The 55,557-nt window shown below is 49.5% G+C and overlaps 1 protein-coding gene and 1 pseudogene across 1 annotated transcript; both read left to right on the forward strand.

The window, feature by feature from the left end:
* Nucleotides 1–1,312: 1,312 nt before the first annotated feature.
* LOC129715223 (gastrula zinc finger protein XlCGF8.2DB-like) lies at nt 1,313–7,359 on the forward strand (annotated as a pseudogene).
* A 16,078-nt stretch (nt 7,360–23,437) lies between these two features.
* LOC129715224 (zinc finger protein 3-like) lies at nt 23,438–31,088 on the forward strand. Its single transcript, XM_055665083.1, has 2 exons — nt 23,438–23,548; nt 28,691–31,088. The coding sequence occupies exon 2, from the start codon at nt 29,085–29,087 to the stop codon at nt 29,634–29,636; it is 552 nt and encodes a 183-aa protein (XP_055521058.1). The 5' UTR covers nt 23,438–23,548; nt 28,691–29,084; the 3' UTR covers nt 29,637–31,088.
* Nucleotides 31,089–55,557: the final 24,469 nt, after the last annotated feature.

The following is a 55,557-nucleotide window of genomic DNA, read 5'->3' on the forward strand; positions in this document are numbered from 1 at the left end:
TGGTACTTTATCCACATTAATTCATTAAGTTCAAGTTATTATTTTGACCAACGTTGAAGGGGGGGATGCAAGGTAATTTAAGGGAAGGGGGAGAATTGTAATTAAAGTAAAGGGGGAGATGTGATGTATATGTAAATGCCAGTGCCCCTTTAATATAAAGGGCTGTGCCTCGTGTTATAGTAGTGTAAAAATTAACATCTAAACCCCCGACAACGGGTCGGATCTCATACAGGGGACAACAAGAGGTAGGCTGTTTATTTTTACATTAAAAAGGGCTTCTTAAGATCCCTTTATACAAAGTTTAAAGTTGCGAGTAGCTAATTTTGGGCCCATTACATCCCGCAGTATTTTTCTGGGCATTTGAGGGTACAAATCTAGCGCAATGTGAACGTTCTAAACCAGCGCATTCACAGGAACCCACTAGAAAGCTGATTTAAATGGACTTTAATTTACAGCAATTGAACACTAAATTCCTTCCATTTGGCCTAGAAATTAATGTAAGGAATGAGATTTTAAAATCATGTTTTATTGTGGATTATTTGTGAATATTATTTGGACACTTGGGCTATTTAAAAATGTTAATCATTTATTAAGAAATGGATAGATGTTTAGATCTAGTAATTGAAGTTTGAAATTAGCTACAATTGGGTAACTAACTAATTTATGCTTTAATTTCAGGTCATCCAAGTAAGATTGTTTCATATTTGTTTCAGAATGCTTCAATCTATGACAACTGAAATTTTCATTCAGTTCTGTTAATTTTTAAGAAAGTTATGGCCATTTCACTGTCCTCGATCACAGCTTTTTGTTATGTCCATAGAAAATCAATAGGGAACAAGATGCTAATTTCCGAGTATGAAAATGGCCATAACTTTTTAAATACTTGAGATATGAAAGTGAATTAGGTGTCAAATTAAACTTCTTTTTATGCTTTATCTGATGGAATAAATTACAGGCTTGAATTATAAAATCTCAAAATGTTGTAACATTGCTACGTGAAGGGCCCGTTTCCACATCGATCACTCGGTGACAAAGTTACTGCAGCTTTTTACCTTCAGTGCAGCATCATCACCATCAGGGTGTGGAGCTGAAACCACAGCCGCCCAGTTGCTTCTCTCCACAGACGCTGCCCGTCCGTCTGTCCCGCTGCGTCACTCCGGCAGTTGGTGCCGACTTCACATTTAAACATCAACCGCCATCTTGACAGTTCCTCACGGAGCGACGATCTCAGATGGGAGGTGACGTCACGGCGCAGGGTGGGCGCGGCGATTGCACGTCACGGCGCAGGGTGAACCATCGACAGTTGGCGAGACGCGGACGGATTCCCGATGGTGCAGGTCCGTGCGGCGGCCCCGCCCCTTTCACCCCCCCCACTCACCACACACCCCCCCCCCACTCAACCCCCCCTCACCTCCTCACCTCCACTCACCCCCCTCATCCCCCCCTCGCACACACCCCCTCACCTCCTCAACCCCTCAACACTCACACCACCCCACCCTCACCCCCCCTCCCCCCACTCACCCCCTCCCTTCAATCCCCCCCCACTCACCTCCCTCAGACCTTCATCCCCTCCCTCACCCACTCACATGTCCCGCCTCACCCTCCCGCCCCTCACCCTTCGCTCCTCCCTCACCCCCCCCCTCACCCTCCCACACCCACTCACACCCCATCACCACCCGCACCCCCCGCTCACCGCCCTTCACCTCCTGCCCCCCTCACCTCCTCACCCCCCTTCAACCCCACCCCCTCACACACCCCCCACTCGCCCCTCCTACTCACCCCCCCCACTCACACACCCCACTCCCACCCCCCCCACCCCCCCCCACTCGACCCCCCCCACTCACCTCCCCCACACCCCCCCCACACTCACCCGCCCCCACTCACACCCCCCACTCACCTCTCCTCACCTCCCCCCCCCCCCTCCCCACGCGCCCCCCTCCCCTCCCACACCCTCCTCACCACCTGCACCCCGTCATACCACGCACCACCCCTCACCCCCACACCCACTCACCCACCCCCCGCTCACATACTCACCCCTACTCACCCGCCCCTCACCCACTCCCCCCTCACCTCCTCACCTGCCTCACACACACCTCCTCATCCCCCTCACACACCCCCCACTCACCTCCTCACCTCCACTCACCCCCCTCATCCCCCCCTCGCACACCCCCTCACCTCCTCAACCCCCTCACACACCTCCCCTCAACCCCCTCACACTCACGCACCACCCTCACCCCCCTCCCCCCCACTCACCCCCCCACTCACCTCCCTCAGACCTTCATCCCCTCCCTCACCCACCACACACGTCCCGCCTCACCCTCCCGCCTTTCACCCTTCGCTCCTCCCTCAGCCCCCCCACCCACTCACACCCCCTCCTCCCTCACCCATTCATCACCACCCCGCACCCCCCCCCGCTCACCGCCCTTTCACCTCCTGCCCCCTCACCTCCTCACCCCCCTTCAACCCCCCCCCCTCACCCCCCTCACACACACCCCCACTCACCTCCTCACCTCCATTCACCCCCCTCACACATCCCCCCCACTTACCCCCCCACTCACCCACACTCCCCACTCACTCCGCCCACTCACCCCCCCACTCACCCCCCCGCACACCCCCACCCCCACCCATTCACCCCCCCCACACACCCCCCCTCCACTTACCTCCCCCACGCACCCTCCCACACACTCACCCCCCCCACCCCACTCACCCCCCGTCACCCCCCCCTCACACCCCCCCCTCCACTTACCCCCCCCACTAACGCCCCACACTCCCCCCCCCACTCACCCACACACCCCCCACCCCACCTCACCCCTCCGTCACCCCCCATCCACTCACCTCCCCCACTCACCCCTTCAGCCCTTCATCCCCTCGCTCTCCCCCTCTCACCCCCCTCCCTCACACCTCCCCCTCCTCTCCCTCACCCCCTCACCCCACCTGCACCCCCCTTCACCCATCATTCCCTCACCCCAATCCACCCACCTCTCTCACCCACCTCACCCCCCACCCGCACCCCCCCCCACCCTCTCACCCCCCCCCCCTCCCACACCCTCCTCACCACCTGCACCCCGTCACCCCCCCACACCACCCCTCACCCCCCGCTCACATACTCCCCCCCCCCACTCACCGCCCCTCACCCACTCACCTCGTCACCCCCCTCTCACCCCCCTCACACCCCCCCTCCACTTCCCTCACCCCCTCACACAGTTCCTCAACCCCCTCCACACACCCCCCCCCTCACACACACCCTCACACACACCCCCCCTCACACATCCCCCCTCACCTCCTCATCCCCTCACACACACCCACTCACCCCGCCACACACCCCAACTTACCCCACTGCCCACACCCCCCCCCCCCTACTCACACCACCCACCACCCATACCCCCACCCCACTCACCACCCACTCACCCCCCCCACACCCCCCCCAGTCCTCCCCCACCCCACCCCCACTGCCCCCACTCCCCCCCCCCCCCCACACCCCCCCCCCACCCCCCCCACACCCCCCTCCACTCACCCCCCCCATTCACCCCCCCCCACACCTACTCCCTTCAGCCCTTCATCCTCTCCATCACCCCCCCCTCACCCACTCAGCCCAGCTCCTCACCTCACTCTCCCTCCCCTCACCCCTCCCTCATCCCTCACCCCTCCCTCAACCCCCTTCATCACCCCCTCCTCCCCCCCTCCCCTCTCACCCCCCCTCACCCACTGACCCCCCCTCACCACCTGCATCCCCCTCACCTACTCATTCCCTCACCCCTCCCCCATCCCCCCAACCCCTCACACCCACCTAACCACCTGCACCCCGTCACCACATGCACCACCCCACACCCACTCACAGCCCCTCACCCACTCACCCCCTCACCTCCTCACTGGATGTTTTCAAGAGAGAGTTAGATTTATCTGTGGGCTAATGGAGTCAAGGGATATGGGGGGAAAAGCAGGAACGGCACTGATTCTGGATGATCAGCCATGATCATATTGACTGGCAGTGCTGGCTCAAAGAGCCAAATTTTGCCTATCCACATTCCCCACAGACGCTGCCCGACCTGCTGAGTTACTCCAGCCCTGTGTGACCTTCTTCCCATGATGCATGCCGTCCCCCAACGCCAATCACCAGCGGGGCGGTGCCGTCAGTCCGCCTCGGATTGGAGGTGATGTCAGGGCGCCGGTCGTGTGCGTGGCAGACGTCACGGTGCAGGGTGGGGGTACAACACGGTGCAGGGTGGGGGTACGTCACGGTGCAGGGTGGGGGTACGTCACGGTGCAGGGTGGGGGTACGTCACGGTGCAGGGTGGGGGTACAACACGGTGCAGGTGGGGGGCACGTCACGGTGCAGGGTGGGGGCACGTCACGGTGCAGGGGTGGGGTACAACACGGTGCAGGGTGGGGGTACAACACGGCGCAGGGTGGGGGTACGTCACGGTGCAGGGTGGGGGTACAACACGGCGCAGGGCGGGGGTACAACACGGCGCAGGGTGGGGGTACGTCACGGTGCAGGTGTGGGGTACGTCACGGTGCAGGGTGGGGGTACAACACGGTGCAGGGTGGGGGTACAACACGGTGCAGGGTGGGGGTACAACATGGTGCAGGGTGGGGGTACAACACGGTGCAGGGCGGGGGTACAACACGGCGCAGGGTGGGGGTACGTCACGGTGCAGGGTGGGGGTACGTCACGGTGCAGGGTGGGGGGTACGTCACGGTGCAGGGTGGGGGTACGTCACGGTGCAGGGCGGCTGGCTGGCGGACTTGTGGGCGGGGCGGCTCGACGCAGAGCCCGGATGCTCGGCGCCCCCAAGTTGATGCAGCCCCCCCCCCCTTCCCTCACTTGCTATCTCTCCCCCTCCTCTACCCCCCTTACTCCACCCTCTCTCCCCCCTCCCTGCTCCTCCTCCCCTCACTCCCTCATGTCCTCATCCCTCATCTCCTCTTCCTCCCGTGCCTCCTTAACACCTCTGCTTCCACCCACTCCCCCATTCACCACAGCCCCTTCACCCCCGCCTCCCCCCTTCCCCTACTCACATCCCCTGCCTCCCCCTCCCACCCCCTTCAAGCACTAGCAATGTTCACGAGTTAGTAATGTCCTGTTTGCCAGCTTGTTGACCCTCTGTGTTCCCCTCCTGCAGGGTTTAGGAGCCGTTGCTGTGGACGGAGAGACGGGGACGTGAGCGGCCATTGAGGGTGGCCAGGGTGCCAGGTGAGCCCCCCATCTGCTCGGTGTGCGGGCTGAGCTTCGAGGGGCTGAGCTTCGATGGAGGACCACATGACGGGGCACAACAAGGAGAAGCGTTATGATTGCGACGTGTGTGGCAAGGCCTGGCAGTACCCGAGCCAGCTGGAGATCCACCGGCGGGTGCACACAGGAGAACGCCCCTTCGACTGCTCCGACTGCGGCAAGAGCTTCAAGACGGCGATGGTCCTGAAGGCCCACCGGCGGGTGCACACGGGCGAGAAGCCCTATGGCTGCTCCACCTGCGGCAAGAGCTTTGCCCAGTTGTCGGGGCTGCGGCAGCACCGGCGGGTGCACAGCAGTGAGCGGCCCTTCACCTGCTCCGACTGCGGCAAAGGCTTCAAGTCGTCCCGGAACTGAAGATGCACAGGCGCCTGCACACACGGCGAGCGCCCCTACACCTGCAGCGACTGCGGCAAGGGCTTCACCCAGTCCAGCGGCCTGCTGATGCACCAGCACACCCACACCGGCGAGCGCCCCTACACCTGCAACGACTGCGGCAAGGGCTTCACCCACTCCACAAGCCTGCTGGTGCACCAGCGCACCCACACCGGGGAGCGTCCCTACACCTGCAGCCAGTGCGGCAAAGGCTTCACCCGCTCCAACTACCTACTGAAGCACCAGCGCACCCACACCGGCGAGCGCCCTTACACCTGCGCCCATTGCGGCAAGGGCTTCACCTGCTCCAGCAGCCTGCTGGTGCACCAGCGTACCCACACCGGCGAGCGTCCCTTCACCTGCGCCCAGTGCGGCAAGGGCTTCACCCGTTCCGATAGCCTGCTGGAGCACCAACGCACCCACACTGGCGAGCGTCCCTGCACCTGCGCCCAGTGCGGCAAGGGCTTCACCAGCTCCACCAGGCTGCTGTCCCACCAGCGCACCCACACTAATGAGCGCCCCTACACCTGCTCCCAGTGCGGCAAGGGCTGCACCAGCTCCACCAGGCTGTTAGAGCACCAGCGCACCCACACCGGCGAGCGCCCCTTCACCTGCGCCCAATGCGGCAAGGGCTTCACCAGCTCCACCAGACTGCTGTCCCACCAGCGGGTGCATGCCGGCGACCGTCCCTTCCCCAGCCCAATGTGTGGAGAGCGCTTTGTCATAGCCTCCCACTCCCTGTCTCACCAGCGCGTGCACACCAGTGGCCAGCCCTAGGACTGCCTGTACAACGGTGAGGAGTTTGACAGCTCGTGGGGGTTGCAGCAGCACCGGCGGGCCCAAGCCGGCGAGCAGCTGCTCCCTCTGTGTCAAGCGTTTCAAGTGCGCACGGGGGCTGCAGGAGCACAAGCAGATACACACTGGATAGAGACCCTTTGTGTGCGCTGAGTGGGGAAAGGGTTTCACCCGCATGTCCAGCCTGTGGCAGCACCGGCGTACCCTCAGCGGGCAGCGTCCCTTCCCCTGCCCGTCCTGTGGTAAGGTCTTCACCCGCCTTGACCACCAGCTGGAGCATCGGCGAGTCCACACCGGCCAGCGCCCCTTCACCTGCTGCTCTGTGGCAAGGCCTTTGCCCGCTCCTCCAGCCTACTGGCAAACCGCCACGTAGATAGGCGTTGTTTAGGTAGACACAAAATGCTGGAAGGAATGAGTAACGTTTCGGGTTGAAACACTCTTCAGTCTCGACGCGAAACGTCACCCATTCCTACTCTCCAGTTCCGCCTGTCCCACTGAGTTACTGCAGCACTTCATGTTAGAGTCACAGAGTGATACAGTGTGGAAACAGGCCGTCAGCCCAACTGGCCCACACTGACCAACATGTCCCAGCTACACTAGTCCCACCTGCCTGCGTTTGGTCCATATCCCTCCAAACAGACTAAAAAACAGTTTTTACCCCACTGCTATAAAAGCACTAAATGTAGCCGCCAAGGAACGCAGGGGCGATACATACTAAGGAACTGTGGTACACTGTGAAATCGACAGAAGGATGGAGGGTTGGGTGTTTATGCGTGCTATTTTCATGATATTTATTTTAGTTGTTTATCTTTTAATATTTTATCTTGTATGTATCGTTAGCTTTTAGAAATGTTTGAATGGTGCACTGACTGGCTGACATTTTTTAAATTTGTTGTACATGGTTCATGTTACAATGACAATAAAGAAACTATTCTATTCTATTCTAGTCCTATCCATGTACCTATCTAACTGTTCCTTAAATGTTAGAATAGTCCCAGCCTCAACAGCCTCCTCTAGCAGCTTGGTCCATACACCCACCACCCTTTGTGTGAAAAATTTACCTCTCAGATTCCTATTAAATCTTGTCCCCTTCATCTTAAACCTATATCCTCTGGTTCTCAATTTCCCCCACTGGGCAAGAGATTCTGTGCATCTAACTAGATTGTGTTCTATGCAAGATTCCAGCATCAGCAGTTTCTTGTTTCTCCCGCACCTATATCCACCTATCAGTTCTGAAGAAGGGTCTCAATGGGTGAAACGTCACCCATTTGTTTTCTCTGAGATGCTGCCTGTCCCGCTGAGTTACTCCAGCATTTTGTGTCCACCTATCACTTGCCAGGCTTTGTCCAGCCCCCATCTCTCTTTTCCAACATCCTCCCCCCAACCCTCTCCAATCAGTCTGAAGAAGGTTCCTGACTCAAAACATCGTCTGTCCATTCCCTCTAGAGCGGTGGAGGAACTCAGTGGGTCAGGCCGCATCTGTAGAGGGATGGGAATCTAAGGCGACCACTCACATCTCTCCAACTTTCTCCACCCCCAAAGCAGTCTGAAGAAGGGTCCTGACCTAGAATATTACCTGTCCATGTTCTCCAGAAGTGCAAGTTAATCCAGGAGGTTGTGTCTCTTTTTGTTCCTTGTATCTAGACCAGGCGTGCATTTCACCGTACACTTGCGCTCAGTCCACCAAGGCCTGCTGGATCTCCCGGTTGCCAACCATTTTAACTCTCCTTCCCACCCACACTGGTCTTTCTGTCCTGGGCCTCCTCCATTGCCAGAGTGAGGTGACACGCAAACTGGAGGAACAGCACCTCATAGCTTACAGCCCAATGACATGAACATTGAATTCTCCCCCCACCCCCCTCCTAATCAAGTCCAGGAGTCTGTCCCGACCCCATCTCGTCACTGCTTCCCATCCCCCGGCCATTCCCCCTCAACTCGGAACGGTGAGATCTCGCTCTCCGCCAATGGACGTCCGCAAGTCTCCGGCTGCGGTAAACAAGGGGTTTTGCTCGTTAAACCGCTGGAGTCAATTTGTAATCCAATGAAATAAATGTCTTTTTTTAAGCAATATAAACAAATGTAGATTGGCCCCCAAATAATTTGTGTCAACCGGGTGGCTCCACCAGCACTGGCTGCCTCGCCAACAGTCTGTCTGTCCCTTCTACTGGTTTATTATTTTAAGTTTGTTTTAAAAATATGTTTTAGTGTTTTTTGGTTTGTTTTATGTGGGGAGTGGGGGGGGAGGGTAATTGGGGGAAACATTTTTTCAGTCACTTATCTCGACGGAGTTGCGATTATTTATCTCCGTCCTTCCCTGCGGCCTAACAATGTGGAGCGGTGCAACCTTTCCTGAAGACAGGCCCAGCACTTCAAGCCACAGGCACGACGCAGACATACCATCGCGTAGCCTGTGATCCTTTGCCGAGGATCGCCTGTGAAGAGCTCGGACCGCGGGGCCTGTGGACTTTAACACCGTGAAGCCCTCGGTCTACAGTAAGAAGAGGCTGACTCGGGAGTTCCAATCCGTACCAATGCCGGAGTTTCCATCATCCCAATGCGACAGTTTCAGACATCGGACCATCAGCAGCGGCAACTGTGGGGGGGGTCAACAGCCCCGACCACGGGAGAACAAACGAGGAAGATGATTGAACTTGCACACCCTCGTGCCCCCCTCCAACACACTCGCTCCGTCTCACACACTCCCTCTCTCGCTTACTGTCTCTCTCACACACAACCTTGACACCCCTTCCCTCCGGTGCCTCTCCCAGGCAGAAATAAATAACCCCCCTCCCCAGATCTCCTCTGTCGCTCACCCACACCCCCTCTCTCTCACACGCACATACACTCCCTCTCTCTCTTGTTCTCTCTCTCACACACACACACACTCTCTCCCTCTCACACACACACACTCTCTCTCTCCCTCTCACACACACACTCCCTCTCTCTCTCACACACACACACACTCCCTCTCTCTCTCTTGTTCTCTCTCTCACACACACACATCCACTCTCTATCCCTCTCACGTGCACACACTCCCGCTCTCTTGTTCTCTCTCTCACACACACTCCCTCTCTTGTCCTCACACACACACTCCCTATCACATGCATCCATTCTCTTGCTGGCTCTCACACAACCTCGCTCTTGCTGTCGTGCACACACCCTCCCTCTCTCTCGCTCTCTCACACATTCTCTCTCTCACACACACTCCTCTCGCTCACACTAACTCTCCCCTCTCTCTCTTGCTCTCAGACACGCTCTTTCTCTCAAACATGCTATTTTCTTACCTTTCATCTTTAGTGGGGAACCTGAAGAAAGACGGCTATAAAGATGACTATAGCAGAACAGCTCGCTACGCTGGTAGATGTGGGCGCCATGACAGAAGCCCATTCAAAATACCCCCTCATATATATGATTCCTAAAATGGCGAAAAAGAATTTACCCATGAGCCCATGACCGTACTACAGCTTTATCATCGAGTGGTCTATCTTGCTCCTCTAGTATCTTTTGTCTGAACTGCCCATTTCATTTTAGTTCACAGACGGATGCCCATTCTGGAAGCAAGATGGAAGTCATTTGAAAACAAAATGTAGTTAGTTGTTCTTCCGGGGCGAACTTTGACAACTGTGCTCTTCGGAATTCTTCAGAATTCATGTTGAACTATCAATAATGAAAGAAAATGCCAACCATCTCCAGGAATTATTAGAAATTATTCTCACCTTCATGTATATCTGTAGCCGTAGGGCAGTCGCACACTTCCCCACTACTTCAAAGAAAGTTCCTGCACTTGGCAATATCGTTTGGCCGCTTTTGTGTTTTATTTGTTTCATGGATGTGAATAGATTAGGAAATGTTTAGCGGCAATATTGTTTGATGTTTGCCACCCGGGTGCATCACCCTATGTGGGGGGCCGGGGGTGAATCACCCTGGTGTGGGGGTCAGGGGAGGGGGTTAATCACCCTGGTAGGTGTGTTATGGTGCCAGTGCCGGTGCAGTCAGTGACTAGGTGGGTGGAGGGACCAGACTGTCCCCAACTCTGCTGCAGCTGACGGGGATGTTGCCGGGTTTTCGTCTGTGTGTCCGCTGCCCGAGGCCGAGGCCCCGCTCCACCCGGCCCCGCGTGTGTGCCTGCTGCCGACCCACAGCCCGTGATAGTGCGGCAGTAGCCAGCTTGGGGGAGTAAGGGGAATGGAACATTGCCAGCTTGGGGGGTAACGGATGGAGGTAGGCAGCCTGGGGAGCAAGGGGAATGGGACATTGCCAGCTTGGGGGGAGAAAGGGAAGGGAGGTAGCCAGCTTTGGGGAGTAAATGGAGGGAGGTTGCAAGCTTCGAGGGGAGTAAGGGATGGGAGGTAGCCAGCTTGGGGCAGTAAGGGACAGGCGGAACTGACAACCCCGCGACACCATTGCTGCCTCAAGGAGCAGCACCAACACTCACCGTCTTCCTGAGCGATCTCGGGCCTGGACCGCCGAGGATGTCGCTGTCGTCGACCTCCCCGCGTGGCCCACCTAAGTTACGTTGCCGCTGACCTTCACCGACTCATCGACACCGCTACCCTCGCTGCCTCGCCGAAACCGCCGACCCTCGCTGCCTTCCTGTTTATCTACTGACTGGCATTTCCGACCCTTTGCCCGTGTGCCATTCCACTCGCCGCGGGCCTCGACCAGCGACTCTGCCAGCCCTGGCCACTCCACCACCCACCAGTGGGCCGCAGCTGTCACCTTACCAGAGTCCTCTGCTAAGCACCAGGCCTGGAGTCTCCACGCAGCAGACTCTCACACCACGTGTCTGACTGCGCTGGGACCTAATGCTCCCCCTCCTCCCACAGGGAACCTCAATAAACAATAGGTGCAGGAGTAGGCCATTTGGCCCTTCGAGCCAGCACCGCCATTCAATGTCATCATGGCTGATTATCCACAATCAGTACCCAGTTCCTGCCTTCTCCCCATATCCCCTGACTACGCTATCTTTAAGTGCCCTAACTAACTCTCTCTTGAAAGTATCCAGAGAACCGGCATCCATCAACCTCTGAGGCAGAGATTAACGCACACTCACAACTCACTGTATGAGAAAAAGTGTTTCCTCATCTCCATTCTAAATGGCTTACCCCTTATGCTTAAACTGTGGTCCCTGGTTCTGGGCTTCCCCCACAAGTTTCCTGCCTCTAGTGTGTCCAAACCCTAAATAATCTTACATGTTTCAATAAGATACCCTCTCATCCTTCTAAATTCCAGAGTGTACAAGCCCAACTGCTCCATTCTCTCAGCAGATGACAGTCCCGCCATCCCGGGAATTAACCTTGTAAACCTACGCTGCACTCCCTCAATAGCAAGAATGTCCATCCTCCAATTTGGAGACCAAAACTGCACAGAATACTCTCAGTGTGGTCTCACTGGGGCTCTGTACAACCGCAGGGCTGTTTTGCTCCTTTACTCAACTCCTCCTGTTATGAAGGCCAACGTGCCATTCGCTTTCTTTGCCTGCTGTACCTGCATGCTTACTTTCTGACTGATGACTCACGACTGATGAACAAAGACCCCCAGATCCCTTTGCACTACCCCTTTTCCCAATTTCCCACCATTCAGATAATAATCTGCCTTGTGTTTAAGAAGGAACTGCAGATGCTGGAAATCGAAGGCTGACAAAAATGCTGGAGAAACTCAGGGGGTGCAGCAGCATCTATGGAGCGAAAGAAATAGGCAACGTTTTGGGCCGAAACCCTTCTGCCTTCCTGTTTTTGCTACCAAAGTAGTTAACCTCACATTTATCCACATTAATTTCCATCTGCCATTCATCTGCCCACTCACCCAACCTGCTCAAGTCACCCTGTATTCTCATAGCATCCTCCTCACAGTTCACACTGCCACCCAGCTTTGTGTCATCTGCAAATTTGCTAATGTTACTTGTAATAGAAACATAGAAACATAGAAATTAGGTGCAGGAGTAGGCCATTCGGCCCTTCGAGCCTGCACCGCCATTCAATATGATCATGGCTGATCATCCAACTCAGTATCCCGTACCTGCCTTCTCTCCATACCCCCTGATCCCCTTAGCCACAAGGGCTACATCTAACTCCCTCTTAAATATAGCCAATGAACTGGCCTCAACTACCCTCTGTGGCAGAGAGTTCCAGAGATTCACCACTCTCTGTGTGAAAAAAGTTCTTCTCATCTCGGTTTTAAAGGATTTCCCCCTTATCCTTAAGCTGTGACCCCTTGTCCTGGACTTCCCCAACATCGGGAATAATCTTTCTGCATCTAGCCTGTCCAACCCCTTAAGAATTTTGTAAGTTTCTATAAGATCCCCTCTCAAACTCCTAAATTCTAGAGAGTATAAACCAAGTCTATCCAGTCTTTCTTCATAAGACAGTCCTGACATCCCAGGAATCAGTCTGGTGAACCTTCTCTGCACTCCCTCTATGGCAATAATGTCCTTCCTCAGATTTGGAGACCTAAACTGTACGCAATACTCCAGGTGTGGTCTCACCAACACCCTGTACAACTGCAGTAGAACCTCCCTGCTCCTATACTCAAATCCTTTTGCTATGAAAGCTAACATACCATTTCGCTTTCTTTACTGCCTGCTGCACCTGCATGCCTACCTTCAATGACTGGTGTACCATGACCCAGGTCTCGCTGCATCTCCCCCTTTCCCAATCGGCCACCATTTAGATAATAGTCTGCTTTCCCCGTTTTTTTGCCACCAAAATGGATAACCTCACATTTATCCACATTATACTGCATCTGCCAAACATTTGCCCATTCACCCAGCCTATCCAAGTCACCTTGCAGTCTCCTAGCGTCCTCCTCACAGCTAACACTGCCCCCCAGCTTAAGTGTCATCCGCAAACTTGGAGATATTGCCTTCAATTCCCTCATCCAGATCATTAATATATATTGTAAATAGCTGTGGTCCCAGCACTGAGCCTTGCGGTACCCCACTAGTCACTGCCTGCCATTCTGAAAAGGACTCGTTTACTCCTACTCTTTGCTTCCTGTTTGCCAGCCAGTTCTCTATCCACATCAATACTGAACCCCCAATGCCTTGTGCTTTAAGTTTGTATACTAATCTCTTATGTGGGACCTTGTCAAAAGCCTTCTGGAAGTCCAGATACACCACATCCACTGGTTCTCCCCTATCCATTTCGTTGTCTCTGTACTGTACACTGACAATGACAATTAAAATTGAATCTGAATCTGAATCCACGCTACTAGTTACATCCTCGAAAAATTCTATAAGATTCGTCAAACATGATTTACCTTTTGTAAATCCATGCTGACTTTGTCCAATGATTTCACCACTTTCCAAATGTGCTGCTATCCCATCTTTAATAACTGACTCTAGCAGTTTCCCCACTACCGATGTTAGACTAACTGGTCTGTAATTCCCCATTTTCTCTCTCCCTCCATTCTTAATCCCTTCATCTAAATTATTAGTGTATATTGTAAATAGCTGCGTTCCCAGCACCGAGCCTTGCGGTACCACACGAGTCACTTCCTGACATTCTGAAAGGGACCCGTTAATAGACATTAGATAATAGATAATAGGTGCAGGAGCAGGCCATTCGGCCCTTCGAGCCAGCACCGCCATTCAATGTGATCATGGCTGATCATCCCCAATCAGTACCCCGTTCCTGCGTTTTCCCCATATCCCCTGACTCCACTATTTTTAAGAGCCCTATCTAGCTCTGTCTTGAAAGCATCCAGAGAACCTGCCTCCAACCCCCTCTGAGGCAGAGAATTCCACACTCACCACTCTCTGTGAGAAAAAGTGTCCCCTCATCCTAATCCCTACAACATGTGTTTCCTGTCTGCCAACCAATTGGTTGGCAGACATCCCTCATCACTGGGTCTTCAAAGTCAAAAAGTCAAAAGTCAAAGGATCTTTTATTGTCATTCAGACCTTTCGGTCTGAACGAAATTTCGTTGCCTTGCCGACATACATATAATAAAAATAACAAAAACACACAATAAACTCAAATTTAACATCCACCTCAGTGAGTTCACCAAGCACCCACTCACTGTGAGGGAAGGCAAAAGTCTTAAAGTCTTTGTCTCTTCCTTCCTTGTTCTCCCTCTGCGCTGAGTCGATCCAGGCCTCCGATGTTGGAACGGGCCGGTTCAAACTCCGCGAACGGGCCGGTTTCCGCGGCCCGGGGTGGTCGAAGCTGCCGAAGATGCCGCCCTCCAGTCCAGCGGACCAAGCTGCTGTTGCGGGAGCTCCGGAAAAACAGGTCACCAACCTGTGACCTGCGAGCTCACGACGATATCGTCCACTGGGCCCGCGGCCAAGCCTCCGAAGTCGGGTCACCGCCGCTGGAACGCCGGAACGCCGCCACAGCTCCAAGTCAGGCCGCTGCCGGAACACCGCCAGAGCTCTGAGTCGGGCCCGAGGCCACCAGCTCCGCCATTAGGCCTCAGCACAGACGGAGACAGGGGACACAACAAGAAAAAGTCGCCATCCCCCGAAGGAAGAGACTAAAACCGTGTTTCTCCCATCTCTCCCCCCCCCACACATACACAACCTAATAAACTAAATTTAACTAAGTTTAACTAAAGCAGACAAAAAAAAACAAAAAAGAAAAAACAGACGGACTGCAGGCGAGCCGCAGCTGCCAGGCAGTACCACCGCTTCCGGATCACTTCCCCTTCCTCCTTGAACCAGGTGACCCCAGGTATTCCCCACTCACACCATCAGTCTGAAGAAGGGTCCCCCCTCTAATTGGTACAGACGTTTGCATTTTCAGCTTGAAATTGTGCGATCTGGTGCATACTGTAGCGAGTCTTTTAACTTACACTTGAATGCAATATATATGCTTTAAATTGGATTATCTATGAATAAGGTTAGACTAAATTACATTCCTAATTACATTCCACAGTAGAGCCAGGCTCTGATCAACAGGTGCAGCACATGAATGATCTTAGTATATTCATGTATGGAAATCAGATTATAATCAAACACTTGGCCCATGTGAACCAACCTGTGTCTCACTGCACACCTGGTACTACTCCTGACCCTAACTCCAGTTGCATACCTTCTCTCATTCCCGACCCTGAGTCCAGCCTTACACCTGGCCCTCTATTCTACCCTGATCATAGCTGCTAACCTGCTTAGGTTCCCTGTGCTGAACACTTCCATTGCCCCAGCTTTGACTGCACACCTAATACTATTCCAGAAATTGACTCTGGATGCACAGTTGGCCTTGATCCTAGCCCCTCTGCACTGACAATATATCTGGTCCACATATGAAGCCCCATATCCGACCCCCTGGACTTAACCTATTACGTTCAAGTCTTATCTAATGCGGTAATATTTTATGGGGCACTTCACAGACCAAATTATGTATAACAAAATTTGCTACATCCATTGCTTCCTTGTTATCTAACATGCTAGTTACTGTGTCAAAGAAGTCATCCATTGGTTGAACACAATTTCTCATCCATAAAATTATACTCACTCAGCTGTATAAGTATTCTGTTACCATTTCTTTCAATTTCCTAACAAACTAGCCTGAAGTCATTTTCACCACCAATATTTTCAGTATTTTGCTGTCTTCCTCTCAGCTGGGACCTTTCCGAAATGCAAAGTCCAATAACTATATATTTAAGCCATATTATTCTATTAAATGTGATCTTGAGAGATCATCATATTTTCTGTGGTATTCATAACACAACAATGATAAGATCTTTTATTTGATAGCACCTACCAACATGCATACATTATTATATTACAGTTAATATGTACCGAGGGCAAATTTTTGTTCCAATGCCCCCCATTCTCATTTACTTTTACAATGAAGTGATTGAAATCCAAGTGAAGTTTAAATGGCATCAGAAAAATAAAACCTCCGCAATGGATGATATTCATTACGTGATTGGTTGAAGTCAGTATCAACACAATTACTATATTAAACTCTGAATCTTCAGGTGTCTAGGTTAAAGCTAAAACTAAAGACAAATAATAACCTCCCCACACATTCCCCTGCAAGTATCTCTGTCGCTCCTTTAAAATATGCCCCTTCTTTGAACAAGCTGTTAAATATCGCATCTAAATCCGTTCCCATCTGATTACACTCCTTGAGGATATTCATCTACATGTTCAATTGATAAAACAATGAGTTTGGGGACATTTCTATCCAACCTGTCAAAGGAATTTGGGGGGCGGGGGTTAGAAATAGTCAGTGAGGTAAACAAACATATTAGTTGAGTGGCAAATGACAATAGTGCTACCTTCCCAATATTTAACTGAAGGAAATAATAGGTTATCAGGGCTGTATGTTGTGACACACAGCCTGACACCTTGCATGTCATTTTAATATTACACTTATAGAAACATAGAAATTAGGTGCAGGAGTAGGCCATTCGGCCCTTCGAGCCTGCACCGCCATTCAATATGATCATGGCTGATCATCCAACTCAGTATCCCGTACCTGCCTTCTCTCCATACCCTCCGATCCCCTTAGCCACAAGGGCCACATCTAACTCCCTCTTAAATATAGCCAATGAACTGGCCTCGACTACCCTCTGTGGCAGAGAGTTCCAGAGATTCACCACTCTCTGTGTGAAAAAAGTTCTTCTCATCTCGGTTTTAAAGGATTTCCCCCTTATCCTTAAGCTGTGACCCCTTGTCCTGGACTTCCCCAACATCGGAGCATCTAGCCTGTAGCCCAACCCCTTAAGAATTTTGTAAGTTTCTATAAGATCCCCTCTCAATCTCCTAAATTCTAGAGAGTATAAACCAAGTCTATCCAGTTTTTCTTCATAAGACAGTCCTGACATCCCAGGAATCAGTCTGGTGAACCTTCTCTGCACTCCCTCTATGGCAATAATGTCCTTCCTCAGATTTGGAGACCAAAACTGTACGCAATACTCCAGGTGTGGTCTCACCAAGACCCTGTACAACTGCAGTAGAACCTCCCTGCTCCTATACTCAAATCCTATTGCTATGAAAGCTACCATACCATTCGCTTTCTTTACTGCCTGCTGCACCTGCATGCCTACTTTCAATGACTGGTGAAGAAATGACCATGACACCCAGGTCTCGCTGCATCTCCCCTTTTCCTAGTCGGCCACCATTATCCCATCCCCCTGGATATCCCAGATTAATAACAAGGTTTTGTCAACTAATTACAAATCAGGCTAATTACAAATCAATCACATTAGCCAATTCCGAAAGCTGAAGCGTTGAGCATTGGGATCCAGACATTACGGACAACTGGCCTCAGTTCCCCGCTCACATCTGGCAGTGTTCTCCGTCTGAACCAGGGGCCGCGGAGCGTTTTTGAAAGTGGGGAGGCTGAGCAATCACTGATCACTGACCTTGGGGGTAACCGGCGAGGGAGTGGAGCAACCGAGTGGGGAGAGGGTGTGAGAGAGGGCTGTCCCCCCTCCCACGGTAGGGACTTTTTGAAATGTTATGTATTAAAATCATGTTTTAGTGCCTTGTAGAAGTATGATTTCAATGTTTTTTGTTTGAAGTATTTTTAAGAGTAATTTTTTAAGGGGAATGTTTTCTACACAAAGGGTGGTGGGTGTATGGAACAAGATTTAAGAAACAGTAAGACTGATACATGGATAGGACAGTTTTGGAGGTATGCACCAAAAGCAGGTAGTGTAGCTGGGACATGTTGGTGGGTGTGGGCAAGTTACGCCGAAGGGCCTGTTTTCACACTGAATCACTCTATGACTACATACTTCCAACATGCATCAATGCTTCAAAATCAAGTGGTTGAGTATTATTGCCATATATTCATGCGTAGAAACATAGAAAATAGGTGCAGGAATAGGCCATTCGGCCCTTCAAGCCAGCACTGCCATTCAATTTGATTATTGGGGGGGATGGGAGGAGACATCTCCCATCCCCCCCGCCCTCGGGCTCCTCCTCCTCCCTTTTTCCTTCCTCCTCCCCCCCCCCCCCCCCCCCCCCCCCCACCCCCACCCCCCATCAGTCTGAAGAAGGGTTTCGGCCCGAAACGTCGCCTATTTCCTTCGCTCCATAGATGCTGCTGCACCATCTAAAATCAGTACCTCTTTCCTTTTTCCCCCCCATATCCCTTGATTTTGTTAGCCCCAAGAACTAAATGTAACTCTCTTGAAAACATCCAGTGAATTGGCCTGCATTGCCTTCATAGAAAATAGGTGCAGGACTAGGCCATTCAGCCCTTCGAGCCTGCACCGCCATTTGATATGATCATGGCTGATCATCCAACTCAGTACCCTATCCCTGCCTTCTCTCCATACCCCTGATCCCTTTAGCCACAAGGTCCACATCTAACTCCCTCTTAAATATAGCCAATGAACTGGCCTCAACTACCTTCTGTGGCAGAGAATTCCACAGATTCACCACTCTCTGTGTAAAAAATGATTTTCTCATCTCGGTCCTAAAAGACTTCCCTCTTATACTTAAACTGTGACCCCTAGTTCTGTGGCAGAGGATTCCACAGAATCACAGATCTCGACGAGAAGAAAGTTTGTCCTCATCTCAGTCCCAACTGGCCTACCCTTTATTCTTAAACTGTGACCCCTGGTTCTGAACTCCCCCAACATCAGGAACATGTTTCCAGCAGTTACAATAAGTGAAAATCTAGCAGGCAAGCAGGATGCTTTCTCTAATCACTCCCATTTGAAGGCCACTATCTTCCACCGTTTCTACCCAGTGCTTGGTACTTACTTCCAACGGCCACTGGTTGTCCTCCAGGATGCACCGAGCCGCAGGTCCATGCTGGTCACCTGTACGAATTTGGCACAGAGACTCTCATGGCAGCGGCACAACGCCTCCGATGGCCCAGGACACTTGCACTGAGGCGGCTCCATGGCCGGAGCAGCAGTGAGCGACTCGCCAGCCCGGCAAACACTCGCCAGCCCCGGCTCCCCGTCCACAACTGTCACCGCCGCTGCTTCTTAGAATAAAGGGGAGGCCATTTAAGACTGAGGTGAGAATTTTTCTTTTCACCCAGAGAGTTGTGAATTTGTGGAATTCACTGCCACAGAGGGCAGTGGAGGCCAAGTCACTGGAAGGATTTAAGAGAGAGTTAGATAGAGCTCTAGGGGCTAGTGGAACCAAGGGATATGGGGAGAAGGCAGGCATGGGTTCTTGATTGGGGACGATCAGCCATGATCGCAATGAATGGCGGTGCTGGCTCGAAGGGCCGAATGGCCTCCTCCTGCACCTATTGTCAATGTTTCGATGTTCTGCCTCCAACACCCATGGCCCATGCAGTTGATACGAGTTTTCACATTTTCGTTGATCTCATTTTCGTTTTCTCATTTTCGTTAACGCTCTCTCCCCCTCTCCCTCTTTTCTCTCTCCCCCTCTCCCTCTTTTCTCTCTCCCCCTCTCTACTCTCTCTTTCTCCATCCCTCTCTCCCCCTTCTCTCTCTCACCTCTCTCTCTTCCCTCTTTCTCTTCCCTCTCTCTCTTCCCTCTCTATTCCCCCTATCTCTCCCCCATTTCTCCCTCCCACCTCACTACCCCTTTGCTCTCTCTACCCTCTCTCTCCTCTGTCTCTATCTCCTCTTTCTCTTTGCCCCCCCCTCTCTCTTTCCCCCGTTTCTCCCTTTGCCCCCCTCTCTCTCGCCTCTCACTCTCTCCTCTCTCTTCCTCTTCCTAATCTCTCACCCCCTCTATCTTGGCCCCTCTCTCACACCTCAGTCTCCGCTCTCCCCCCCCCCCCCCCTCTCTCTCTCTCTCTCTCTCTCTCTCTCGCTCTCTCCCTCCCCTCTCCCTCTCTCTCTCCTCCTCTCTCCCTCTCTCTCTCCCCCCCTCTCTCCCCCCGTCTCCTTTCACTCTCTCTCTCCACGTCCCTTTGAGGGTCTCTGTCCCTTCAACACAGAGACTCTCACGGCAGTGGCGCAACGCTTCCGACGCCTCCGACGGCCCAGGACTCTTGCACTGAGGCTGCTCCATGGCCGGAGCCAGCCCAGAAAACACTCGCCAATCCGGCAAACACTCGCCAGCCCCGACTACACTCGCCAGCCCCGCAAACACTCGACAGCCCCCCGCAAACACTCGCCAACCCGGCAAACACTCGCCAGCCCCGCAAACACTCGCCAGCCCCGACTACACTCGCCAGCCCCGCAAACACTCGCCAGCCCCGACTACACTCGCCAGCCCCGACTACACTCACCAGCCCCACAAACACTCGCCAGCCCCGACTACACTCGCCAGCCCCACAAACACTCGCCAGCCCCGCAAACACTCGCCAGCCCCCGCAAACACTCGACAGCCCCGCAAACACTCGCCAACCCGGCAAAAACACTCGCCAGCCCCGCAAACACTCGCCAGCCCCGACTACACTCGCCAGCCCCGACTACACTCACCAGCCCCGACTACACTCGCCAGCCCCACAAACACTCGCCAGCACGGCAAATACTCGCCAGCCCGGCAAACACTCGCCAGCCCGGCAAACACTCGCCAGCCCCGGCAAACACTCGCCAGCCCCGACTACACTCACCAGCCCCGCAAACACTCGCCAGCCCCGCAAAAACACTCGCCAGCCCCGACTACACTCGCCAACCCGGCAAACACTCGCCAGCCCCGCAAACACTCGCCAGCCCCGCAAACACTCGCCAGCCCCGCAAACACTCGCCAAACACTCGCCAACCCGGCAAACACTCGCCAACCCGGCAAACACTCGCCAGCCCGGCAAAACACTCGCCAGCCCCGCAAACACTCGCCAGCCCCGCAAACACTCGCCAACCCCGCGAACACTCGCCAGCCCCGCAAACACTCGCCAGACACGGCTTTCCTTCCACATCTGTCCCCGCCGCTGCTTTTGCTTCCATCCCTCCGTCGGCCCCGGCTCTCCAACACACAGGCCCATGCAGTTTATATGAGTTTTTAATTTTTCGTTGATCACAGAATTTCTCACGACAGAGCATGAGAAATTTGTGATCAGCGTGAGAGCGTGAGAATTTGGCCAAATGTGTGATTCTCACGCTCAATGCATGAGAGATGACATCCCTGTATTTGGGACACATGACAATAAACTCTCTTGAATCTTGAACTCTTAAAACTGTCTCGTGAAGATAATTTGACTGTATTGTTGTCTAGTTTATTCCATTCCCTTAAGGTTCTTACAACAAATGAGTTCTTATAAATATCTGTCCTGACTAGTCTGTTCCTTCCTTGCCTTCCTTGTTTCCAGCGTTTCCCACTCCAGGTCAGACAACAACTGGGTGACACTGCTACCTCTATTGTAGTTCCCAATGCAAAAGCGGGCTGCTTTCCTCTGTACTTAAGGAAGTAGCCCCAGAAATAGTAGATGCATTAGTGATAATTTTTCAAAACTCTTTAGATTCTGGAGTAGTTCCTGAGGATTGGAGGGTAGCTAATGTAACCCCACTTCTTAAAAAGGGTGGGAGAGAGAAAACAGGGAATTACAGACCAGTTAGTCTAACGTCGGTAGTGGGGAAACTGCTAGAATCAGTTATTAAAGATGGGATAGCAGCACATTTGGAAAGTGGTGAAGTCATTGGACAAAGTCAGCATGGATTTATGAAAGGTAAATCATGTCTGACGAATCTTATAGAATTTTTCGAGGATGTAACTAGTAGAGTGGATAAGGGAGAACCAGTGGATGTGTTGTATCTGGACTTTCAGAAAGCATTCAACAAGGTCCCACATAAGAGATTAGTATACAAACTTAAAGCACACGGTATTGGGGGTTCAGTATTGATGTAGATAGAGAACTGGTTGGCAGACAGGAAGCAAAGAGTAGGAGTAAACGGGTCCTTTTCACAATGGCAGGCAGTGACTAGTGGGGTACCGCAAGGCTCTGTTCTGGGACCCCAGCTATTTACGATATATATTAATGATTTGGACAAGGGAATTGAATGCAACATCTCCAAGTTTGCGGATGACACGAAGCTGGGGGGCAGTGTTAGCTGTGAGGAGAATGCTAGGAGGCTGCAAGGTGACTTGGAAAGGCTGGGTGAGTGGGCAAATTCATGGCAGATGCAGTATAATGTGGATAAATGTGAGGGTATCCACTTTGGTGGCAAAAACAGGAAAGTAGATTATTATATAAATGGTGGCCGATTAGGAAAGGGGGAGCTGCAACGAGACCTGGGTGTCATGCTACACCAGTCATTAAAAGTAGGCATGCAGGTGCAGCAGGCAGTGAAGAAGGCGAATGGCATGTTAGCATTCCTAGCAAAAGGATTTGAGTATAGGAGCAGGGAGGTTCTACTGCAGTTGTACAGGGTCTTGGTGAGACCACACCTGGAGTATTGCGTACAGTTTTGGTCTCCTAATCTGAGGAAAGACATTTTTGCCATAGAGGGAGTACAGAGAAGGTTCACCAGACTGATTCCTGGGATGTCAGGACTTTCATATGAAGAAAGACTGGATAGACTCGGTTTGTACTCGCTAGAATTTAGAAGATTAAGGGGGGATCTTATAGAAACTTACAAAATTCTTAAGAGGTTGGACAGGCTAGATGCAGGAAGATTGTTCCCGATGTTGGGGAAGTCCAGAACAAGAGGTCACAGCTTAAGGATAAGGGGGAAATCTTTTAGGACCGAGATGAGGAGAACTTTTTTCACACAGTGAGTGGTGAATCTCTGGAATTCTCTGCCGCAGAAGGCAGTTGAGGCCAGTTCATTGGTTATATTTAAGAGGGAGTTAGATGTGGCCCATTGTGGCTAAAGGGATCAGGGGGTATGGAGAGAAGGCAGGTACAGGATACTGAGTTGGATGATCAGCCATGATCATATTGAATGGTGGTGCAGGCTCGAACGGCCAAATGGCCTACTCCTGCACCTATTGTCTATGTTTCTATGTACCCCTACTAGTTTGTTGAAATTACCAGTATGGGTCCCAGGCACATGAAGCGTATTCCACTGGTGGGCGAAGAGTTGGAAACTAATACGCTTTAACAGGTGTGTGGACAAGACAGGTTTAGAGGGGAGAATGGACCACAAGTGAGTGGGGCCATTGGGACCTTCTCAAGATGGCGTTATGAACGACGAGACCCTAACAAGATGGCCGCCGCCAGCTGCCGACCAATGAGCGGCGCCGACGTCACCTGCCCTCACCAAGATGGCCGCGCGCCGGTCCCGGTTCCGCCCCGGGCCGAGTCTCCCCATCGACCGCATGAAGATGGCGGCGGACAAGCGGCAGTTGGTGGCGTCGCTGCCGACGGACCTGAGGTAAATAATGTTATAAATCAGCAGCGCAGCGGGATTGGGTCAATATGGGGGAGAACTGAGGTAAATCACCACATAAACTACACGTGTATGTGTGTGTGGGGAAAACTGGGGTCAAACTCCTTATAAATCAGCCTCCCCCTCTTATTCACTGAGGTCAATAACGTTATAAATAAATAAATCAGCAGCGGAATAAACCCGGTAAATGTGGGGGAGACCTGAGGTCAATCTCCACATAAACTACACGTCTGGGGGAATAAAACTGGGGTCAATAATATAAACTCACCGTCTGGAGCAGCGTCCTGAGATAAAACACGTTATAGCGAGGTTTCACGGCAGTCAGGTCACGACCCATGACCCGTACTGTTGCTAGGCTACTCCAAATGGATTACACGCAGGTAAACACTGACCATTGTTTCCAGCGTAGCGGGCCCGTTAAAACCCCACCGCTGAAAATGTCAATTTTTGCGCTGTAAATAATTATGGAAATCGGGATAAGCGTGAGAGACATTTAGCCTACTTCAGAATTCCAAAAGTGAGGAGAAATGACGGTAGATAGAAACGAGAGCTGAAGGGACAACAACAGCCAGAGTGCTTGGCGAACATTGGCCGTTTGCTCACTGCATTTCATCAACTAAGGCATTATTTGTGTTTTTTCTTGATTCCTTTGGCATCTAAAAAGTTTCAGAAGTTAAATCTGGCTGTAATTTTTTTTAAATCGCCCATGGTTCCCAAGTGGGTTTTTACATACAAAATGAAAACGCATCTGAAGAAAAATTTACAGCCAGATTTATCACTTCTGAGAATTTTTAGATACCAAAGGAATCAAGAAAAAACACAAATAATGCCTTACTTGATGAAATGCAGTGAGCAAACGCGATAATTCCCAATATTTTCAATGTTTACCAAACACTTTAGCTGCTGTAGTCCCTGCAGTTCTCGCTTCTCTATACCTTCATTTCGCTTCGCATTCGGAATTCTAAAGTTGGGTACATGACTCTCACACTTACCCCAACTCCCACAATTTATTTCAGCGTAAAAATTCAACATTTTGGCGGTTTTTTAACAAGTAGGAAAGTACGCGTTTTTAGCATTAATAACATATACCGGAAGTGACGGATGTCTTCCAGTTGCATTTAGCGGCTCCGTGCGTCGAGCCCTTTGACCCAGTGGCCTTTCGTGCAACCTCCCTATAAACATCTCCCTCTCTGTAAATAATCAATAAATCACCAAATAAACTACACGTCTGGGGAATAAACCCGGTAAATCTGTGGGTAAAACTGAGGTGAATAATGTTATAAACACACAGGGGAGCGGAATAAACAGGACTGTGGATTCGGACCCAAAACATCCGACCCCTACCCCTAGGTAAAATAATTCCACATCTGCTGTGATGACATTACACAAGATGACATCTAAAGGCCCCCAAACAGTAGCCTGGACATAGGGCGCAACTTGAATCAGGAGTTAAAATTGGCATGTAGTAAAAGTAATGCTGTGGTTGTTATGGGAGATTTCAACATGCAGGTAGACTGGGAAAATCAGTTTGGTACTGAACCCTAAGAAAGGGATTTTGTAGATGGAGTGCCTTTGTGATGGATTCTTAGAGCAGCTTGTATTGGAGCCTACCAGGGAGAAAGCAATTCTGGATTTAGTGTGATGTAATGAACCGGATTTGATTAAAGGAACTTGAGATTAATCAGCTGTTTAGATGTTTTCTGTCCTTCTCGGACAAAGGTTGTTGCCCTGGGGGGGGGGGGGGGGGGGGGGGGGGGGTTGCTTGCTCTCGGAGGCAAGGAGTTAGTCGCACACCACCTGTTCTCAAAGGCTGATGCCAGGCTTTTTAGTACCTGATTATGCCGCCATGTGTATCTCCCTTGCGTGAGGCTGGTCTTGCAGCCGAACATGATGTGTTTGAGGGTTGCTGGAAGGTACACAAAATTGCTGGAGAAACTCAGCGGGTGCAGCTGCATCTATGGAGCGAAGGAAATAGGCGACGTTTCGGGCCAAAACCCTTCTTCAGACTGATGGGGGGGTGGGGGGGTAGAAGGAAGGAAAAAGGGAGGAGGAGGAGCCCGAGGGCGGGGGTATGGGAGGAGACAGCTCAAGGGTTAAGGAAGGGGAGGAGACACCAAAGGGCTAGCAAAATTGGGAGAATTCAACGTTCAAGGCTAGCAAAATTGGGAGAATTCAACGTTCGCTGAAGTTGGGCAGAGGGCATAGGTTGGATCCTTGCCGTACCACTGATGGAGGTTCTTTGGTGATGGAAGCACGTCATGTCGCTCTGATGATGAAGCTGATCTTGCTTGCTTCCATTTCCCATAGTTCTTTCCAGCTGATCTTCCTCCGCTCCACACCTTCCCACTGCATCCATTGCCCCTGTTTGGCAAGAGAGACCACCTTTGCACTTCTTGCGGCCACCTTTGCACCTCCTCCTGTCGCCGCACCTCCTCGACCACCAATGTCCTCCGCTCTGATGTTGGAACGGAGACGAGGAAAATTTTTTTCACACAGAGAGTGGTGAATCTGTGGAATCCTCTGTCTCAGAGGTCGGTGGAGGCAGGTTCTCTGGATGCTTTCTGGAGAGAGCTTGATCGGGCTCTTAAAAATAGCGGAGTCAGGGGATATGGGGAGAAGGCAGGAACGGGGTACTGATTGGGGATGATCAGCCATGATCACATTGAATGGCGGTGCTGGCTCGAAGGGCCCAATGGCCTACTCCTGCACCTATTGTCTATTAACAGTAGCAATAAAATGTGGGCCGTTATCAGAACTTATAACAGTGGGTAGCCCGAATCTTGGAATAATTTCTCTTAACAATAATGTCACAGTAGTTTCAGCAGTATTATTAGTGGTTGGTAGAGCTTCAATCCAGCTACTAAATAAATCCAGTATCACTAAGCAATATTTGTAGCATTGAGCCTGGCATTTCAATAAAATCAATCTGAATGCAATCAAACGGTCGTGCTGGCATCGATGTTACCCCAGGGGGTATTTTAATGGGTTTGCCAGGATTACCTTTCTGGCAATTCCTGCATTTGGAGGCTTGTTTTAGAGCCTCTTGCTGAATTTGTGGATACCGCCATGTCTTCTTTGTCATCCTAATCATCCCCTCCTTTCCAGAATGTGTGAGGGAGTGTAAATAGGTTAGCAGTGTGGGTAAGAATGCATCAGGTACACAAACATGTCCAAGTGGGGTTAGCCAATTTTGTTTTTCATGTTCAGAGGCAAGTAATTCTTTAACCTCCCTCATGTCGGGCAAGACTGTTCTATTTACTAGCACTGTACTCCCTGGGGGCACCAGGTCATGTGATCTACGGGCTGCATCCTTGGCGACCTGATCTACGTGGGCCTTTCCCTTGGAGACGGGACTGTCTCCTCCTGTATGAGCATTGGATTTTATAATAGCCAATTGCTTCAGTGGCATAAGTGCCTTTAAAAGGTTGCTTACAAAAAGGGCATTCTTAATCGGGGTGCCCGCGGCTGTGAGAAATCCTCTGTGTTGCCAAAGTGCTCCAAAATCGTGGGCTACTCCGAAAGCAAACCTAGAGTCTGTGTAGATATAAGTGCATTTGTCCTTAGTTAATATACATGCTCTAGTCAGTGCAAACAATTCTGCCTGCTGTGCTAACAGATGGTTTTGGAATCATCCTTCTAGGACCATCTGCGATTCATTTACAATGGAATAGCCTTAGGCTCGTTTACCTGCTTCAGGTAGAACCATGGAAGAGACATCCACAAACCATGTCGACTGGATGTCTTCTAATGGCACATCAGAAAGTCCCTCTTATAGAAACTTACAAAATTCTTACAAAATTCTTAAGGGGTTGGACAGGCTAGATGCAGGAAGATTGTTCCTGATGTTAGGGAAGTCCAGGACAAGGGGTCACAGCTTAAGGATAAGGGGGAAATCCTTTAAAACCGAGATGAGAAGAACTTTTTTCACACAGAGAGTGGTGAATCTCTGGAACTCTCTGCCACAGAGGGTAGTTGAGGCCAGTTCATTGGCTATATTTAAGTGGGAGTTAGATGTGGCCCTTGTGGCTAAGGGGATCAGGGGGTATGGAGAGAAGGCAGGTACGGGATACCGAGTTGGATGATCAGCCATGATCATATTGAATGGCGGTGCAGGCTCGAAGGGCCGAATGGCCTACTCCTGCACCTAATTTCTATGTTTCTATGTTTCTCTGATATTGGACAGAATGTTGTTGGCTTGTTCACAATCAAGCGGAGGGTCTTTATAGAGCTCTGGTGGCAGTGTTAAAAATGCTGATGGATTGATTGGAGAACAGTGCTGAAAAGTCAAGTAGGGATTATTTAAGAGAGAAATGACCCAATCATGCCTGGGTAGGGTATTTGGTTTGGCCCGCGGCAACACAGTGAGTTGTACACACAGTTACTGGTTGATGCATTGTAATGTCGGTGGCCATCGAGACAGCAGCATGTATGCCAGGCAAGATCTGGGTGCAGGGTGGACAGCATCTAACCTGACAGAGAAATAAGCCACTGGTCGATTAACATCGCCGTTGTGTTGTGTTAAACAGTCTTGGATTATGGTGACATATACCTGGAAGGGTCGGTCATACAGTGGGCGTCCCACAGCGGGTGCCAAAGCCAGCACTTGTTTCAAAGCTGCGAAGGCTTTTGGCTGCTCCTCAGTAAGTGTGAACTGCTGTGCTGCTTTAGCGGAGGCTAAATAGTGATAGATGATTGGTGTAAAGAGTCACATCTGGGATCCATTGTCGGAAGAAATTTACTAACCCCAGGAATGCTCTAATTTGTTTAAAGGTCTCTGGTGTTGGATGGTGGACAATGGGGTCCACTCTGGCAGGGGTGAGGGCTCTTTCCGTGGCACTAATCATCACCCCGAGAAATGTTACTTTTTTCTGCCCCTTCACCCCCTCCCCTCACTCACCCCTCCCTCCTACCACTCATCCCCCCTCACCCCCTGACCCTCGCCCCCCACTAACCCCTACCCTCTTCCACTTCCCCTTTCACCCTGCAAACCCCTCAACCCCCACCCTCCCTCTCACTGCCCCACTCACTCATCGCCTGCCCCTCTTCCCCTTCAAGCACTAGTAATGTTCACGTGACAGTAACGTCCTGTTTGCCAGCTTGTTGACCCTCTGTGTTCCCCTCCTGCAGGGTTTAGGACCCGTTGCTGTGGACAGAGAGACGGGGACGTGAGCGGCCATTGAGGGCGCCCAGGGTGCCGGTGAGCCCCCTCCCTCCCCCCATCTGCTCGGTTTGCGGGCTGAGCTATGAGGGGCTGAGCTTCGATGGAGGACCACATGACGGGGCACAACAAGGAGAAGCGTTATGAGTGCGACGTGTGTGGCAAGGCCTGGCTGCACCCGAGCCAGCTGGCGAGCCACCGGCGGGTGCACACGGGGGAGAACGCCCGTTCAACTGCTCGGAGTGCGGCAAGAGCTTCACCTGCTACGGCAACCTGCAGCGGCACTACCTCGTGCACTCCGACGAGCGGCCCTTCAACTGCTCCGACTGCGGCAATGGCTTCAAGACGGCGAATCAGCTGAAGATGCACCTGCGGGTGCACACGGGCGAGAAGCCCTATGGCTGCTCCACCTGCAACAAGAGCTTTGCCCGGTTGTCGGGGCTATGGCAGCACCGGCGGGTGCACAGCAGTGAGCGGCCCTTCACCTGCTCCGACTGCGGCAAAGGCTTCAAGTTGTCCACGGATCTGAAGATCCACAGGCGCCAGCACACCGGGGAGCGGCCTTGCATCTGCAGCGACTGCGGCAAGAGCTTCATCTGCTCCAGCAACCTGTTGGAACACCAGCACATCCACACCAAAGAGCGTCCCTACACCTGTGCCCACTGCGGCAAGGGCTTCACCCACTCCAGCAACCTGCTGGTGCACCAGCGCACCCACACCGGCGAGCGATCCCACACCTGCGCCCAGTGCGGCAAGGGCTTCAACCGCTCCAGCAGGCTGCTGGAGCACCAGCGCACCCACACCGGCGAGCGTCCCTACACCTGTGCCCAGTGCGGCAAGGGCTACACCTGCTATACCGGGCTGAAGTCCCACCAACGCACCCACACCGGTGAGCGACCCTTCACCTGCGCCTAATGCAGCAAGGGCTTCACCTGCTCCGACAGCCTGCTGTCCCACCAGCAGGTGCACGCCAGCGATCGTCCCTTCCCCAGCCCGGTGTATGGAAACCGCTTTGCCATGGTCTCCAACGCCCTGTCTCACCAGCGCTTGCACACCAGAGGCCAACCCTACGACTGCTAGTACTGCGGTGAGGTGTTTGACAGCTCACGGGAGTTGCGGCAGCACCAGTGGGCTCACGCCGGTGAGCAGCTGCTCCCACTACGGCAAGCATTTCAAGAGGGCACGGGGGCTGTGGGAGCACCAGCGGATACAAATCGGAAAGAGACCCTTTGTGTGCGCTGACTGTAGCAAGAGTTTCACCTGGGTGTCCAGCCTGTGGCAGCACCGGTGTACCAAGCGGTGAGCGTCCCTTCCCCTGCCCGTCCTGTGATAAGGGCTTTACCCGCCTTGACCACTTGCTGGAGCACCGGCGAGTCCACACTGGCCAGCGCCCCTTCACCTGCCCACTTTGTGGAAAGGCCTTTGTCCACTCCTCCAGCCTGCTGGCACACCACCACATGGATAGGAGCTGTTTAGGCAAACGTAAAATGCTGGAAGGAATGGGTAACGTTTCAGCCTCGACCTGAAACATCACCCATTCCTTATAACCATATAACAATTACAGCACGGAAACAGGCCATCTCGGCCCTTCTAGTCCGTGCCGAACACGTATTCTCCCCTAGTCCCATCTACCTGCACTCAGACCATAACCCTCCATTCCTTTCCCGTCCATATAACTTGTCCTGCCAAGATGTAGCACCTCACATTTATTAGCATTAAACTCCATCTGCCATCTTTCAGCCCACTCTTCCAACTGGCCTAAATCTCTTTGTAGACTTTGAAAATCTACTTCATTATCCACAACACCACCTATCTTAGTATCATCTGCATACTTATGAGGAGTTGTGTTAATTCCTGCTATGGAAAGATTGAGTCAGCCAATGTCACTAATTCTATTAAATGTGAGACAACCAATGCCACTGATTCTATTAAATGTCTAACCTTAAGATTTGAGCTTGCATGTGCAAAAAGCCTACTAACACAAATAGCAGAACCACTACCCTTGTACAACTTGCGGACATGCAGAATGACTAACCGCAGAGAACTGATTTTAGCAAAGATTGGAAAACAAATAATTGAAGGTGATCAACTTTAAGCAACTTTGCTGATAACCAACTTTAAACTAAGGGTGAAAAACAACCCCATATTTGAAGAAGAACCGATGACATCATGCTAATGGATGACTGATGTAAAGGAATATGTGAAAGAAATGTAATTGGATAAGAAGGGGGAAGGAAAGCTTTGTTTAAAAAGGTACATAAGGTAATGCCTGAAGAAGAGGAGTAGCGACTCTTTGCCGATTACCTGGTCTACGGTCCGGTGAACTGATGTAAAGACTCTGCTCAATAAAAACGTACATTTTTGGGAATCCAGTGGTCTGGTCGATTATTGTCGCAACAACCGATGAAGAAAAAGGCTTGAATCCTCATTTGGTGTCAGAAGTGGGATGTCAACGGACGACTGATCCTGCCGATTGAGAAACGCCGACGGGCCGGGAAGATCGGAGGAGGAATGTGCACCCGAGTGAGTATATTTAGTTAAATTGCCACTTGGTCCTCCCTCAGATCTTGTCGCCCTAAGGTAATTCACCGGCGCGGGTCAGTTGAAGGGACGACATCTGGCTCTACCGGTTGCAGACACGGGATAGAAAGTCTCGAGGGCGACCCTTGCCTGACCTAGCAGGAAACACCCCCAGTTGAAGGGGGACCGTTGACGGTATACAAAAGGTTGTGCACAGGGATTAAAAGGGGAAGGTGGAAATCCTTCGGTCCTGAGAGGCCTTAAAGAGCACAGGTTCGGTCGCCATGAAAGGCGTGAGAACGTAACTGGTAAGGGATTGACCGAGACTAGAGAACCACTGCGTCTCACAGAAAGCCCGCCTTAGACTGGTTGTCAAGAGAGAAATCCTCCACGCAAAGGTCAGTAATTGAAGCGGCAGAGTGAGACGCTGGGGGGCTCGTGGGCTCAAGGATCAACCCGGTATAATATTGTTGAAACTGTGTAATAATAACTTTGTGAGGACGACTACGTAGTAACAGAGAACGAACCATGGGTAATATGATTGATACCAGTTGTCACCCTGATCGGCCATTGCATCAACTATGCTATTTGCACCCAGAGATGGAGGAGACCTTCAGACACATGTCTGGGGGACTCACTCATAAAATGGGAAGGGATCAATGGCCTGAAGGGGGATCCAAGGATATGGATGTGGTATCCTGGGCACAAAAGGTCATTTGGAAAAAGGATATGAAGAAAAAGTATAAAAAGGCTATACAATTGTGGACTTTGCCTTCCATCGCAGTGAGGAGGAGATTCACTGTGATGGATGGTTGTGTGAATTAAATTGGTTTGTGTGTAGTAGGAATCGTTTTTTGTTTGTATGGCTGTAGAAACAGAGCTTCGTTTGAGCCTCACTGAGGTTCAAATGACAATAAATATTGTATGCATAGATCATTGTAATGAACAAAGAGCCAGATCATTAACGGCAAGTTGGTAGAGTAATGCCCTAAAGTGGGGCATACCCTTGACAGAAGGAGGCCAGGAAAAGTCAGTAACGGTATTGAAACAAGAATGCATGCATGCTAAGCAGACAAGGTAACGGCAAGCACAGGAACAGAGACAAAATAAGGCAGGGATAGACAAAGACTTGCGTAAGTCGGTGGCTGGCATAGATTTGGCAGGCGAGGATGAGGAAGACGAGGGGGTAGGTGATTGGGGAATGCTGGGTGCACCACCGCTGAATCAGCCTATCCCAGTTGCCCCCGCTCCACCAGCAGCATTAAGAGTGCGGCCCATACTGTGGGTAGTTCAGATGTCCAGAGGGGCAACTGATTTGCTGACGAAGCGGCTAAGTGTGCATCCCGATGCATGTCTAAGGTAGTGGGCAGTATGATGAGGCAGGTAAAAAGCCTATACATGGGCTCATCTGTGTCTGAGAAACCTATGCCAACCATTGAAGATGTGCTTATTTTACAGGGGGCCGCCCCTGCTGACGTTATTGCAGAATGGGAACAGCTGGGCTGTCGGAAGGCTGATTCCGGATTGTGGCTTACGCTGGCCGGACAGACCTGTATGACGGACCAGCTGGCTGCATAGGTTGTAGATTGCCTACATTTGGCCACTCATTGTGAAGTGCCAGTCGTACAAACATGTATTGGTTATTATTGATGTTTTTCTAGATGGATTGAAGCCTTTCCCACCACTGATTGCACGGCCCCTACGGTTGTTTCCATTCTACTGCGTCACATTGTTCCCCGCTTCGGGGTTGCCAAATACCATTAGCTCTGACAACGGCCCCCACCTATCGGGGATCCATTCATTACTTCTATTAACTTGACTAAATGTATTTTCCTATATGAGCCTACTGCCATTTTTTCTGTATTTATCATCTCTCCAATGTGATATTTGTTGAACTTGGAGACGGTGAGTTTGAAAGAAAATTTAACATCAGAACCATGATTGTGAAGATGCTTATTATTTTTACCTGTACTTGAAGAAAATCAAGCACTTATTCCGTTAAATTTAGTTTTTATCCATTTATTGTCTTCTTGTTTTGTCTATACTTAATTTTATTGCAGTTTATGAAAAAATGTTTGCAGAGGAAGGGATATTGGTGTTTTTCTGCAATTGTTACACTATAACAAATCTTTGATGTGGTGCATTCCATTCCGTAATGTGCAAACTTGGGGTATTGTTAAATACATTAAAATATTAAGTAATAAGGGTAATTCCACGTGGCGCTGCTCGCCTTTCCCCTACGACCGCCCTCTCCTTACCCCCTGGACTGACATTATCCCCAGGCCTATGGAACTTCACCACATGTCTGAGGAAATGGTTTCCTATATCCTGGTCTTGACTAGGGCCCTGCGTACTATCCATGATGACATAAAGGCAGCTTACGTCGGTGACATTAATTTTCCCGTGGAAGGCCGCATTTCTGTTGGCTCATACGTCCTTATCAAGAATTGGACCCGGGAGAATGGCCTTTCCCCAGATGGCTGGGCCCCATCCAGGTTCTCCTTATCACGCCTACGGCAGTCAAGGTCGAGGGCCGGTCCACTTGGGTACATTTACATCATTGTAAGGTGTTTGGTGACACCAAGCAAAGGGGGGGAGAGGAAGAAGATGGAGGGACAGCAGCATTAAGTATGCCTATTCACAGGAAGCTAGTCACCAACTGGTCCAGCTCAACATGATCACATATTTCCTGCTAACCCTCTGTGCCCTTTACGCCTCTATGCCCTTTGTAATGAATAGGAACCAACATGAAGATGCTATGGGTGCTGTTGCTCACTTGTCTGACAGCCGGAATAACGATCTGGAGGCAGACCAGACCACTGAACGGAAGAAGGAATAAGAGAAGCTCGTGGAGCTTACCCAAAGGCAAATGGAGACACAACTCCTTCGTTCAGGCTTATCGAAAGATGTTTGGAGACGCTGTGGTTTGCTACCCTTCCCAGTCCGTTGCTGAACTGTTTCATCCCATTCCCGACCCCAACCCTATCAAGCACCTGGTCCATTTCACGGACACACGCAAAGAAGTTTGTAAGACCCCCAACTGTAGCCCTATTCAGAATGTTACTCATCTAATCAACTTCCCCCAGAATAATATTGCCACCTGTATGGAAGGGGGAGGAAAAAAAATCTCGAGACTACCCATATTGCTGGACTGGAAAGGATATGGATGTGCCCAAGTGAAGCTTGAGGGAAATGAGGAATGTATCACTAAGGTACCCCGACATTAGTGCAAAAGAACCAGGGAAGGGGATGTGGTATGCCTAAGCACCAAGAAATGCCTCAGTATTATGGGTGGTGGAGTTCAATGGATATGTGGCATGGGAAATACCACTCACGTTTCAGTGGGACAGCATGCCTTTCCCATTACACCAAGGATAGGAAGTCCTGAGCTCCCTTTTATCTATCCCGCTTGCAGACAAAAACTAATGGCTAAATCATCAGCAGGACATGGTGGAGGGATAGTATTCTATCAATGTGAGGAGGGGGAGGACTTGAAGAAGGGAGAAGAGGTTGTTGCATACCACTACAGGCTACTGGTTTTTATATCGGAACAGTAATTGGGAAGGGATGGCCAGTAACTATTTAGTACTAGGCGATCCCAATGGCCCCACCTCAGTGGCGGTCGGGATAATTGCTCCCCTCACCGTTCCATGCTCCATACGATGGGGAGGGAAGATATTGCATGACCAGACCCAGCCCATCAGGGCCCCAGCTATGTCCCGAAGGAAAAAGCGGGAGGCCACGGAGGAGTTTTGTGCTGACTGGGCAAATCCCGAAGCATACGGAGGAAGTGGCCACGTCATGGGCAGGGGATTCGCGGGCTTATTTTCCCTGGGTGGGGTTGGAGGGGTCGAGGCAGCCAAGAACCGTAACTATTTGGTTTGTGGGTTAACCATCTTGGGAAATGAGACTAGGAAGGCGGTGGAGACAATCCGGCATAATCTGGAACTGAACAAAATCGATATGCACTACATTACCTGCTTGCGGGAGAAGGAGGTGTGTGTGCAGTAGGTGAGGGCAAATGTATCATGGGGTCTCCAGCGTCAACAGTGACTTAAAAAAGGTAAAAAATAATTTGCACGATTGGCTTAGCAGCATGGGAGATGGCCCAGGAGGAGGAACCTGGAACTTGAGCGGATGGAAGGATTGGTTTATTCACATGGCAATATATCTGGGAGTCATCGCAGCAGGCTTCTGCATCGGATTGACTGTCCTAAAGTGCCTCCTCCACTGAATGATGACAGCCGTTTCGGCATTGGGCACCACACCAGAGGAAGCTAAGAATTCTGTTCGTATGATGATATTGCAGCATGAGCAGGATAGACTGTTACCCACCCCTAATGGCAACCAGGAGAACGAAAGTGATGAAGATGATAAGTATGCGGATGGTTGCAAGCGGTTTCCCGCGGTACGAGAAGCCGGGGATCCACTGGACAAAGAGCCAGCGGTATGAAGTACGGCGGATGGGACATGTGTTGGACTATGATTGTTGCCATAAAATGGCAAAAGGGGGGGAATGAGGAGTTGTGTTAATTCCTGCTATGGAAAGATTGAGTCAGCCACTAATTCTATTAAATGTGAGACAGCCAATGCCACTGATTCTATTAAATGTCTAACCTTAAGATTTGAGCTTGCATGTGCAAAAAGCCTACTAACACAAATAGCAGAACCACTACCCTTGTACAACTTGCAGACATGCAGAATGACTAACCGCAGAGAACCGATTTTAGCAAAGAGTGGAAAACAAATAATTGGAGGTGATCAACTTTAAGCAACTTTGCTGATAACCAACTTTAAACTAAGGGTGAAAAACAACCCCATATTTGAAGAAGAACCGATGACATCATGCTAATGGATGACTGATGTAAAGGAATATGTGAAATAAATGTAATTGGATAAGAAGGGGGAAGGAAAGCTTTGTTTAAAAAGGTATATAAGGTAATGCCTGAAGAAGAGGAGTAGCGACTCTTTGCAGGGTTACCTGGTCTACGGACGGGTGAACTGATGTAAAGACTCTGCTCAATAAAAACGTACGTTTTTGGGAATCCAGTGGTCTGGTCGATTATTGTCGCAACAACCGATGAAGAAAAAGGCTTGAATCCTCACTTACTAATCCAATTTACCACAGTATCATCCAGGTCATTGATGTACATGACAGACAACAGTGGACCCAACACAGATCCCTGTGGCACCCCACTATTCACTGGCCTCCAACCTGACAAACAGCCATCCACCATTACTCTGGCATCTCCCATTCAGCCACTGTTGAATCCATCATTAATACCCAACAATTGAACCTTCTTAACCAACCTTCCATGAGGAACCTTGTCAAAGGCCTGACTGAAGTCCATATATACAACATCCACTGCTTTACCCTCATCAATTTCCTGAGTAACGTCTTCAAAGAATTCAACAAGATTAGTCTAACATGACCTTCCAGGCACAAATCCATGTTGACTGTTCCTAATCATACCCTGTTTATCCAGATGCTTATATATATTATCTCTAAGTATCCTTTCCATTAATTTGCCCACCACTGACGTCAAACTAACAGGTCTATATTTGCTAGGTTTACTCTTAGAACCCTTTTTAAACAATGGAACAACATGCACAGTACGCCAATCCTCCGGCACTGTTCCCGTTTCTAATGACATTTGAATATTTCTACACTAACTTCCCTCAATGTCCTAGGGAATATCCTGTCCAGGCCTGGAGACTTATCCACTTTTATATTTCTCAAAAGTGACAGTACTTCCGCTTCTTTGAAACTCATAGTATCCATAGCTACCCTACTTGTTTCCCTTACCTCACATAATTCAATATCCTTCTCCTTGGTGAATACCGAAGAAAATAATTTGTTCAATATCTCCCCCATCTCTTTTGGCTCTGCAGATAGCTGTCCACTCTGACTCTCTAATGGACTAATTTTATCCCTTGTTATCCTTTTGCCATTAATATAGCTGTAGAAACCCTTTGGATTTACCTTCACCTTGCCAAAGCAACCTCATATCTTTTAGCTTTTCTAATTTATTTCTTCAGATTCTTTTTACATTCTTTATACTCCTCAAGCACCTCATTTACTTCATGCTGCCTATAATTATTGTAGATATCTCTCTTTTTCCGAACCGTGTCCAATTTCCCTTGAAAACCATGGCTCTTTCCAATTTTTACTATTTCCTTTCAACCGAACAGGGACATAAAGATTCTGTACTTAAAATTTCACCTTTAAATGTCCTCCATTTCTCTTCCACATCTTTCCCATAAAACAAAATGTCCCAATTCACTCCTTTTAAATCCTTTCACATCTCCTCAAAGTTAGCCTTTCTCCAATCAAAAATCTCAACCCTAGGTCCAGTTCTGACCTTCTCCATAATTATATTGAAACTAATGGTATTGTGATCACTGGACCCGTACTGTTCCCCAACACATACCACTGCCGCCTGACCCATCTGATTTCCTAACAGGAGGTCCAGCACCGCCCCTTCTCTAGTAGGTACCTGTATGTATTGCTGAAAAAAACTATCCTGCACACATTTTACAAATTCCAAACCATCCAGCCCATTTACAGAATGTGTTTCCCAGTCTATGTGTGAAAAATTGAAATCTCCCACAATCACTACCTTGTGCTTACTACTAATATCTGCTATCTCCTTACATATTTGCTCTTCCAATTCTCGCTCCCCATTTGGCAGTCTTTAATGCACCCCTATAAGTGTTGCTACACCTTTCCCACTTCTCAGTTCCACCCAAATAGCCTCCCTAGACGAGCCCTCTAGTCTATCCTGCCAAAGCACTGCTGTAATATCTTCCCTGACAAGCAATGCAACACCTCCACCTCTTGCCCCTCCAATTCTATCACACTTGAAGCAACGAAATCCTGGAATATTTAGTTTCCAATCACAGCCCTCCTGCAACCATGTTTCACTGATCGCCACAACATCATACTTCCAGGTGTCTATCCAGACTCTAAGCTCATCCACCTTTCTTACAACGCTCCTAGCATTAAAATATACACATTTAAGAAACCCGCCCCCTCTTATTCTCTGTTTATTGTCTTTTTCTTCTCTCTCCCCTACATTTTGGGTCCGAGTGCTACCCTTCTCTGCCCCCTGCCTCACACACTGACTGCTAGCTTTCCCTATATTGGTTCCCTCCCCCCCCAACCATTCTAGTTCAATGTCTCCCCAGTAGCCTTTGCAAATCTCCCCACCAGGATATTGGTCCCCCTTGAGTTCAAGTGCAACCCGTCCTTTCTGTACAGGTCGCACCTTCCCCAAAAGAGGTCCCAATGATCCAGAAACTTGAATCCATACCCACTGCACCAGTCCCTCATCCACTCATTTATCCTCCACCTCGCTCCATTCCTACTCTCACTGTCGCGTGGCACAGGCAGTAATCCTGAGATTGTTACCTTCCAGTCCTTCTCCTTAACTCTCTACCTAACTCCCTAAATTCTTCTTTCAGGACCTCTTCTCTTTTTTAACCTATGTCGTTGGTACCTATATGTACCAGGACCTCAGGCTCCTCTCCCTCCCATTTCAGGATTTCTTGGACCCGTTCAGACACATCCCTGACCCTGGCACCAGGGAGGCAAACTACCATCCGGGTCTCCTGTCTGTGTCCACAGAATCGCTTATCCGACCCCCTGACTATAGAGTCCCCTATTACAATTGCCCTCCTCTTCTTTTCCTTACCCTTCTGAGCAACCGGACTGGTCTTTGTGACCCTTCTCTCCAGAGATGCTGCCAGTCACTCTGAGTTACTCCAGCATTTTGGTTCCTTTTTTGTAAACCAGCATCTGCAGTTCCTTGTTTTGAAACCATTCTGGTTAACCATCTCTGCACCTTCTCCAAAGCCTCCACATTAGTCCTGTAATGGAGTGACCAGAACTGTACGCAATATTCCAAATGCTACCTGACCAATGTCCCTTCAAGCTGCACATATACATCTCCTTATCTCACACCCTTTTATCTCCTTATTTTCTCTTGCCTCTGTCACTTACTTCACTCATCTGCCGATTACCCCCTCAACTGTTAACATCGTGTCAGTCTGAAGAAGGGTCCCGACCCAAAACGTCACCTATCCAGGTTCTCCAGAGATGCTGCCTGACCCGCTGAGTTACTCCAGCACTCTGTGAAATGTCACATATCCATGTTCTCCACAGATGCTGCCTGACCCGCTGAGTTACTGCAGCACGTTGTGTTAGAATCATGGAGTGATACAGTGTGGAAACAGGCCCTTTGGCCTAACTTGCCCACACCGATCAACATGTCCCAGCTGCACTAGTCCCACCTGCTCACGTTTGCCCTCCAAACTTGTCCTATCCATGTACCTGTCTAACTGATTCTTAAACATTGGGATAGTCCCAGCCTCAACTACCTCCTCTGGCAGCTTGTTCCATACACCCAACACCCTTTGTGTGAAAAGGTTACCCCTCAGATTCCCATTAAATCTTTTCCCCTTCACCTTGAACCCATGTCCTCTGGTCCTCGATTCCCCCACTCTGAGCAAGAGATTCTGTGCATCTAACTAAATTTTGTTCCATACAAGATTCTAGCATCTGCAGTTTCTTGTGTCTCCCTCACCTATATCCACCAATCACTTCTGAAGAAGGGTCTCAACCTGAAACGTTATCCATTCCTTCTCTCTAGAGATGCTGCCTGTCCCGCTGAGTTTCTCCAGCATTTTGTGCCCACCTATCACTTGCCAGGCTTTGTCCAGCCCCCATCTCTCTTTTCCAGCTTCCTCCCCCCAACCCTCTCCAATCAGTCTGAAGAAGGTCCTGACTCAAAACATCATCTGTCCATTCCCTCTAGAGCGGTGGAGGAACTCTGGGTCAGGCCGCATCTGTAGAGGGAAGTGAATCTAATGCAGTCTCTCCCACCTCTTCTTTCCAACTTTCTCCACCCCCAAAGCAGTCTGAAGAAGGGTCCTGACCTAGAATGTTGCCTGTCCATGTTCTCCAGAAATGCAAGTTAATCCAGGAGATTGTGTCTCTTTTTGTAAACCAGCATCTGCTGTTCCTTGTATCTAGACCAGGCGTGCATTTCACCCTACACTTGCGCTCAGTCCACCAAGGCCTGGTGGATCTCCCGGTTGCCAACCATTTTAACTCCTCTTCCCACTCCCACACTGGTCTTTCTGTCCTGGGCCTCCTCCATTGCCAGAGTGAGGTGACACGCAAACTGGAGGAACAGCACCTCATAGCTTACAGCCCAATGACATGAACATTGAATTCTCCCCCCCACCCCCCTCCTAATCAAGTCCTGGAGTCTGTCCCGACCCCATCTCTTTTTTCCAGCTTTCTCCCCACCTCCATCACTCCAAAGAAAGGTCCAGTCCTGACACGTCGCCTGTCCATTCCCCTCCAAAGTGCCAGTAAAACTCAGTAGGTCGACCATCCGTGGTGGGAAATGGATGGAGAAGTGTTCCTAATATAAGCCCTCCTTGGCCGTGTCGAGAGTGCGGTGTCCATTCTTGTGATGGGATGCAAGGTCCGAGCTGACCAGTCATCGACAGCCCCCCCCACACCCACCTTGTGGCCCATCTCATTGTCATTCCTCTGTCTTCTTCTCGCTAGTGAAAGTCGTCAGGATTAATCCGGAGTCACCGCTTCCCATCCCTCGGCCGTTCCCCCTTAACTCCGACCAGTGGGATCACGCTCTCCATCCGTGGACGTCCGCAAGACTCCGGCTGTGGTAAACAAGGACCTTTGCTCGTTAACCTGCTGGAGCCAAGTTGTATTCCAAAGAAATAAATGTCTTTTAAGCAAAAACAAAAAGATTGGCCCCAATAAAACCCAGTGTCAACCGGGTGGTGTCACCAGCACTGGCTGCCTCGCCAACAGTCTGTCAGTCCCTTCTACTGGTTTTGTTATTTTAAGTATGTTTTAAAAGTATGTATAAGTGTTTCTTGGATAGTTTTATGTGGGGGGTGGGGGAGGGTGGAATTGGGGGAAACTTTTATGTTAAATTTTAATTTATAGAAACATAGAAAATAGGTGCAGGAGGAGGCCATTCAGCCCTTCAAGCCAGCAACGCCATTCATAGTGATCATCATGGCTGATCGTCCCCTATCAATAACCCGTTCCTGCCTTCTCCCCATATCCCTTGACTCCACTAGCCCCTAGAGCTCTATCTAACTCTCTTAAATCCATCCAGTGATTTGGCCTCCACTGCCCTATATGGCAGGGAATTCCATAAATTCACAACTCTTTGGGTGAAAAATGTTTTTCTCCCCTCAGTCTTAAATGACCTCCCGTTTATTCTAAGACTGTGGCCCCTGTTTCTGGACTTGCCCAACACTGGGAACATTTTTCCTGCATGTGCATTATGAGGCTGTGCGTCTTGTTGCTTTGTACTTGGCATGGTTGTATGGTAACTCAAATATCACTGTAGGTTAATTGGGTGACAATACATTTGAACTCGATAAGCTTTCCTCCATATCTCTATAACTTTAAAACTCTCCATCTTGTATATGTGTGTGTATCTATATATGTGTGTATGTATATGTATATGTGTATATGTGTGTGTATCTATATATGTGTATATGTATACGTATATGTGTATGTGTATATGTGTGTGTCTTTATATTTTTGCAAAAACACTATACGGTAATGATAAAATGTTTGCATATTCTCATATTTTTCCCCTCTAAGCAGAGATCAGGTTCTCCTAAGATTTGGTGCATTATCTCACGACTATTTGGTGATCACATTAAAAAAAAAGGCCTTTTAAGCCAGACTTTCTTCGACTGACGACGTCACGATGAGTTGGGCGGCACTATGGCTTGGGTCAGACCCCATTTCACACACAGAATACAGGCATGATATTCTTCTGATTTAAACCGGAATTCAATTTGTTTCTTCTCCTATTTTTCAATTTTTTGTGCCCAATTATTTGACGGCCAATCAGCCGCTGTCTCTAAGGGGGCTACAACCAATCACCGACCAGCTTCCCTTAAAATATTTGTCCAATCATCAAATCGGTTTCCTGCCGTCCAATTACAAAATGAAAGTTTCAGGCAAAGAGGAAATCAAACTAGAGTTTAGGCAATGTTACATGTCATTGGTTTATCAATCACTTGTTCTGTGCTGTTTGCACACAGTGCTAGGAAAGTAGACATTTCAAAAGACAATAGGTGCAGGAGTAGACCATTCGTCCCTTCGATCCAGCACCGCCATTCAATGTTCAAGAAGAAACTGCAGATGCTGGACAATCGAAGGTAGACAAAATTGCTGGAGAAACTCAGCGGGTGCGGCAGCATCTATGGAGCGAAGGAAAGAGGCAACATTTCGGGCCGAAACCCTTCCAGCAATTTTGTCTACACGCCATTCAATGTGATCATGGCTGATCATCCCCAATCAGTACCCCGTTCCCCATATTCCCCGACTCCGTTATCTTTAAGAGCCCTATCTAGCTCTCTCTTGAAAGCATCCAGAGAACCGGCCTCCACCGCCCTCTGAGGCAGGGAATTCCACAGACTCACCACTCTGTGAGAAAAAGTGTTTCCTCGTCTCCGTTCTAAATGGCTTACTCCTTATTCTTAACCTGTGGCCCCTGGTTCTGGACTCCCCCAACATCGGGAACATGTTTCCTGCCTCTAGCGTGTCCAAACCCTTAACAGTCTTGTATGTTTCAATTAGATCCCCTCTCATCATTCTATACTCCAGAGTGTACAAGCCCAGCTGCTCCATTCTCTGAGCATATGACAGTCCCGCCATCCCGGGAATTAACCTTGTAAACCTATGCTGCACTCACTCAATAGCAAGAATGTGAAACGTATCTCCTCGAAAACAAGAAAACCGAAACGGGGAAATTGTTACATATTTCAGTAGAGATTTTCCTTGTGATTTTAGAAATCCATGCTCTGTACATTTGGTACATTATTTTCCCAACTTTTTTAAATTAGAATTGTTGACCAATCTGACCTTTTTTTAAAAACCTGGCCACTGCCCAGCTGCTGACATTACAATAACAGTGATTTTTTTTACATCTTCTGGTAGATATTTTCCTTATGATTTCAAAAATCCAAATCCTCTATAAATTTGGTCAATTATTTCCCGAGATATTTGCTAAAAATTTATCACCAAACTGACATTAAAAAAAAAAAAAAAACTGCCCAGCTCCTGGCCCACCTGCCTCCTGGCCCCCCCCCCCACCCCCCCCCCCCCCCCCCCCCCCCCCCCCCCCACCCAGCTTTGGCATCCCGCCCCCCGCTGTGGATTAAAGCCCTGTTTTTCAAATTTTTCATTGCATTGATTTTATTCTTTCTCATTTAACTCCATTTGTTGTTGATTCCGTTGTTTTTCATTGAATTTATTTTATTTTTTCTCACCAATTCTTAACATTAAATGAAATTATTACTTTTAATTTCAAATACAGTTTTTTTAAAAATAGATTGCTGTCTTCATTGACAGCTTAGATCGGACCCCCGCGCGTGTGTGTGTGTGTGTGTGTGTGTGTGTGTGCATGTGTTTGTGTGTGTGGGCGGGGTCATTAGTGTGGGTGTGACGTAGCAGGCTCCTCACCTGAATTCCATAGAGCTGCCGACAGCTTTGTGCATGAGACACGCACGCTTCATTTCCAGAACTGTCTCTCCCCTTTCTCTCTCTGCCTTCTCATTCTCTCCCCCCCCCCCTCCCCCCCCCCCCCCCCCCCCCCTTCTCTAGATGCTCCTGCGAGTTGGGGGCTATGTGTCAGTGGATAGGGCGGTTATGGGGTAAAAGGAGCAAATTAATATTAATATAATATAGGTATGTTACAAAACCTACCTGAATCGTGGCTGAGCATCTGCCCCACCCCTTGTGTGTGATTTTGGCGCTGTTTGGAGGGGGCGGGTTTAAAACGCGATTTTTACTAGGCTGTTCCAATCGCAGATGTTCAGCCTAGTAAATCATTAACGGAGAATCGCTGCAAGACCCGGTCGCAAAAGCTATTATTAGTTTTATAGGCCTCTATAATGTAGATATAATAGTTTTAAAATTACTGTCTCATTCCGCAACCTCTCGCAGCCCCAGGGTTTTATAGAGCAAACAATTAAAGGTATGTACCTTATTTTTACATTAAATGGGGCATATATATATAACCCTATATATCAAGTTATCTATAGCGAGTAGTTCATTTTGGGCTTTTTATATCCCGCAGTATTTTTCTCGGCATTTGAGGGCACTAATCCAGCGCGATGTCAACGTTCTAAACCAGCGCGTTCCACATGAACCCACTAGAAAGCCGATTTAAATGGGCATTTATTTACAGCAATTGAACACTAAATTCCTTCCATTTGGCCTATAAATTAATGTAAATTAGATATAAAAATCATGTTATATTGTGAATTATTTGTGAATAATCTTTGGACACTTAGGCTATTTAAAAATGTTAATCTTTCCTTAAGAAATGGGCTTTTGACTATCCAAGATCACAGCTTTTTTGTAATGTCCATTGAAAATCAATAGGGAACAAGATGCTAATTTCCGAGTATGAAAATGGCCATAACTTTTTTAATACTTGAGATATGAAAGTGAATTTGGTGTCAAATTAAACTTATTGTTATGCGTTATCTGATGGGTTAAATTGCAGACTTGATTTTTTAAATCTCAAAATTTTGTAACATTGCTAAATAATATAAATATTATATCAAGGGGGGTAGTTAGTGTGTGTAATGCTGCATGCCCCCCCCCCCCGACCACCCCTTCGCAACCGCACTTTGGGGGAACAGATGATCTGCACTTGGTCTAGTTATTACTAAAAGACTCATCTTGATCACTTCCTGTCCATGTTGTAAAAACCTTTTTTCAAATGCTGCCCTGTATTGCTATGATTTTATTCGCCATCATAAAAGTGTGTGTGTGTGTGTGTGTGTGTGTGTGTGTGTGTGTGTGTGTGTGTGGGCATGAGTGATGGTGTGTGAGTGGGTGAGTGTGTGTGCATGAGTGAGTGGGTGGGAGCGTGAAGGGGAAGTGTGTGAGTGGGAATGAGTGAGTGTGTGGGTGAGTGTATCGGAGTGTGACAGTGTGTGGGTACGTGTGAGTATGTGTGTGAGTGCAACCGTGCAATATTTTGTCATCTATATACTATTACTAAAAGTCTCATCTTGACCACTTCGCCATCTTACTCAAGTAATAAAAAAGTTATGAATGTTTAAAAAATCATGAGATTAGCTAATTATCATTTAAAAATAAATTGGATAGGCATATGGATGAGAAGGGAATGGAGGCTTATGGTATGAGTGCAGGCAGGTGGGACTAAGGGAAAATAATTGTTCGGCACGGACTTATAGGGTCGAGATGGCCTGTTTCCGTGCTGTAATTGTTATATGGTTATATGGTTAATTGGTCTTCTCGCCTGTCAGTTACCATGATGAAGGTCACGCCCCTTCAGGGGGCCCAGGAGAATAAAGCACTGAAGACCGAAGGCGAGTCAATCACTCTGGTAGATCTTGAGTGAGAGTTGAGTCCAGAACTGTGAATCCATGCCGTGTGTGAACTGAACTGTCTGCAGTGCTGATTGAACTGTGCCTACTCCATTTAGTTGTGCCTGCCCCTGAATGAACTGAATTGTTTGCCCTGCCATGTGCTTGTTTACATAGAAACATAGAAAATAAAATAGGTGCAGGAGTAGGCCATTCGGCCCTTCGAGCCTGCACCGCCATTCAATATGATCATGGCTGATCATCTTAATCAATATCCCATACCTGCCTTCTCTCCATACCCCCTGATCCCTTTAGCCACAAGGGCCACATCTAACTCCCTCTTAAATCCAGCTAATGAACTGGCCTCAACTACTTTCTGTGGCAGAGAATTCCACAAATTCACCACTGTGTAAAAAATGATTTTCTCATCTCGGTCCTAGGAGACTTCCCTCTTATCCTTGAACTGTGACCCCTTCTTCCGGACTTCCCCAACATCGGGAATAATCTTCCTGCATCTAGCCTGTCCAACCCCTTAAGAATTTTGTAAGTTTCTACAAGATCTCCCCTCAATCTTCTAAATTCTAGCGTGTACAAGCCGAGTCTATCCAGTCTTTCTTCATATAAAAGTTCTGCCATCCCAGGAATCAGTCTGGTGAACCTTCTCTGTACTCCCTCTATGGCAAGAATGTATTTCCTCAGATTAGGAGACCAAAACTGTACGCAATACTCCAGGTGTGGTTTCACCAAGACCCTGTACAACTGCAGTAGAACCGCCCTGCTCTTACACTCATATCCTTTTGCTATGAATGCTAACATGCCATTTGCTTTCTTCACTGCCTGCTGCACCTGCATGCCTACTTTCAATTACTGGTGTACCATGACACCCAGGTCTCGTTGCATCTCCCCTTTTCCTAATCGGCTACCATTCAGATAATAGTCCACTTTCCAGTTTTTGCCACCAAAATGGATAACCGCACATGTATCCACATTATACTGCATCTGCCATGCATTTGCCCACTCACCCAGCCTATCCAAGTCACCTTGTAGCCTCCTAGCATTCTCACAGCTAACAATGCCCCCAGCTTTGTGTCATCCGCAAACTTGGAGATGTTGCATTCAATTCCCTTGTCCAAATCATTAATATATATTGTAAATAGCTGGGGTCCCAGCACTGAGCCTTGCGGTACCCCACTAGTCACTGCCTGCCATTGTGAAAAGTACCCATTTATTCCTACTCTTGAGGAGGAGGAGCCATCGTGGGGAACATAGAAACATAGAAACATAGAAATTAGGTGCCGGAGTAGGCCATTCGGCCCTTCGAGCCTGCACCGCCATTCAATATGATCATGGCTGATCATCCAACTCAGTATCCCGTACCTGCCTTCTCTCCATACCCCCTGGTCCCCTTAGCCAGAAGGGCCACATCTAACTCCCTCTTAAATATAGCCAATGAACTGGCCTCAACTACCCTCTGTGGCAGAGAGTTCCAGAGATTCACCACTCTCTGTGTGAAAAAAGTTCTTCTCATCTCGGTTTTAAAGGATTTCCCCCTTATCCTTAAACTATGACCCCCTTGTCCTGGACTTCCCCAACATCGGGAACAATCTTCATGCATCTAGCCTGTCCAACCCCTTCAGAATTTTGTAAGTTTCTATAAGATCCCCTCTCAATCTCCTAAATTCTAGAGAGTATAAACCAAGTCTATCCAGTCTTTCTTCATAAGACAGTCCTGACATCCCAGGAATCAGTCTGGTGAACCTTCTCTGCACTCCCTCTATGGCAATAATGTCCTTCCTCAGATTTGGAGACCAAAACTGTACGCAATACTCCAGGTGTGGTCTCACCAAGACCCTGTACAACTGCAGCAGAACCTCCCTGCTCCTATACCCAAATCCTTTTGCAATGAAAGCTAACATACCATTCGCTTTCTTTACTGCCTGCTGCACCTGCATGCCTACCTTCAATGTCTGGTGTACCATGACACCCAGGTCTCGCTGCATCTCCCCCTTTCCCAATCTGCCACCATTTAGATAATAGTCTGCTTTCCCGTTTTTGCCACTAAAATGGATAACCTCACATTTATCCACATTATACTGCATCTGCCAAACATTTGCCCACTCACCCAGCCTATCCAAGTCACCTTGCAGTCTCCTAGCATCCTCCTCACAGCTAACACTGCCCCCCAGCTTAGTGTCATCCGCAAACTTGGAGATATTGCCTTCAATTCCCTCATCCAGATCATTAATATATATTGTAAATAGCTGGGGTCCCAGTACTGAGCCTTGGGGTACCCCACTAGTCACTGCCTGCCATTGTGAAAAGGACCCGTTTACTTCTACTCTTTGCTTTCCTGTTTGCCAGCCAGTTCTCTATCCACATCAATACTGAACCCCCATTGCCTTGTGCTTTAAGTTTCTATACTAATCTCTTATGTGGGACCTTGTCAAAAGCCTTCTGGAAGTCCAGATACACCACATCCACTGGTTCTCCCCTATCCACGCTACTAGTTACATCCTCAAAAAATTCTATAAGATTAGTCAGACATGATTTACCTTTCGTAAATCCATGCTGACTTTTGCAGTCAGTTTTTATGTTCCCTGCCAGTTTTCTTTCATAATCTATTTTCCGTTTCCTAATGAAGCCCTTTGTCCTCCTCTGCTGGACTCTGACTTTATCCCAGTCCCCTGGCAGGCTGCTTTTTCAGCTAATTTGTATGCTTCATCTTTTGTTTTGATACTATCCCTTATTTCCCTTGTTATCCACGGATGCACTACCGTCCCTGATTTATTCTTTTGCCAAACTGGGATGAACAATTGTTGTAGTTCATCCATGCAGTCTTTAAATGCCTTCCATTGTATATCCACCGTCAACCCTTTAAGAATCAATTGCCAGTCTATCTTGGCCAACTCATACCCTCAAAGTTACCTTTCTTAAGTACAGAACTCTTGTTTCTGAATTAACAATGTCACTCTCCATCTCCATTTGATTCACCCAATCTATATGTAGATTGAAGTCACCCATTATAACTGCTTTACCTTTGTCGCACACATTTCTAATTTCCTGTTTGATACCATCTCCAACTCCACTACTACTGTTAGGTGGCCTGTGCACAACTCCCACTAGTGTTTTCTGCCCCTTAGTGTTTCGCAGCTCTACCCATATCGATTCCACAGACTCCAAGCTAATGTCCTTCCTTTCTATTGCATTAATATCCTCTCTAACCAGCAACGCTACCCCACCTCCTTTTCCTTCTTGTCCATCCCTCCTGAATATTGAATATCCCTGAATGTTCAGTTCCCAGCCTTGGTCACCCTGGAGCCATGTCTCCGTGATCCCAACTATATCATATTCATTAATAACTATCTGCACATTCAACTCGTCCACCTTATTACGAATGCTCCTTGCATTGAGACACAAAGCCTCCAGGCTTGTTTTTACAGCACTCTTACACCTTATGCAATTATGTTGCAAAGTGGCTCTTTTTGATTTTTACCCTGGATTTGTAATGAAATTGGATTGTTGACTCTGCACTGTGCTTGACTTGAAATGAAATGGATCGGATTGTTGGCCCCGCACTAAACTTCACTTGAAATGAAATGAAATGAAATGGATCTGATTGTTGGCCCTCCACTGTGCTCGACTTGAAATGAAATGGATCGGATTGTTGACCCTGCACTGTGCTTGACTTGAAATGAAAATAATCGGATTGTTGGCCCTGCACTGTGCTTGACTTGAAATGGAATGAAACAGAAACATAGCAAATAGGTGCAGTAGGAAGCCATTCGGCCCTTTGAGCCAGCACCGCCATTCATTGTGATCTTGGCTGATCGTCCCCTATCAATAACCCGTGCCTGCCTTCTCCCCATATCCCTTGACTCCACTAAAGCTCTATCTAACTCTCTCTTAAATCCATCTAGTGACTTGGCCTCCACTGCCCTCTGTGGCAGGGAATTCCATAAAATCACAACTCTGGGTGAAAACGTTTTTTCTCATCTCAGTCTTAAATGACTTCCCCTTTATTCTAAGACCGTGGCCCCTGGTTCTGGACTCGCCCATTATTGGATATATTTTACCTGCATCTAGCTTGTCCAGTCCTTTTATAATTTTTTATGTTTCTATAAGTACCCCCTCATCCTTCTTAACGCCAGTGAATACAAGCCGAGTCTTTTCAATCTTTCCTAATATGACAGTCCCACCATCCCAGGGATCAATCTTGTGAACCTACGCTGCACTGCCTCAATCACAAGGATGTCCTCTTGTAACGGGCATAGCTTGGACCCAATAGCAGCACAGAGTAGTAACACAGGAATGGGTACACCGTACTTACACAGAGGCTCAGGATTGAGCGAGGGTTCCGAAGAGGGGCAGGCAGGAGACGTAGTCGGGGTAGCGGAAGGTCCGGTAACCAGGAGATCCAACACACGATGCAAACAAACCAGCGAGGGACAGACGAAAGGACGGAATAGTCAGGGGCAGGCAGGTTCGAATCCGTGTAGGCAGTCGGGAAATCGCTGGAGAGTCTTGCATAAATGCTGAGAACAATCTGGCACTGTGTGAATGGTGAGTCTATATACCAGGTTAATTGGTGATCAGAGGCAACTGAGTGCAACAGGTGAGGAGAGTTAGGCTGATGAGAGGAGAGTGGCAGGCAGGCAGGTGAGGAGAAGGAGGGACCGGTAGAAAAAGTTCTGGGAGGTGAAGTGGATGAGAATGAGGAGAGGGCAGACTGTGACAGACCCCCCCCCCCCTCAAGGGACGGCTCGTGACGTCCCAAAACAAAAATAAAACAATAAAGAAAATAAACCCAATCCCACGCAGAGTTGGGTGGGAGGAGGGGGACCGGAGGAGGGCTAATATTCGTCCGAGACTTCCATGTCCGCATCCTCCTCCATGGCATCAGAGGAAAGCTCCGTCTCGTCGTCACTAGGCGCCTCAGACGGAAGAGGGGACAGAGTCTCAGGAGCGGCGACCCCTCTAGGAGTGGCGGACTTGGACGGCTGGTCGGGATGACGCCGGTGAAACTCCCTGATGAGGGAGTTGTCCAGGATGTGTCGAGCAGGATCCCAGGACGTCTCCTCTGGACCGTAACCCTCCCAATCGACCAGGTATTGGAGACCCCTCCCGCGACGGCAGGAGCGCAGGAGGTGGTGCACCGTAAATGCGGGGCCTCCGTCGATGAGACGAGGAGGTGGAGGAGGAGGGACTGCGGGGACCAGGGAGCTCTCCCGGACTGGCTTTACTCTGGACACGTGGAACATAGGATGGACCCGCATGGAACGAGGCAACTTCAGCCTCACAGCCGCTGGGTTGATGACCTTCTGGATCTCAAAGGGACCGATGAACTTGGGTGCAAACTTCTTGGACTCCACCCTCAAGGGAAGGTCCCGGGTCGACAGCCACACCATGTGACCCGCGAGGTAGGTGGGGGCCTGGGTGCGGTGACGGTTGCCAATGTCATAATTCCTCTCAGCAGGGGTCAGGCGTCGGGAGAAGAAGGCGCATGGATGGAGCTTCTGGTCCCCGGCAGCCCGCTGGGACAGAACAGCTCCCACCCCCACGTCGGAGGCGTCCACCTCCACCACGAACTGTCTCTCTGAGTCCGGAACTTGGAGGATGGGGGCCGATGTAAACCGTGTCTTGAGTGTCTGAAAAGCTTCGTCGGCCGCGGCAGACCACCGGAACGGAACCTTGGAGGAGGTGAGTGCCGTGAGGGGTGCGGCCACAGTACTGTAGCCATGGATGAACCGTCGGTAAAAATTGGCGAACCCCAGGAACCTTTGGAGCTGCTTGCGGGAGTCAGGAACAGGCCAGGTGGTGACAGCAGAGACCTTGGCGGGGTCCATCTTGATGTTCCCTTGGCCAATGATGTATCCTAGGAAGGAGACTGACGGGGAGTGAAACTCGCACTTCTCAGCTTTAACGAAGAGCGAGTTCTCCAGGAGCCGATGTAGAACTGCCTGGACGTGGTGTACGTGTTCCTCCTTGGTCCGTGAAAAGATGAGGATGTCATCAATATAGACGAACACGTACTTGCTCAACATGTCTCTGAGAACGTCATTGACCAGAGCCTGGAAGACGGCCGGGGCGTTGGTGAGGCCAAAGGGCATCACCAGGTATTCATAATGTCCCGTGGGAGTGTTGAAGGCGATCTTCCACTCATCTCCCTCTTTGATGCGGACCAAGTGGTAGGCGTTGCGTAGATCCAACTTCGAAAAGACGGTGGCCCCCTCCAGGAGCTCGAAAACAGAGGAGATGAGTGGGAGAGGGTAGCGATTCTTCACCGTGATGCCGTTGAGGCCCCGGTAATCTATGCAGGGACGCAGAGATTTGTCCTTCTTCTCCACGAAGAAGAACCCAGCCCCAGCAGGAGACGAGGAGGGACGGATGAGACCAGCAGCCAAGGAGTCGTTTATGTATTTCTCCATGGCGCCTCTCTCAGGGGCGGACAGGGAGTAAAGGCGACCCCTAGGAGGAGCGGAACCAGGCAGGAGGTCTATGGCGCAGTCATAGGGCCGATGTGGAGGAAGGGAGGTGGCTCTAGACTTGCTAAAAACCTCCCCAAAGTCATGGTACTCGGCTGGGACCCCCGTCACATCTGGAGCAGAACTGGAGCTGATGGCCGGATGAGGAGCTGAGGCTTGCTTCAGGCACACTTGGTGGCAGGAAGGGCTCCAACCCAAGATGACCCCCGACCTCCAGTCGATGTTGGGGTTGTGTCGCCGAAGCCAGGGGTAACCCAGGATGAGGGGAAGACGGGGAGACTGCAGGATGTGGAACTGGATGGTCTCATGGTGATTACCAGACAGGAGCATGCACATTGGGACCGTCTGGTGAGAAACAGTCCCCAGGAGATGGCCGTCGAGGGCACTGGCGGGAACAGGTTTAGGCAGGGGAACACAACTGATGCCCAGCTGATGGGCTAGTTCCATGCCCATAAGATTAATGTCACAACCAGAGTCTATGAAGGTGGCGAGGGTGTGAGAACCATCAGACAACAGTAGACGGGCATGACAAAGAGGGCATCGGGCAGAGGAGAGTTCAGAGATTCGACTCACCAGTAATTCCACCGCTACTGGCGAGTCTGGCCCTTTTGTGTAAGTACAAAATACACCGCGGGGCTTGTTTTCACAGAGACCCAGGGAGCCGTTGGTGAGAGGGGAGGAGTACCTGCGCTGTAAGTACAAAATACACCGCGGGGCTTGTTTTCACAGAGGCCCAGGGAGCCGTTGGTGTGGGGGGAGGAGTACCTGCGCTGTAACCAAAATCGCCAACGTTCCAGAGAAGGAGTCTGGGGGAAGCCTCTGATTGGTTTACATTTTTACATTTCTGCCTTTAGGTTAAGGATTCTGGGAGTTAAGGATTCTGGGAGTTGAGTGTACAGTATTTATTAGTAAAGTTTAAAGGATAAAGTTTTGTGGTTTTTAATATTTAATATAGTTAATTAGGGAGTAAGCCATGTCAGTGAAGATTGGCCCCGTGGTTTGCTCAGCCTGCAACATGTGGGAGATCAGGGATATGGTCGGTGTCCCTGGTGACTACGTTTGTAGGAAGTGTGTCCAGCTACAGCTCCTGGCAGACCGCATTGAACGATTGGAACTGCGGCTGGATTCATACTGGAGCATCCACGATGCTGAGAAAGTCGTGGATAGCACGTACAGCGAGTTGGTCACACCGCAGGTAAAAGGTAAGAGGACAGAAAGGGAACGGGTGGCCAAAAGCCAGCAAAGCAGTAGGCAGGTAGTGCAGGAGTCCCCTGCGGTCATCTCCCTCCTAAACAGGTATACCATTTTGGATACTGTTGAGGGAGATTGCTCATCAGGGGAAGGCAGCAGCAGCCAAGTTCATGGCACCATGGGTGGCTCTGCGGCACATGCGAGGGGGAAAAAGAGTGGAAGGGCAATAGTAATAGGGGATTCAATTGTCAGGGGAATAGATAGGCGTTTCTGCCGCTGCAAACGAGACGCAAGATGGTATGTTGTCTCCCTGGTGCAAGGGGCAGGGATGTCACTGAACGGCTGCAGAACATTCTGGAGGGGGAGGGTGAACAGCCAGTTGTCGTGGTGCATATTGGCACCAACAATATAGGTAAAAAAAGGGACGAGGTCCTACAGGATGAATTTAGGGAGCCTAGGAGATAAACTTAAAAGTAGGACCTTAAAGGTAATAATCTCTGGATTACTACCAGTACCACGGGCCAGTCAGAGTAGAAATAGGAGGATATTGCAGATGAATATGTGGCTTGAAAAATGGTGCAAGGGGGAGGGATTCAAATTTTTAGGGCATTGGAACCAGTTCTGGGGGAGGTGGGACCAGTACAAACAGGACGGTCTGCACCTGGGCTGGAATGGAACCAATGTCCTTCGGGGAGTGTTTGCTAGTGCTGTCGGGCAGGATTTAAACTAATGTGGCAGGGGGATGGGTACAAGAGCAGAGAGGCAGGGGGGGTGTAAAATGAAGGTAGAAGCAATAGGTAGCAAGGTGAAAAGTAAAAGTGGCAGGCAGCCAAAACCAGGGCAAAAATCAAAAAGGGCCACTTTTCAACATAATTGTATAAGGGGTAAGAGCGCTGTAAAAACAAGCCTGAAGGCTTTGTGTCTCAATGCAAGGAGTATTCGTAATAAGGTGGATGAGTTGAACGTGCAGATAGCTATTAATGATTATGATATAGTTGGGGTCACGGAGACATGGCTCCAGGGTGACCAAGGCTGGGAGCTGAACATCCAGGGATATTCAATATTCAGGAGGGATAGAGAGAAAGGAAAAGGAGGTGGGGTAGTGTTGCTGATTAGAGAGGAGATTAATGCAATGGAAAGGAAGGACATTAGTTTGGAGGATGTGGAATCGGTATGGGTAGAGCTGCGAAACACTAAGGGGCAGAAAACGCTGATGGGTGTTGTGTACAGGCCACCAAACAGTAGTAGTGAAGTTGGAGATGGTATCTAACAGGAAATTAGAAATGCTTGCAACAAAGGCAAAGCAGTTATAATGGGTGACTTCAATCTACATATAGATTGGGTGAATCAAATTGGCAGGGGTGCTGAGGAAGAGGATTTCTTGGAATGTATGTGGGATAGTTATCTAAATCAACATGTAGAGGAACCAACGAGAGAGCTGGCTATTTATTGAGTAATGAGGAAGGGTTAGTTAGTAGTCTTGTTGTGCATGGCCCCCTTGGGCAAGAGTGACCATAATAGGTTGAGTTCTTCATTAGGATGGAGAGTGACATTGTTAATTCAGAACATGGTTTTGAACTTAAAGAAAGGTAACTTTGAGGGTATGAGACGTGAATTGGCCAAGATTGACTGGCAATTCAATTCTAAAAAAGGTTGACGGTGGATATGCAATGGAAGGCATTTTAAAGACTGCATGGATGAACTACAAAAATTGTTCATCCCAGTTTGGCAACAGAATAAATCAGGGAAGGTAGTTCATCCATGGATAACAAGGGAAATCAGGGATAGTATCAAAGCAAAGGATGATGCGTACAAACATTAGCCAGAAAAAGAGCATACCGGAGGACTGGGAGAAATTCAAAGACGAGCAGATGAGGACAAAGGGCTTAATTAGGAAAGGAAAAATAGATTATGAAAGAAAACTGGCAGGGACATAAAAACTGACTGCAAAAGTTTTTATAAATATGTGAAAAGAAAGAGATTAGTTAAAACAAATCTATGTCCCTTGCAGTCAGAAACAGGTGAGTTGATCATGGGGAACAAGGATATGGGGGACCAATTGAATAACTACTTTGGTTCCGTCTTCACTAAGGCAGACATAATAAGAATCTGCCGGAAATAGAGGGCCGCGGGTCAAAGGAGTGGAGGAATTGATTGAAATCCAGTTAGTCGGGAAGTGGTGTTGGGTAAATTGAATGGATTAAAGGCCCGATAACATCCCCCCCAGGGCCAGT

Source organism: Leucoraja erinacea, unplaced genomic scaffold, assembly GCF_028641065.1.
Source record: "Leucoraja erinacea ecotype New England unplaced genomic scaffold, Leri_hhj_1 Leri_1060S, whole genome shotgun sequence".
Classification (NCBI taxonomy): domain Eukaryota; kingdom Metazoa; phylum Chordata; class Chondrichthyes; order Rajiformes; family Rajidae; genus Leucoraja; species Leucoraja erinaceus.

What these genes read in the sequence shown, in the direction of transcription:
- LOC129715224 (XM_055665083.1), top strand. Translation starts at nt 29,085, where the DNA reads ATGCACCTGCGGGTGCACACGGGCGAGAAGCCCTATGGCTGCTCCACC.